The sequence below is a fragment of the Hydra vulgaris genome, chromosome 09 (genome assembly GCF_038396675.1).
Source record: "Hydra vulgaris chromosome 09, alternate assembly HydraT2T_AEP".
In the NCBI taxonomy this organism is placed as follows: domain Eukaryota; kingdom Metazoa; phylum Cnidaria; class Hydrozoa; order Anthoathecata; family Hydridae; genus Hydra; species Hydra vulgaris.
In genome coordinates, this window is record NC_088928.1 from 62974562 (window position 1) to 63036855 (window position 62294).

Sequence of the window (62294 nt, forward strand, 5' to 3'; positions counted from 1 at the left end):
TTGTTTGTTCTGTTGTTTTTACATACAAATTTTTACATACGTCGGACCAAACGTTTTGTGCAAGCTATTTTTAAAGTATATAATGCGTCGGTAATGCGTCTTTTCATTGATATATTTGCTTAACACTTGACATAGAATCAACATTGGGTTTACATCAGAAAAAATAACCAATGTTTGCGATGGTTTTAGATACGTTGGCCCAATGTATGTGTGGTAGCTGTGTTAGAGATTTAAATGAATACCATTAAACCTCTTGAAAATATCTGCTATATAAAAAGCATCCGTTTGATAACTGTTAATTGATGGCAGAAAGTATTTTCATCGCTACTTTTAAAAAATTTTACGATACTATCATATAATGCTACGAAACAGTTTAAACATGTGCAGTTATCGAATTTTTAAGTAATATTAAAAAAGTAATATTATAAAATCTTTGTTATTATCCTGATTTTTGATTCGTTGTTTGTTATTATCCTGATTTTTGATTCGTTGTTTGTTATTATCCTGATTTTTGATTCGTTGTTTGTTATTATCCTGATTTTTGATGGGCTATATTTAAAACGTATCCAAAGAAACATTTTTTGCGTTCAATTTGATTTTATTTACAGCTCGAATTACTATACATATTGATGATTTTCAATTTTTTCAATTTTTTGTGCACCAAACGATGGTTTAGGTTTAGACAAAGTTGTTAATTGAGTACTTAGTTTAGTATTTGTGGTTTATAGAAATAAATTTCTGGAAATAAATAAATTTATTGGAAATAAATTGGAAAGTGTTTGGTATTATAAGATTCTTCAATTTAAACATACAAATTTTTTATTAAATTAGTTGAGAACATAAAAGTTATAAACATAAGTATGTTAAGAGTATTTATTTTGATGACATTAAGCACTACAAGTTCTCTTAGTAAAGGTGTCGCACTGATGTATCTGTTTGCCTTTTACATTAGGCGACATGCATGTTTTTTTTTTCAAATTGCATTTAATTAAACTTAATTGCATTTATTGGATAAGTACTCGCTCAGATTATGTTACAGATTTTGATGAAGCTGTGAATAAAAGAGAAAAAAATATTTTTTAAACAAGTTGCATTAAGAAGATGCTTTAATTTATATATAATTCCAATAATATTAGATATTTTTCTTTTCCATCTTTTTAATATGATTTCTCCAGCTAACAATTTCATTAAGAATTATACCTAAAAAGTTGCTTGAGTATTCTTGTTTACGTGTAGTTTTTGTAAATAAACAGTTCAGAAAGTTTTAAGGGGAGGGTGTCTGAATCGGAAGATTTTGTAAAAAGAGAAACTTTTCGCCACCTCAAAACACGATTGATTAAACACTACTGGACAGACAAAAACTTACACATTACAAACATCTCCACGCTAACAATAACTGTTTTAATAGTTATAATAATGGTAGTTTCTTAATATTGGATTCAGCCTCCTATAAATTTGAGCTTAAGATTAAGGAAAGTATATATATATATATATATATATATATATATATATATATATATATATATATATATATATATATATATATATATATATATATATATATATATATATATATATATATATGTATATATATATATATATATATATACATATATATATATATATATATATATATATATATATATATATATATATATATATATATATATACATTGAAAAATTGTTATAATACTAATTTCAAAAGTAGACATATAAGTAATGCCCCATCAAATGTCATCTACTGCGATCATGGCTGCCTTAGAGGAGGATGGGTAAATCTGGTGATGTCGCTGGACAAAACGAAGCAAAAACTATTTTTGGTCCTCGTCTTCGGTGAGGGTTTCGTTATACTTCAAAACAAGAACAATGCCACGCTCTGCGCTATCATTGACAACCTTAATCTTGTCGACTCGACCCTTCAAATTTTAGTAGCAAGCATCCGATTCCCTTGCCTCTGGATCTTTCAACAGGAAACTCTTGGCCTCCTCCTTTACAGTGATACTAAGTGCTTTAAGGAGATAAAATGTTCTTTGGGTCACAAACTTTTTAAGATGATTAAAGTCTGCGCCACACGTGCTTATTCTCTTCAGAGCTGACTGAGTCTTTGGAAGCTGGAGATTGGGTATCATGGCTCTTTTAACATCTAGAGGGACTCGGCTGTCAAAATAAGCTAAGCCCACGAGGTGTTTTGCGAAGAACCACAGATGTCAAATAAATGCAGTGTAAGCCAAATCAGCAATGATACGATTTGGATATTTCTTGAAAAGCCCGATCATCATTGCATTATTCAGGGGAGCGTATGAAGCCAGTGGAGCCTCGTGCCGGAAACTTCCATAAATGAGAGAAACGAAGAGTGAAAGCTCTTTCAGACCTTGGTTTTCTTTAGCAGTCAATTCTAACTGGCCTTCAAAAAGCACTATTTTCAGAGAATAGACGGCCTTCGACATCCATCGAGCATGATGCATTGCTCCTGGAGCTCGGAACTCGAAATTCATCTTAAAACTGCTTTCACCGAGGAAGACTAGACATAGCCGAAGGAGCTTGAGGTAATCCTCCCGAGGCTGCTGATGTCCTATAGCTTTGGTGTAGTAGAAAACCATCTCCGTCCGAAGAGTTTTGGTATCCTCATTGAAGATTTCATCTCTAGCTGGCGAATACTCTGTTTGCCTGATATATGGCCATTTCTTCTAAAACCTCTTAGAAAGACCAAATTCTGGTCCACCCGTCCCACCAAAAACAGCTATGAAGACACTGCTCAAAACGACTTCCAGGACATGATGACGGCATCCATTGTTTACAAGTTCATGGCCAACGGCTTCCTAAATAAGAACGCATGACCCTCGGTGGATGATTGTGTTGGAAGAAGTTGTATCAAATACCAGACCTTGAATTTTTTCTCGTAGATTTTAGTCATCAAGTAGTTTTAAGCATGCAGCAGCCTGTTCTTTCCCAGTTCCTCCTACAAATATTTGGACTGCCAACAACTTTTCAATACCATTCCCAGTGTCGATCACAGCAATTCAATCGACGGTTTCTTTTGCACCAGCTATATCCGGAAGCAGTTTACCATCCCAATGGAGAAGAAGAGGAAATTAAGTTGAAAAAGAACTCTTCTCTGCCTCAGCTACATTTTTTCAGGTAGCCATCCGTGACCTTCTGATGGTGCTCCTAGACAGTGTCAGGTCGTCAAGAGGATGGCCTAAAGCCTTTGCTACTGATGCAACAACATACATAGCTCCACGATCAGGAAGATTTACTCTATCTAAAGCCCCTTTGACTTCTGGTGTTGCTATCACGCTTTTCAATTGTTTAGGCTTTAAGAAAGAAGTTTGAGCGATAATGATGATAGAACTCTGAAGTCTTCATCGTTGACGTCGTCATCGTCTTCAAACTAAGAAAAAGAACTGATATCCAAAGCAGGACCAGATGTTTCTATTTTCTGCAACTTTTCTGTTTCTTTCAGTCTTTGATTTTCATTAGCTTCTATACGAGTTCTTTTCTTCGTCTCTTTCTCTGCAAGATTGCAATCCACTCCAGCTATGCTTGAACTGGTGACATCTTCTCTCCGCATCGTTAGGAACTGTTTGTCTTCATTGTTCGTCATGATGTCTAAAGCATTTTTTGTGGCGAAGTCAAATAATTCCATCAGGTCGTCTTTGAATATTTGCTCTTTAAATCTGTAGCTTTCATATGCTTTCGTCCTATTCACCTTCAACAGTTAATATTCACCAGCGAAAAAAAACTTCTTTCGTTTTCTTTCACTAGAATCAATCCTCTGTGTTGAAATACTTGCTTTGCTTCAAATCATATTGATATCTTTAATTGTGCGATTAATACTGTCCTTCACAGTGAGGTGTTCTTCGGGGTGGTAAAAGAGGAGGCAGCGGATGGCATCACCGTTCGTAGCCAATCTTGCTGAAGAGAACTGGTTGGTGGCCTTGCCGACAAGCCAAACTTCAGCAGAACGTCTTCTTTCAGCTGCCATTTTGTAATTAAGTACCTGCCTGTGAATATAAAAAATAGTAAATAGTAAATATTGTCATACTGTTCATGAATATTATGTTCAAATGTTCAATTTTCATTTTATTTTAAAAAACAACAACAATTGTTTTAAGGCCTCAATATGTGACTGATAAATTGATAATATTACACTTATTCATTTAATAAGCAATAGATTATTAATTAACTATTTATGGTAACTAATTAATTGTAATTATGTAATATGTGCATAAAGCAGTTGATGCAAATTACTTACCTTTTAAGCTTTTCTTCTATAGTCATAATAAAAATTCAAAAATACTATATATTTGAAAAAATTTCAATTTTTAAAAATTATTTGCTGAAGGCAAAATGTCTTCTGTTTACAAATTGCACAAAGAATTAGAACAATTACTTTGTATGATGTCTCAGAAGAGCTGTTCAGAAAAACAAAACTAAAAATTATGTATAAACATTCAACAATGTGATTTCTGCTACGAACATGCCGTAAAGTTAGGTGCTTGCCAAAAATGTTGAAATCCTATTGACCCCTAAAATTGCTCAAATTGGTCCAATTTTTTGCATGGTTATTCCTTATATATAATAGAACAAAGTTAGCCTTTTGGAGAGTGGTTAGGAACACTTTTAATTTTTACATATATATATATACATATATATATATATATATATATATATATATATATATATATATATATATATATATATATATATATATATATATATATGTATATATATGTATATATATATATATGTATATATATATATATATATATATATGTATATATATATATATATATATGTATATATATATATATATATATATATATATATATATAGTAAGTATGATGTAAATGTATGACAACTGATGATCGCCAAAGCTACTTGATTTTAAACTTTCGAATTAAGCCTTTTCGTATTCAAAGTTTTTCTGGATATTAAATTTAAAAAAATTAAATCTCTTTTTGTAATAAAAATTCTTGTTTTTATTTTGTACTTTTGTAGTTCGTTTTGTAATTTCTTTATAATCTTTATTTCCTTGATTATGTAAGGTGACTAAGCACTGGAGTTGCATATTCCAGGTTATATCTGACGTATCTTTTGGTCTATAAAGTTAAGTCCTTTAATACAAATATTTACAAGTTTTTCGAAATTTTGATTCAGTTATGGTCTAGAAACTACCCTAACCATAATCCTGACGTTGATGCGGACTGTAGAGAAAACATAACTTTTAAACATTTTTTTCCCGCTCTTTACATTATTTTTATATCATACCTTATATTATTGTGAAATCACACTAAAAAAATTTTTATTAACTATCCATTCGGCTAAAATTTTTCTAGTCTTATTACAGTATTAGTTTAATCTTATTACAGTAACTTTGAATATATCATTTATCCGCTGGTTTTCATATTATTACTATTAATTAGAAATTTTTAAGCTATATTATCTCACATTCTTTACTCAGCTTTGTTTTAATTTTCATACTCACAATTTTTGTCTTTAATTATTATCCAAAGAGTTTCTTATATCCTTTACTACATGTTTAAATTTTTACATTTTTGCGGGATCATTTTTAATGGCTTTTGTGCGATGCCTTTACCACTATCATACCTTTACCACTATCATACCTTTACCACTATCATACCTTTACCACTATCATACCTTTACCACTATCATACCTTTACCACTATCATACCTTTACCACTATCATACCTTTACCACTATCATACCTTTACCACTATCATACCTTTACCACTATCATACCTTTACCACTATCATACCTTTACCACTATCATACCTTTACCACTATCATACCTTTACCACTATCATACCTTTACCACTATCATACCTTTACCACTATCATACCTTTACCACTATCATACCTTTACCACTATCATACCTTTACCACTATCATATATTATTTAATTGTTATGATGACTTTAAGTTGCACGGGTTGTTTATTTTCTTACACTTATAATTGATTCATATTCGATTTGATCTAAAAACTAAGAAGGGTGAAACGTATTAATATAATATAAACGTAATAAATATATCCTCCTGATATATTTATTAGTCCTTGACTAATAAATTAATCAGGAGGAGTACAATCTTTGAACCAGCGGACGCAAAAAGTGCAAAAGATGTCGCCGCATTAGCTCCAGTTGTATTACAGTTGTACCTGTGCAAATTCCAAGCACAACAAGGTTAAGTTGCCTGGGTCAAGCTGGTCGTCAATACCTTGCATTAATCGGTCTGGGAGAGCTCGTATTGTTAAGGGTAAAAAAAATCTTGAACATTACTTTTGATTATGGTGATTATTGTGTAATCACCATAATCAAAAGTAATTTAAATTTTCTGTCCTTGCATTTTTATTCTAAGTTTGTTAACAATGCTTCGACCAAAATTTGCTAAAAGCCTTGCTGTAAGTTCTATACCGCTAGTGAGAACAACATCATAATGCAAACGGACTGATCCTGGCACAACTATTATGGATGGTGAAAAAGTTGGAAAACGAATTAAAAACGTTTGACTTAATGGATTTGCCAGTGTCGTCGGATTTAAACTGACGGTGATAATTTGTATTTCACCCCGGACACCATATACCGTAGTAAGGTTGCTTTGAGAATCTAACAAAGTTTGATTGAAAACTTTAAGCCATTTTTATCATATTTGAAGGCGAGACTACTATCTAATATATTCTACAAGATGGTAGAAACAGTAATACCAAAAGAAATACCTTAGACGGATCTTATTGGTCCGAAGGTACAATTGCAGAGGTTGATATACCATGCGTTAATATAGAAACTTAGACACCAGAACAAAGATCAAGTTATTTACGTAATGAACTTAACAAAATAGATGGAGCTTGGGCGAAAAAGGCTATCAGTGGAATAACTGAGATCAGTATTTAGTAATCAAACCATTTACATGAAAACTTGAAGCTCATAATAAGGCACAAAATTTTATAACTGATTAAGCTAAAAGTAAAGGGTCATTTTACATAAATGAAACTATAAAGTGCTGTTGGTGAAAAACACGTGAAATATATTTTTCAGGTAAGAATCGTGGCAAATATTATACTATTCAAATAAAAAATAATAACATGAGACAATAAACTTATAATATGAGACAACAAAATCTAAAAAATTTAACCTAACTTCCTGGTATCTAAAAATTTCAGTTAAGAGATTATGGAATTGATTTTAATAAAGGACAAAAACCTGAAATATCGGATACACGTCATAACATGCTTATCAATCTTAATAATAGGAACAATATATAAATACTTAACGCAAAAAATAAAAATAAAAAAATTAGTATAAACCCAACTGCCGCAATTTTAAAAGGAATAACTGAACTTACTGCTACATTTAATAACGTTGTTACAACCATTTTTTGAATAAATAAACGGTTAATGAAAATGTGAATGGCATAAAGAAAGAAATGTTAGCTGTCGCTGAAAATATAGAAGATGGCAGTAGTGAGATACGTAGACCTAAAGATAATTTGGATAGAATTGATCAAAAAAAAAAAAAAGATGGGGAACAACTTGGTTTTGAATTGAAATTTAGAAACCGTTATGAATGTTTGGAAGCATGTGTAAATGTTAAACTTTTCGCAAGCCAACTTAATGGTCCATACTATAGGATTCTAAAACTTTTTACTTTATTATGATGTAAGGCTTAGTTTAAGACAAAAAATTAGAATTAATTTTAATTAAGAAGGATATACAATTTGAGCTGCAATTTTAGCTATTAGCGTAACTATTTACGTACTAGCTAGAACTTTTACAGGTAGTTCATCTAATAGCTTTACTGAGAAAGAAAAACTGATTACAAAGATGGTGACAAAGGAAAGACTAATGACAAAGATAAGACGGATGATAAAGGAGGGGAAAAAGGAAAGACTGATGGTGTATCTGACTAAGGTGGTGAACCACGAAAAAATAAAGGCTTTCTTAACCATCTTACAAACTCTTTAAAGTTGAAAAAAAAAGCCAAAAGCTGCAGACGCAATTAACTATTAGAGGTAAAAAGTTATATTGGATTTTACATTATATAAAATTGTTGGATTTGTTACAGAAAATGTATGGATTTCTTTTATAGCCGCTGGAGCCATAATTGTCCAAGTTGTTATAACAAGAAGAAGAAAAAAAGTGTTAGAAAGAAACAAAGTTAAATTATAAAACATCTGTCGATACTACGTGGTGATTAGGACCCTCTTGATCATTTAAAAAAAATATAAACGGGCAACCAGGTGAGTATAATTGCTATCCAAGTTTAACTAACATAACTGTAGCAGTGTCAGATGGCTCACATCTTCGTGGCGGCAAGCATTATTACTCAACTCCAAATTTTAATCTAAACTTCAAGTATGAACCTTATAGTCTTTACCAAGCATAGTTTTATCAATACAATACGTCCAAAAAAAAGGTGTATCACGTTGCCATATAACAAAATCTAGAAACTCTGATGATAGCAGCCGTGGCGCAGTGGTAGCGCACTTGCCTTAGAAAGCATCATTGACGGCTATTTCTTGCAATACCATCCCAAAATTTTTTACCTATGGAACGTTGAAATTGAAAATTGTCAACTTGAGAAAATAAAAAAAGAATTTAATATTTCTAAAATGAGATTGCAGACTTGGGTATACTCATTTGGCAAGACATTTTGTTCAAAATGGGAAAACAGAAGCGATTCAAATAATAAATCTTTTAGCAGAACGAATTCCAGTGATAGAACTTGTTCTGAAAATTTTTCAAAAGGATTTTTTTCCACTGGAGTCAGAGCTTTATCAAATAGCATACAAGCGTACATAATCTACGTTATTAGCGCTCAGCTGGCCGTTAGGTCATCTAATGTTGGTACAAATCCAGTTGCTAAGGAAGCGCAAAACGAGTTTTTAAACGCTCTTGAAATATATATTAGGTGCCCTAAAAATCTTTGCGATGATATTTGCCAAATTCAAAACATTCTATCTAACACAAATTCAAATCTCAACTTTAGTATTGCTCCAGGTATTTATTTATTACTTTACCAAATTTAAGTTTAAAAACCGACGCAACTAAAGAATACAATAACAAACTTTTGGAAGCCACTGCAACGGATTTTGGTTTTACAAGCCTAAAAAAAGTTAAAAAAAAGAGATGCATCAAAGACGGACACAAAACACTCTTGTTATTGCTGGTTGTGTAGGTATTGTAATTGATTATGCTCTTACATATTAAAGATATAAATTTGTAATAAAAAACAAAAATATCTCTAGCATACAGTTTACTGGACCAGTAACTCAACTGTAACATACACATTAACAATTCAGTTAATGACATCAATTTATTCAGTAATTGCTCTGAAATTAATGGTATGGCAAGGTGGCCAAGGCTCTCCGAGAATTTCGATTGGTCTTTTAGAATATAACAAATTGGCAAGCTACACTGCAACTTATCAAGAATCTTCAAAACGAACACTTGAAACTATGCGCTTTGAAATTAAAGGAACAAGTTCTTATCAAGTTTGGAAACTAAATAATTTAAGTTAGTGCACTCTTCAACCTTATCAAGTCAATCAACTTCAGTTCAAGTTTAATAAACCCAACGGAACAGTAATTAGTTTCTCTGAAGCTTTTCTTGTATTCGAAACTAGGCAATAACCTTGCTACAAAATCAAGGATAAACGGTATGTATGAGTAGTAATGGAAAAACGATTATATCTGGTGCTTGCAACAATGGCTAAAATTCCACTACAGCAAGTACCTGAAAACTCAAGAACATGGCGCTTTAATTCAGCATAAACATGGATTCAACGTATTAATTCTATTTCGGACGACTTTCGCAATAAAAACATAAAACATAAAACAATTTCAAAACGTTAAATCATAGCAGTCAGCAGCACTGATAAAACAGGCTTTTTGTAGTTGTGGTTAGTAGGTCTCTGTGGGAACAGATGATGACGTTTTTCTGTTGATATGGCTCTTGCCGGAGGTGGAGCTGCGTGCGGAATTTTTTTGGCTCTGCTAGGATTATTTCAAAAAGATATGTATAATAGCTGCAGTAAGCATATATATAGTATAATAGCAGTAATACACAACAGCTTCAGAAGCTATTTCTTCTCTCTAATATGGAATAAGCCGAGAACTTATCAATAATGTTAGCTGATAAATGATAAATGACAAATATCAAAAATTTCTTAGGTTAATTGACGCAGAAGCACAAAAAAATCCTGTTGACAAAATCGACAACAGACCTGAAATGTGCTGGATATTTAACAATACCTGACGATAAGAAGAGCTTAACAAATACTCCAGCAATCTCTTTCAGGATGAACAGGTTTTTTTATTGGTTCAGATGCTGGAGCATCAATAACTGGAGGAGTAGCTTTAGGCTTCCTTAAAAGGTAAATTACCCCAAGAACCCCTATTCCCACAATTACATATGAAATCATAGATAAATCCATTGCTTAAATTTGCTTAGAATTGCTAAGCATTTGCTGAGGAATAGTCCAAGATGGTTTTTTTACATCAATATGATTTATTTTAGCCAAATCAACTGTGAGAGGAGCAAACGCTAATCTTAAACGGTGGCCTTATAGTTGTTTTCTCTGCCTAAAATACGTAAAGCTTGTTAAGAGACAGGATTATTATTGAGATCATTCTTAAGAGCGTTGTGGTCACCAACTGTAAGATCTCCTGAAAACTCACCTACTGGAAAATCACCTTCTGCAAGGATTTTTTTTAGTAAACCCTACCGTCTTCCCTGCCATTTTCAAAATTGAGTTTCCCATCCCGCGACCCATTCTTTCTGAATATTGTGAAAAAAGGTTAACTCTTGATTTGTTAATAAAGGATAACTCTTGATGTGTTAACCACAGTCCAAGAAGCTTTGCGTTGTTTTCTCCTAAAATGGCCGCGGGTAGACGTGATTGGTAAAGCTTGATCAAACTATCCTCTTCACAAGACAATTCCTCGACTTCACTCGAGTCATCATTAAGCAAATCGTCCGAAACGCTCTTCATTATTTTTTTCTTATATAGCGTAGTACCTTTTTCCTCGAAATAAATAATAACACGAAACTTGCAATAATGATTCCAAGCAAAAGCGAGTTTATATAACTTAAAATCATAGTTGCCCAACTTTTTCTTGAGCGTGATTAGTAACATTTATCAAAACAGCAGCATATTCTCTAGATCTAAGATAATTTTTAATCAAGTTAATTTGTTCAACCGAAGTGAGTGGTCCATATTCTTCCACTCTAAGTTTAAACGATGACCAGTCTTTGAACGGAATGAAAGTCATTGCACAAAATCGATCTCTAACATTTAATGGGACAACATTGTAACACTAAGTTAATATCCAAAGGCTGTGTTTTATATGATAACGGTTAATTGCCAACTTTGCTAAAGGTAGTCGGCAGCCGCCAAAGTTGACTCAATGATGCAATCATCAATGAAAAAAATACATTCATCTCCTTCCATTGCCTTACTTATGAGCTCAGCGATACATGCAAACCACTGTTTAGGTATGTTTGGTTGTTTTCAATAGTTGAGCAAACAACTAAAGCAATGGCTGTAAGCCTCCTCTCAAGAAGTCGAAGCACAAGCCCTGTTTTGCCTGGTATTGTTGCTCCCACAACAAGTAGACAATCCTGCATATTAAGAAATAGTTATATATATAAAATACATTTATTTAAAATGAAAACAGCCCACCTCCAGCTTCTATCCCTGGCAATATCCAAGCAAAATAGTCACAAAAACAATTTTGACAAAGTTCAAAAGTTTTGCTTAAATTATACAGTAAACAAAAATAGGCTCGTTGATATTGATTTCTTCAAACAGAGCTGTGGCATTGCAATCGCTCAGTATTTAGCTATTGAAGAAATTCTTGGAGTTACTTTTAGTTCGAGCGTTGAATACGCTCAAGTTCGGGGGCTCGATCCCTGTCCAGGAAGTTGTCGCTGGGGCTCAACCTCATTCTGTAGAACTTATCAAACGTACAAAAATTAATAAAATTGTAATATACTTAAACATAAACAAAAAGAATAAATTAAAGACAATAAAGATATTTCATCGAATGCTTTTAAAGTTCAAGCTCGTTTAAAAATTATTTTGTGGAATTATAGAAATTTCACCCGATGATTCTTATTGGAGTCATCTCGTTTGAAATCCCCAAAAAAGTAACAAAAAGCAAAAAAACAAATATAACTAAAAAAACTAAAGAGCTGATAGTTTTGTGAGTAAAGCGTTGGTATAGTTATATTTTCTTTCTCGCATTCAGAAGTGATAACTTCTGCACATCTGCCGATTATTTATTTATATTTAAATCTTTTCCGTTCCAGTTGACTTTTCCGTTTCAATTAAAAAACGCAGTTTTTGAAGAAACTTTTTGAATTATTCAACGGCATATTGACTATAAAGTAATAATTTGTAAAACAAGTAAAGAATATTTGTGAATACTTTTTAAGAAAAGAAAAGCAAATTGAAACAGTTGCATGCTGCTCTGAATCTGAAAATAGTAATCACGGTTCAATTGTTATGATGATGAAACTGATTCTGTTGTTGGGTTGCCATCTTTTTCAGAGCAGGCTGGACCTTCTGGTTCAAAACAACCAAAAAAGGAGTAAATCTGGAAATAAAAATATATTTTACATGCTTCAAGTCTACCCATATGAAAATGCCTTTATCTCTTCATTAAAGAGAAAAAGACTCGTATAAAGCATTTATTTCTAAATGGAAAATTGCGTTACAAATATTCGCCTCTCAAGAGTGGTTTGAACTTCATAGAGCATTACTGGGATTGACCGTTATCCAGCAACTTAATCACCAACCAAAGTAAGAAATGATGGATAACTGTACGAATTTATCTAAAATATTTACAACTCTTCCCTATTCCTCAACTCAATCCCTATATTTTATTTAAGATAAGTTCAGATTAACTATCAATTAATTAGTTTAATGGATTTACTAAAATTTTTTTTCTTAATATAATAAGGAATGCAAAGCCTTGCCATTCGTGCAAAGCGTGAAAATAATTCAAACTTTCGCGTGATTCTAAAACTACAAGCAGAAACTTCCCTGGAATTGAAGAAAGTGTTAGTTTGTCCAAAAAAGCAAAAGTGGCTCTCACCTGAAATCGAAAACAAAACCTACAAGACTTTGTTCATACAAATCTTCGTAAGCTATGCAAATGTATAAGAGATTCAAAATTTTAAAGTTTAATGGTCAATGAATGATATGACTGCAAAAGAACAAACTTTGATCTCCATTTGGAGTGTTAATGAAAATTTTAAAATTGAGCTTTTTATGGAACTTTACTAAACCGAAAACATCAAGAGCGCGACTTAACTGTTTGATGGATGTTTTGCGTCATTTCAGCATGTTAATACAGAACCATCGAAGCAAATTTTTTGGCGGATTGTCTAGCATATCTGGAAATACCCATTGATTGCAGACTTTAATGAGGGAACAAGAAGTGCGGGCAAGTTACGTGCACTACCACGCTCATAATATCAACTTGGTAGCACAAGGTTCCATTGAAAATCAAACAGAGGTAAGGAGTATAATGAATATAGTCCAATCATTCATTGAATTTGCCCGCGATTCTCCAAAACACCTTACATGTTTGAATAAAGTTCGTATTGTATACAATTGAAATATCGGAGCGGTCATTTCTCCATCCTCAATGGATCCTAAGAAAACCATCCACTATAACCGTTACCAGTAACTATTCTGTCATCATAGAGGATACCATGAATGAAGTATTTTGAAAATTTACTAATAATTTAGTCAAGAAAAATTTAGAAGCTTGTAGTTATCTGGAATTGGAAATTTTGCGCATTGTTTCAGCGATAATTGAGGTTGCTAATACAACACTCCAAGATAAATGTTTTTTTTTTTAATTTTTTTAAAAATACTTTAGGCAAATTAAAATAATAGGCTTTTATTAAAAAACATTTCAGGAAGCTAAATTTTTTCAGCGTTTTGTTATAAAATTCAAACTTTAGAAAATAAGACTTAAAAACTAAATATAAAACAAAGAATATTATAAACATTTAGTTTATATATATTTAGTGCATTCATTTTTCTTAATAGAGGCTTTGCATGGGTAAAACGTTCACTAAAATTTATTAAACGTGTTATATGCTTTTGACAACGATAAAGAGGTTCAAGTTTGCGTTTGTTGGCACTACCCCATGGAATATGTGCATAGTTAATATGAATGTGAATAAAAAGGAAATATAATTGAGTTAGAGTTTTCTTACTCAAAAAGCTTTTTAATTTATATAAAGTTTCTATACTTTTTGAAGTTTCGTTGCTTAAGTTTTTAATTTGATTTTTCCAAGTAGATTATCATCGATATAAACACTAGGGGTCGTCCATAAACTACGTCACGCTATAGGGGGAGAAGGGCTTGGTGGTTTTGTGACAACTCATACAAAACTTGCTTCTTAAGTGTTTCAATTCTGTGACGATGGGGAAGGAAGGAAGAGGGGGGGGGGGGGTTTGTCAATAACGGTCCAAAATTGCGTGACGTAATTTATGGACGCTACCACTCCGGAGAATTACTATCACCAGCTGTGCAGCGTTGACGCAGTGGTTAGAGTTTTTGCTCAGAACCAAGAGGTTTGAGGTTCAATCCCGGCTCTAGCCTAATAAGCGACATTGGTAAGGAAAGAGGTGCAAACTTCCTAGTTAAATGCTCTTCCATGGTGCTCTGTGATAAGACCGTAAGGACTTCTGGGAGTACCTTAACAATCACACACACACATATAGAAAGCTTTACTATGCATCTTTTGATTGTGTTATAACGTTTATGCAACCCAATTCAAATCTTCAAAGACCACTGAGCATTAAGCAAATATCAAAAAATTTATCATGCCTTTGAAGATTATTGTAGGTGATATATTCGTGGATCAGTGACGGATACAGCATTTATAACTCCCTAAAATTGAGGGGTTTAAACTTTATACGGTCATAGGGGTTTAAACTTTATGCTGAGAGATATTACTATGAAAGTTAAAATGTATCGATCATTATAACACCTTATAAATAAAATTTCGGACAAATTTTAACTGCATTTATTATGTAATTTATTTCATGCACACAAACAATCTTTATACTTATTTGAAAGAGGATTTTTTAATCTATTTAAATTTGATTTAATTAAGTTAAAAATATTATTTAAATATTGAAAATAAAATGGTCAAAGTAAAGGACCTCGAAAAAATTATGGAAACTTTTTCCAAAAAAATCGAGAAAAACGTAAAGCGTTTATTGCTAAGCAGTTTATGGAGTGGGGTTTACCCAGATCAACTACTTATAATAAAATCGTAAAATTGGAGAATGGATCTCTAAAAAGAAAAGTTGGAAGTGGTCGAATCGCTAAGGTAGCTACTAAAGAAAATATTCCAAAGATTGTTGTATTTTTTGAAAATAAGTCAAGGTGCTCTCAAAAAAAAGTAGCTCAAGTTTTTACCTGTAGCCAAACTCGAATTTCGCAAGTATTAAAAACAATGACTAACATTCGAGCTTTCAAAAAAACAAATCGTCCAGATCGTACCCATCAGCAGAAGAAAGCTATGCGTCCTAAATGTCGTAGTTTGTATAAAAATTATAAAAACTTGGATTTTGTTATGGATGATGAAAGCTATTTTACCTTAAACAATAGCACATTAGCTGGTAATGATAGGTTTTATGCCATTGACCCTTCTCAATGTTCTGACCAAGTAAGATACAATTTGCGTAAAAAGTACGAGAACAAAAGTATGAGTTTATCTTCTGGTCTGATCTAGCTCGATCACATTACGCAAAGTCGGTCATCAACTTTTTAAAATTGAAAAAAATCAGTTGTACCCAAAGATATAAACCCAGCTAACATTCCAGAAGCAAGATCAATTAAAAACTTTTGGGGTGATTTAATACAGCTAGTGTACGAGAATTATTGGAGAGCTGAGAATTCGGAAGAGCTTGAAGCAATAATTAGATATTGTTATTCAAAGATGAATAAAGAAATTTTCCTTACTCAAATAAAACATCTTTCAAAAAACTTTATAATATTGTCAAATATGGTATTTGAAATAATTATTTTAATATATTTATAAACTACTTATACTAACATATTAACAGTTGAAATATTAAATAATAAGACTTATTAGTTCTTAAAATATTAATTTTTAAATTTTGTCCAAAATTTTTATCTATGAGGTGTTAAGTCTAGTTGAGAATAGTACAAAAAATATAATATATCTATTAACCTGTTGTCCTTGTGTTTAGAGTGGGGGTTGATGAAATTTCAGGGTTTTATTGTTCCCAGCCTCCAATTATTGCATTTTTTTTGCAAAGCATCATTGTTTAACAGATAAATATACAAGTGTTTGGAGTTTGCTCCATCTCTGGAAGTTAGCTATCTCAAATACAAAAAAATGCCGGATCAGTTACTATCGTGTATCTTGCCAAAATCAAAGCATCCAACTAAACAAATTTGTTGCCTTATTCGAAACAAATTAAATCTGTTTATCAGACTACTAAGCGGCTTGTTTTTATCTGCTTTTGACACAAATATCAAAGATTAATAAAGATAACCACATTATGAATGAAGTAATGCAAGTTTGTGAGCGATTGGAGCTAAGCGTTGTCCAGTTTGATAGAGGATGTAAAAATCATTATTAAATGTCCAAATCTTGACGTAGAGGATAACTTAGCGGCAACTTTAAACCAGTCCTATAAATTTCTGGAATATCAGAGAACAAACATATTTAAATTTTGATGAAAGAAGGTAAACCAAAAAAAAATTTGACTTTAGACTATTTGCATAAACTATTTGTTTTATACCTTTTTTTTCTACCGTAATTTTGAATTAAAAAAAAACCTATGTTATTTTTGCCAGATCAGCATTTGCTACATAATTGCTTGATTTTAATAAGTTTGTAGCACATGCCTTATTCTTTACAAACCATTTTGAGATTGAGATTACATTTTGTTTTAACCAATGATTAATGATAACGATTACTATACTTTTTGTTAATTTAAATGAAATAAATGTAAGAGAAAATGGTTGATAATTATTTGATATTGCCTTCTTTTAAATAATAGAGTAACATTTGTATTACACAGTACCGTTTATAAGGAAACAATCTTCCTGAAAGCGATTTCCTTAAAATAATTGAGAAAGGTTTAACTAATACATCCAAATATTGTTTTAGCATCAATGGACACGTGCGGCCGTGGCGCAGCGGTTAGAGCGCTTGCTCTATAAGCAGGAGATGCAGGTTCGAAACGAGTTCTGAACAAATATTCGCGTCACGGTAAGGAAGGAGGCGTCTCCCTGGTTAACTGCAATTCCACGGTGCTCTGTGACAAGACAGTTAGGGCTTCTTTTGGGCTCCTAAAAAAACAAACAAAAAAAAAAAAAAAAAAGGATAAGCATTATCAGTTCCATATATTCTATTTAAGTTTAAATTTTTAGATAATTTTCATGTCACTTATAAATGAAAAATAGAAATAAACCCTCTGTATTTCTATCTGATAGGAAAATCTTGGTTAAGTGGAAAGGTGTTAAAGGTCCTTTTTAACTTTTGATCAATAATTAATTGTGTCAGCAATGAGTCAACTATCTAAACCAATAATTAAAACCAATAACTTTTACATGCACTGTTAGAGTAACAATAATATAATTTAGCATAATAATAATAATATTTAGCAGAAATATATGGCATAATAACAATTAGCATAATTAATATTTAAGATAATAATATTTAGCATAATAATATTTAGCATATTAATATTTAGCATAAAAAATATTAATAATTAACGTAATAAATTTTACATATGCAATAATTAATGATTAAAACACCAAGTTGCACCGCTCTGAAGTAAACAAGTTAATTTGTTAATTAAGTTACACAAAATCACAGCCTTGTGTAACTTAAACTCTTCATCAGCTGAGTATACGCGTTTATACCCAACTTTTGTATCAACCACTTTTGTGTGGCATTTAAGGTAAATGATGAGCTGTAGTAACTACAATGATTGAACAAATCAGAAAAAAATTAAGAAAAGCATTAAGTTTAAAAAATTCATGAAGTTACATAAAAATACAATATTTTATTGAATTAGTTACACGAAAATATAATATTTTATTGAATTAGTTAGATGAAAATACAATATTCTTTGGAATTAGTTACATGAAAATAAAATATTTTATTGAGTTACATGAAAATACAATATTTTATTGAATTATTTACGTGAACCCAGCAAGCACATCAACGTTGAAATAATGTTGAAAAAACGTTGAAATTTTATGTTGAAAAGCGGTTGATTTTTGGTTAAAATGGAAACACAAATCTACGTTGAAACCAAACGTTAGACTAACGTTGAAAACAAACCATAAATCAACGTTAGATTAACGTTGATTTAGCGTTGATTCAACCAACTTTTATCCATGTTTATGAACCTTAAAAAAAATAGCTTCTTTTTGCGCTGTGAATCTTTAAACCCGCAAAAAATTTATTTTTTGTACAATATAGTGTTGTTGTGAGTTGTCAACTCACAATAACACCAATGTATTGTCCTGAAAAAAAATAGAAGGCGTGGAGAATCCAAGTATTTACTAATTCAAGCTAAATTATGGCCATTAGCAAGTGCTAACAAATTTCTAACTATACCAAAGCCCAATATTTGATTTTATATTATCTTTTATTATAATTTTACAAAATGAGCAGCCCATTGTTCAAACGCAGATAACTAAACTATAAATGAAACCTCTAAGATAATTAAAAGATTTTAAAAACAAAAAATTATACAAAATTTAAATTGTTTTTAAAACGATCTTGATAAAATATCATTGTTTTCTTCATCGCAAATAAAAGAACCATCAGTATCTTTATAACCTTCTGTCTCATTTTGATTTGATGCTCGTTTCCCACCGTCCAATCGATATGGTGCAAACTTCAAACAATCTGCAATATATGTTCGAGCATCGTGTTTTTGTATTTTAAAAGACCGGGTTACTGCATCTAAATGAAAACTTCTTTAAAGTAAGATCTTACAATTTTGTAATTTACAAGCATTAATTTACTTCACATTGTTCAAAAGAGAATATGAAAAAACAACTCATTATTCCATGTTTAATTACATGTTTACCGTGGCACAGTGGTTAGAGCATTGGACTCTTAATCCAAGGGTTGCGAGCTTGATCACGCTCAAAGCACATAAACGTTATCGGTGAAGTCGGAAACGGAAAGCCAACTTAATAAATGCTATTTATTAAGTTAGCTCTTATAGGGTATTATAGTTTTGCAATCGTTAATAATTGTGCACTTTACAAAACTTTATTAATTGCCCAAAGATAATTTTTTGGTAGCAATTTTTACAATTATGAAAATAATATATATTTTTTAAGTAAATCTCTAAAAACCATAACAAGTGATGAAAATCTAAAATAATTTAAACTTGTAAAAAATTTCAAATCGAATTTGTTAAAAATTGTTGTTTTATGTATATGGTAATACTATTAGCCTTCTAGCTGATTAAATTGACCCAATCAGCTTAAAGCTGAAGCGAAATATCAGCCGTAATCCCTATACATAACCCAAGTTATCGGGATAATCCATTAATAAGTATAATCCATTAATAAGGGTTCACTGGGATTCTTACTCCGACGATCTATCATCAGGGTTCCCAACATAAAAAAAAAATTGAAATTCCAGGACATTTGCATCATTATTTCCAAGACTTTTAAAAAATTTTTAATAAAACATTTTATTGAATTAGTTACATGAAAATAAAATATTTTATTAAATTAGTTACATGAAATAAAATATTTTATTGAATTAGTTACATGAAAATACAATATTTTATTAAATTAGTTACGTGAAAAGACAATATTTTATTGAATTAATTACATGAAAATACAATATTCTTTGGAATTAGTTACATGAAAATAAAATATTTTATTGAACTAGTTACATGAAAATAAAATACTTTATGGTATACTTATTGATATTGATATACTTATTGCACAAGAATATAATTAAAAAAATTTCACAACCAATCGAGATGTTATAAGTTTTTAATACAAATTTCATTTATAATAAAAAAAGCTTTTTATATATTAATAATACAAGCTCTTATATAAAAAGTTTAATCACTAATAATATGATTTTTTCTCTAAAATCTAAATTCATAGTTTTCAAGAACATTATTGTACATTTTGTACGGATGAATTTCAAAAGTTAAAAATAGAACTTGAAAAGTTGAGATGATCATCTAAATAGTTAAAACTTATGTTAAGGAACATGTCGACACGTTGCCCAATAATATGTTTCTTATTTAATTATTAAAGGAGTTGGTTTGAAATGAAATTCAAAAAGAAGATAAAGAAATAAATAGGGAACTCATACTACCAAATGAGAAGAAAAAAATTCAAAATAAGTTTATTGAAGGACTTAACATTGGAAATGAAAATTCAGAATTGGTCTTCTGTGTATTATTGCCGAATCAAATATCCAAGTTAACACTTTATGGATATGCGTATTTTGAAAAAAGAATTTATAACCTAGCCGTTTCAAAAAATGTAATTTAACAAACTTTTCAGCTGGGATTTAACAATATCTATGGAAGCCGAGAAGACCTATCTTATGGAGATATGTTGGGTTGAAAAGAAAGTTCGTTCGGTTTTTGTATTCCTTTGTTTCATAACGGTTTTTGTTGTTATACGTGTTGTTATAAAGTGTTTATATTCTTTAAATAGTACTTAATTACCTCTACAAACCTGTATTAATTGGTTTTTGAAAGACTTAATTTTTTCTTATTTTTCAAGGCCTTAAAATGGAATATCCAGGAGGCAGAAATCAAAATTTTCGACACCTGCTTTTCTTAGCTTTTCATCGAGGTTAAAAAGTAGCCGAAGCAATTCAGGACATATGCAACGTGTATGAAGGAGGTGTCATAGAAGGAGGTGTCAACGTGTATGAAGGAGGTGTCATAGAAGGAGGTGTCAACGTGTATGAAGGAGGTGTCATAGAAGGAGGTGTCAACGTGTATGAAGGAGGTGTCATAGGAGAGCAAGCAGCACAAAAATGGTTTTTAAAGTTCAAAAATGATGACTTTGACCTCAAAGACACGCCTCGAAGCGAAAGATCATGAGAATTCGATGAGGAGCATCTAAAGGTCATGTTGAAGAAAGATGGTCACCAAACAACCCGTAAATTGGCCGAAAAAATGAAATGTAGTGCCATCTCCAACCATCTTCAACCAATAGGTTTATCTCAAAAACTCGGAGCTTGGGTGCCTCACCAGCTTGATTAAAACAACAAAGAAAATTGTCTTCAAATCGCTGCTTAACATCTTGCACGCCATCAAGCAACTCGTAAACAACGATTTTTATACCAAATCGTTACGGAAGATGAAAATGGTGCCTATACGAGAGTATGAAGCAAAGAAAAGAGTGGATGGCTTCAGGAGATACGCCGAAGCCAAGAATAAAGCAATATCTTCACCCAAAAAAGGCTATGATCTGTGTTTTTTGGGACTGCAAAGGTGTACTGCACTGGGAAATGCTCGAAAGGAACGCCACGGTTAACAAGGACCTCTACGTTGCCCAATGGCATCATGCGAATGGGGGTATTCAAGAGAAAAGACCCGATTGACAAGGTCAAATCATTCTCCTTCACAACAACGCTAGGTCGCATGTTGCGCAAGTTGTCCAAGCCGCCCTTCAATAGCTCAAATGGGAAGTTTTACAACACCCGCCTTACTCTCCGGAACTTGCGCCAAGCGATTACCACATTTTTTGCTCCGTGTCAAAACATATGAGAGGCACTACCTTCGATGATGAAGAGGACCTCAAAAACTGGCTCAAAAACTTCTTCGTCGCCAGACCGGGCGATTTTTGGCGAGACGGCATCAACAAGCTAGCCAAACGTTTGGAGGAGGTCGTAAATAATAACGGAGAAAGCATAATTGATTAATTAATTGTTATAATAAATGTTTTTTTGTTTAAATAAAATTGTCTAATAAAACCGAACGAACTTTCTTTACAACCAATATATATTTTAAACCCAGAAATATATTTTAAATCGCAAAATATATTTTAAATCCAAAACTTATATTTTAAATCGCAGTATATATTTTTCAACCCAAAAATGTATATTTTAAATCGCAAAATATATTTTAAATCCAGAAGTATATATCTAAAATTGCAAAATTTATTTTAAATCTGAAAATGTATTTCAAAATGCAATATTTTTATATTGTCAAGTGCTAATATTTATAGAGATGGCGTCATGTTGTGTTTCATGTGAAGCTAATCTTAATCTTGAAGACAATTTCTGCGGAAATAAGAAAAAGATTAAAGAAGAAGAGGAAGCAAATATTTGCATAAATGAAAAACTTGATTGTGGCGAAGAACATCTAGATTCAAAAGAAAACCTTTCGCAACAATAATTTCCAATGACTCTAAAAAAAACTGTTCTGTTGAGAATACGGGTTAAATGTTACGATAAATGTTGGTATTATGAAAGAAAAAGGTAAATATAAAATTAGCATTATGTATATTGCCTATACATGTCCCAAGGCCAATTTTTTGATAGCAATAACTGGGTACTGCTATATCCTGATATAGTACTACTCAGTAATCGCTTTCAAAAAAGAAAGCTGAGTACGTTCTAAGTACTATGTTCTTGGTACTAACTCTTTTTTTACGGTTGAAAAATATAAAGAAAGTTTAAACAAATCGTTTTCAAAGATAGACTTACATTTATGTAAGCGAAATATTTTAAATCTAGAAAATAAAGAAATCATCGTATTTAAATAATGACAGCTCCATTTCAAATTTAGACTTAAACTTCTGTTTTCAATTTCACAATGAAGACTTCAGTAACGCTTGGTCAAATAATCATCTTAGAGATGAAAATTTTCAAGAAAAAGTTTAAAATAATAATTTCTTATATTCGTGTTGCTGAAAGTAAATCTGTAAAAACTTTTAAAGATATTTTTTCACAACAAACAGCCAGTCAATCTTGTTTAGGGTTCAGCTGAGGTCTTTGTCCTGTTTAGTACACTAGACGTTTCCTTCTAATATTATATAAATAAATTCTACTCAATATAATAAAGTATTGATATTTTAGGTTAACCACCTCAAATTAAATTAATACTTCTAGAATTATAATTGTTTTTCATTACAAAATTTACTTTTTATTGCTTTTTAAAAGCTTTAAAATCAATTAAAATTAAGTTTAGTAGCAATGATTTGGTAGGCTCTGTACCATAATGTGGTATTCTTAGTATTGCAGATGACACAGTAAAAACTATAGGCCATCTATTTGCATTTATTGTATATGGTGATCCTGCACCTTTTTTTTGTCTCCTTGGGTTCAAAGGATCCAAAATCGAGAAAAAACGAGAAAAAACTTTCGAGTTTAGTTTAATAGTTTAGGAGTTTTGATAATACTTTGTTATAAATTAAAAAATTAAACCATCTAGTTGATAATTAAACATTGTTCTTGTATTTATTTTTTTTAATTCTATATATTTCGATTTATAATTCATAATGAATTTTAAAAAAAATTACATTTTTATATTTCTTAGTACTTTAATTTTTTTTTTTATCAAAATCTTTTAACGAACAAGTTTTATCTAGTAAGCAGAAGAAAGTGTGACTCAAAATGAGGTTTTGTGTTTTTAAAAAAACACAGATCAGATATCATACTGTTTTCGTGAGAAATGTAAGAGTGCTACTAAATTTACCAATTTATACCTGCCTCAACCCAAACCCTCAGTTGATGTAGTTGCATCCCCTTGCATATTCTACCTAAATCAGTTGATATAGCAGCGCTCCTTTTTACGTTCTCAATATATCAATATATTATCTGGTCTGCTTTTTTGAAAGCAAAAAAACCTCATTTTGAGCCATACTATCTTCTAATAAATGGCTTTCTAACCGGCATCGGTTAGGAAGAAGGCGTGAACTTTCAGTTGTCCTTCCGCGGTGCTCTGTAATAAAGACTTCTTGGGGTGCCTATAGTAAAAACTAAAAAAAAATTAAAAAAAAGTATTTATTCTGAAGATCTTTTAAAATAATATTTTAAAAAGATGAAAACATCTATCATTTCATTAGAAAGCGAACTATGAACTTGACAAATCTGGAAGACGAGGAGAAAACTCTTTCTGTTTCCAAGAAGTTGCTTGAATTCTGTGGATGGCTAGTTCAAATTTCAAAACTGCTTCTGATTTCACACTAATTACTTCATACTCTTTTGGTGGAGGTCTTGAACTTTTTTGGATTTTTAGCTGTTGATTGATTTTGATATAGAACTTCTTAAATTTTCACAAAAAAAGATGTCGATTGTGACTATTTTCTTTTGTTGCAAATAGTTGATCAAATAATTTTGCAGCATAAACTTGAATATTTTTGGAGTAAAAAGAGTAAAAAGGTGTGTGGTTTTTATTTTTTTTTAAATCGGGATTGTGCAAATAATGACTCAATGATACCAACATAATGTTTTTACGATTTTCGTAAAAACATTAAAAATAATTAAAGGTTGTAGAAACAGACATCAGTTCTAATTTTGCAGAGGCGTTAATCTCCAGATGCGAAAATCATTAAACATTTGACTTAAGCATGAAACATCTTAATTTTTTCTGAAATTGTGGACGCTGACTTGGGCAAACTATGCCTATATATCCATCAAGAGCTGTCAACTTGGCAAGAAGATAGTTTAACGACATCTTAATCAAAACTGGTCTGGAACTGGATGGTTTTTAAATCTATTATCTCGCAACTTTTGACGTTACCAATTAGGCCAATTGTGCTGCTTCCTGGACAAGCGATTCTTTAATGGCATTTTTTGCAATCTCAGTATTTCTTATCATTTACCACAACTTAATCAAAGTAATTCCACGCTTCCGTAACCATTTTTCTCTATAAAAGAAAAATTATCAAATTTGATACAGATATTTGTTTCATTATTTTGTTTCATTATTTACACAGATATTTGTTTCATTATTTTTGACACAGATATTTGTTTCATATTTTGTTCAATGTGACACAAATATTTGTTTTTAATTTTATCTTAATTGTGATAAGTTATCACATTTTAAGTTATTAAGTTATTAATTCTAATAGGTAAGTATAATTAAACATTAATTATTATTATTTGTTATCACTGATAACATTTTATTACAAAATTTCGCCACATTGCAAAGTGGGCCGAATATTAGACTTATGGTGGACAAAATTATTTTGATCATACGAAATACGACATTATTGTAAAAAAAAAAAGTATTTTGTTTAAAACTTACCACGTTATTTTAAGACCAGTTTTTGTATATATTATAAATAATGATCTTGACTAAATATTTTTTTTTATAAAGGTAAACTATTAAATAGTTAAAGTACATTAACAAATATCACACACGCATAATATTTTAAAAGTTACAGTTTACAATATCTTTGCTTAAAAATTGAAAAATTCTTGCTTTTATTTTATTATGCATTACATTTTATTACACCTCAACTGATTATGTGGATTTAAAAAATACTATTATTAAAAAGATACTATTAAACTCAAAAGAGTTTTTGAAATAGTACAATGTAAAAGTACGAGTATGTTTTATGATATGGTTTTGAATAGAATAAGCTTTTTTTTTGAGGTTTTTTCCACCACTACCACCACCTGGCATTACTAATTGCTTTGCGTTACTATTACAACTGTGCATTACTAATTGCTTTGCGATGTAAATTAGTGTTGATATTAAACAAAGAGAACACTTACATTTTGAAAACAACAAGAACTATTGTAAAAGCAGCGTAGAATTAAAATAAGAATTTAATTATTTTACGAGTAAAAATTGATATTTTCTAAAAACCTCGTCGAAGTTCCGTCGAAGTTTCTCGATTTCTCTCGAACTCCGAAACTCCGAAAAACCGAGAAAAATCCGACGAGACGGAGTTCCAAATGGATCCATTGCTTGGGTTTATGAACTTACGATGAACGGCATATCAGCTGGCTGCAGTAAGATGTTGTCCAAAGTCTCTAGATGAATCTTAAAATTTAAAAAGTATTTTTGATAAGGTGATATACTTTATTTTGTTTTGTATTTCTATGACAAATAAAAATATATATAAATTATAAATAAAGTCTAACTGATTTTAATTGTAAATAGAACATAACTATTAATTAATATGTTAATTTTGTATTCAATAGATATAATTTTTTTTAGATTTTGTTTGCAACTACAGATGATTATTTAACTAATGTGTTAAATAATCATCTGTACTTATTTTTATATAACTTCCTGGGTTATATTGAAATTTTCTTTTTCTTTCTTTATTAGATCAATGTTAATTTAAGGTAAAAAATAACTATTTTTACCTGTAATTGGAAAAATTGCGATTGCTTTACAAGTGTATGACCTTTATGAAGTTGTCAAAAATACTTTTTTTTGTTTTTTGTTTAGATGTTCCAAGAAGACCTAATGGTTTTGCCACGGAGTACATCAGAAAAGTATTAAACTAGGAAGTTCAAACCTCCTTTCTTACCGATAATGCAAAATAGCTGGCTTTGAATCCTAGGTCTCATGCCTCTTAAGCAAGCGCTCTAACCACTGCGCCGCGGTTGCTGTATAATCATTTTTTATAAACAAAAATTATTATTTTTTAGCTTGTAATTAACCATAATTCAAAACATGACGAAGAACAAGTGAATTTATTAAAAATATATACGCTTACAAAGTATATACAAACATATATATACGCAAATATATACAAACAAAAATATATACGCTTACAAAGCAAAAATATATACGCTTACAAAAAATAAAAATATATACGCTTACAATTTGCGTCGAAATATAAAATCTAAAAATTCAGTAATATTGCGAATTTAAGTTATGGAATCTTTACAACTCCTAATGTTTTTGTTCGAACATGAAAAAAAAAAAAAAAAAAAAATCTCTTACAACGTTTATTAAAAAATTTTGATTGTCGATTTTATAAAAGAAAAAGATCACTAAAAATATCAGGTAAAACATTCCCCTGTTTTTTACCTCTAGGATTTTTTCAAATCGATAAATAAGATTTAATAAGTGATAAATAAGATTTATTAAGTGACTTTGTGCCTAAAAAAGACTTTTCGAATATTGACAAATATATATATATTTTTTTACTGAATTCATGTTCCCAAAGCCGAGTGGGCCACTTCAGTCAACGAACGGTACGTTTTTAAAACGTTTTTTAGACGTTTTTATAAGGTTTAAACCTATTAAAAACGTCCAAAGAACGTTTTAAAAACGTACCGTGCCCACTGGGACACAACAGGTTAATATACATTAAACACATAATATATTTTATAATTCTTCTTCTTTATAAATTAAAAAAAACATTATAGCTTTCGAATTTAACTAAAAGTTAAATGAAATTTTGAAATTATTACCGAATTTAACTGAAAGCCGAATTTCTATTTCAACATCGGCATCGAAGTCGAAGCCGAAGCCAGCTTTGTCTTTCAGTAAACTTCGTAATCCGAATTTTAATAAATATTCGCCGGTCCTTAGTGTGGATCAATTTGTCTAAGTTCTTCATTTTTAATTCCAAAGTCAAGTTTTTTTCAGTTATGCTTACTGTAGCAAAGCCTCTCTTTAACATCACTTACTACATTTGAAAGCCGTGACGCAGAGTTTAGAGTTCTGGCTTAAAGCCAAAATGTCTAAACGTGCATGATATCCGAAGTTCGACGCCGGCTCTAGCCCTATCAATGACATTAGTAAGGAAGGAAGCGTAAAACTCCTAGTGAAATGCTCTTCCACGTTGCGCTGTGAAAAGGCCGTAAGAACGTCTAGGTAAGTAACCATAAGCACTTTAATAAACACAGAAAAAAAGCTTTTTTTGCGCCTTCTTCTTTTCTTTCTTCTTCTTCTTCTTTAAGTATTAAAATACTCTTATAGTTGTTGTCTTTAGTTGAAAAATTATTTTTAAATATTTTTCAATTCTTTTTCAACTTTTTACATTTGAAAGAAATGTTTTGGGTTTCTTTATCAATTAGTTTTACCAAAATCAAACTTTGGTAAAACTAACATTACTACAGTGACTTAACTCTTCAGCTTTGCGCGCCTAATTTGTTGTGGTGCTTCAAAAAACATGTTAATAAAACATGTTAATAAAACGTGTTTTCTGAAGCACCACAACAAATACCATTAATTGACTCTTACTTCAAACTTGTATTTAATAAAAGGGCTATCACCCTAAACATTTTTTGTACTTGCCTATTAATCCTTGTTAGAAGGGGATTAAAAGTTTTAGTAAATGTTTTTTTTTCACGATATAAATTATTATAGATTATACTTTACGTAAAATACTATACAAAGTAGTATATAATATAGTTTTTATCAATAAAGTTTTACTAAAAAATATATAATATATAATAATAGCATGAAAAATACGATTAACAAAAAATATATTACTAATATATTTAAAGTATTTTTGCGTCTTTAATATTTTTGTTTACTTTGCGTTTCTGTTCGTTGTCTAAAACGGAGAAGACATGTTTTAAAAGTAACGTGCACCAAGACACGAGAAAGGAGCCGAAGCAGATGGTTATTTTGCAAAGAACATTATATTACAGTTTCCAAGAAACATCAGTAGTAAAAGATAAGATGAAAAGACGTAAGAAATTTATTTTGTATGTCGGCATCCACAGATAAACTGAGGTGTTCATTCAGTAAATGTGTTGCTAATCGAACGAATTTCTTAATACTGAGCTAATAATTTTGATTTGATTTATGATTTAACAACTAATGTAAGTTTTAGGCAATTACGAAAAAATTATTATATTCCAGATTGACTGCCTCCTTAATCAAAGAGAGATATTTTATCAAATTTGGAAGGGTCAGGATAACAACATCAGTTTTTGCATTGTCTATCATCTGTCTAACAAGCTATCTATGTCTAAATCTATCTATGTAATAATCTATGTATGTATAAATCTAACATCTGTCTAACAACATCTGTAGATATAATGATGTATAACCACGTCTGTCCAACAACATCAGTAAGTACACTAAGGTATAATAACATCTGTGTAGAAAGTATTTTATTACTACAGATGTAGTTTCATCTTTTCAATTATCTAAGTATAACAACATCTGTGCAACTACATCTGGAAATTTTACAGATGTAGCTACATCTTTTCAACTATGTTAAGAATAACTACATCTGTACAACTACATCAGTGAATTCTACAGATGTAGTTACATCTTTTCAATTATATTAAATATAAATATAGGATTTTATGATATCATTAAATTATAATGCATTATTTTAAACAGATGTAGTTACATATACAGTTTTTTTCAGATGTAGTTACATCAAAAAAATATGAAATAATAATGCATCATTTTAACCAGATGTAGTTTCATATATGGTTTGTTTCAAATGTAGTTACATCTGAAAAAAAAAATATATATAAATTAATTATTATATATCTGGAGGAAATTCTTCTAGATGTTATTGGAGAAAAATTACCAGATGTAGTTACATCTTCCAAAAGATGTTGATAGGGGTCATTGAATTTCCAGATGATATTAGACAGATGTTATCTAAGTAAAAAAAAATACAGATGATCTTGGACTACTCTATAGATGTAGTAACTTTTTACCATCTGGAATACATAGTTATCAAATCTGGAATACATAACTCACACTCTTAATGATCCATTTTGGTAACATTTAGTCGTCGGTTGTCTTATCTTTGATCAGCACAAATCAGTTATCAAATCAACTTATAACTATTTATTGTCAAACTTTCAAAACGTTCCTACTGTCGCGCTGATGACGCTAAAATATTGAAAGAGATAGTAGAACATGGAATATATTGTAAATTTAAGCTTGTAAAAAATCGCGAGATTTAGTTTTGATCATTATGATTAAAGGATGTGCATTTTGTTTAGTATAAACAATATGCACATCCATACATAGTTAAAACTAAGTGGTGATTAAGTGTTTTATTTATACGTAGTTATTTGTTGGGCTGACGTTGCATCAGATTATTTAGTTTTTTGCAAGCTTTAAGGATGCATTACGGCGGCCATCTTTTGTTATCCTCATAAACGCACAAGCCACATTAAATGAACATAAAGAACAGCGAGTATGCTTCAAAAAGATTATGGTCAATTTTTACAATGAAAGTTGAAAAACATGGTTAAGAACAATATAACTAATAAGCAAAAGTATTTACGTTTTGATATTATGATACTATACATATTTAAAATCATAAACCACAAATATATACAAATATATCTTTTAGGAATTCTATATAATAATTTCATACTTTCAAATAATACAAATTAAAATTTAAGATTTTATATATATATTTTTTTTTCACAATGATAAATAAATAGATTATATATTCTATTATTTTTAACCCAATAAATATTTCTTTTACAAAAAAAATAAAAGTTTAAATATGACAACTCTATTTTCAGAAGCCATATAAAACAAGAACAAGTTTTTATCAATCATCTTTGATGATGAGTTGTGAAACCTCATTAACCATCGCTTATGATGACTGGTTTTTACTATCTTGCAATTTATCTGAAGGACTTCGTATTTTTGACACAGAACAATAAATCACCTTTCCCCTTACTCCGTCCTCCAAAAACAATTTCGACATTTAAAAATAGTTAAGGGAATTAGTATTTATAGACTTTTTAATAAAAAATTGTTTTAAAAATTTTTCTCAGAAAAATTGTTTCAAAAGCAGTAAAGTTAACAGTTGAGTTGTTATTCATGATTGTACCCCCATGCGTTGAACTGATATTGTTAATTCTTATAAGTAAGGGCACAAGGCAACATTTCTTTTCCAAATAACTTAAATTTCAACTAAATATTTCTCAGTGACTTAAAATGTTTGCATATTTTAACGTTGCTAGAGATGCACATTGTTATGCTTACTGATATGCAGTAAGCCAATGTGCAACTTCAGGTAAAGTAGAGGGAAGCTTTTAAATAAAATTTTATCGTTCCGCTTTTTCATAATTAATGACCTGTTGAATTTAGTAGATGTTCAACTTAATATTTCTTAATTTTTATTTCCTAATTTAAATTTTCACTTTTACACTCTGCATTTTTAACTTATACCTTACATCTGTATATTTAAATTATGCACCTGAAACTTTTATAGATAAAAACCCTAATAAAGTATTAAAAATCGAGTGTTTTTTTAAATCGTCATGTTTATTTAAACAAACACGACAAGTTAATTTTAGAGAGCTGGTTCATCGTCCGGAAAAGCTAATCCATACTTTAATAAAACTGTAGTAAAATCTAAAAAATAAAACAAACTTGCTAATTTTTTGATTATTTAATATGAAATCTTAAATTTTGTTATATAAAAAATTTGAAAATGTGACCTACAAATGAAATTCATACCTGGAGTATTTAAACAGATAGAAAATTTTTCAAAAATGTTAATTTTCACAAACATGTAATAAACTGGAACACCCAAGAATATTAGAAAAAGTGCAACAAGACTCCCTAACCAGTCTTCATAGAATGGAAGTGCTGTTAAGCAAATCGAGACAAGAATCATAATAACAGGTATCGGTAAGAAAACCTAAAACAACAATAACGCAATAAAAATACTTTTTTTATGTGTAATAAAACATTTTAAAAATTTATATATTTAAAACATTATATTAGTATGCTCGATTATTTATTAAGTAACTATTATACTATAATATTTATTATCAAATATTATCAACTTAATTATACAAAACATAACATTTGATTATACAAAATATAACACCAAATGATGCAAAATATAACACTTAATTATGAAAAAAAGAAAAAAAGAAAAAAAAAAGGATATAAAAAAACACACTTTATAAGGTCGTCTCAAATCCTTGCGCTTGAATCTCAAAAAAATAAGTACTAAGAAACATAGGCCATAAAACAACCACGAAGCAAAGCTAAAAATACCAACCAAGCTCTCAAATTTACTTGCTTTTGGTATAAGCATGAGAACAGATATTAATGCCTAAAAAAGTCCAAGAATGTATAAAGTTCATACTTAAACATTTAATACAATAATGATTTAGAAAAAGAATTTTAAAATATAGATTTAAACTACAGCAAACTAACAACTAACTGTAAATATTAATGAAGGCAATGGAGTTTTGCGTTTAACATGAATCATTGCTAAAAACTTTGGCATGTGTCTTTCTCTTGCCGCAACATAAACTAGTCTATTAAAAAAAGTTATTGTTGTCATTACTGTCATTACCATTGTTAATGTCATTAGTATAATCACTATTATTATCAGCATTGCAATAATTATACCTGCCGCTAGTAAATAAAAGGCCATTGACTGCACCAAAACAAGATAACCCAACAAGAACCGGAACAACAAATTTCCCAACTCCAAGGTATCTGTTACCCAAGTCCTAATGATAATAAAAACATGCAATAACAACTAATAGTAACAGTTGCATATGAAAGAAATGAATTATTATATATAAATTAAATAGTATAATGACTTATAATAAATACAGAAATTATTTTGACTTTACAAATGATTGATTATTAAGTTTTCAATTTATTAAAGATTGATTAAGTTTTGAAGTTTGCTTTTTTTGTTTTTTATATTTAATATCATAAAAATATTTTCTAAAAAAATTAAAATATCAAAATAAAACATAAAAATTGATAAAATTTATCATCTCATGCTTCATGCTTACTAGTTTTAACACAACTACTACAGGTTTTAACATAACTACATTTATCATAATTACTAGATTGTTTATCATAACTACTACATTTATCATAATTACTAGATTGTTTATCATAACTACTACATTTATCATAATTACTAGATTGTTTATCATAACTACTACATTTATCATAATTACTAGATTGTTTATCATAACTACTACATTTATCATAATTACTAGATTGTTTATCATAACTACTACATTTATCATAATTACTAGATTGTTTATCATAACTACTACATTTATCATAATTACTAGATTGTTTATCATAACTACTACATTTATCATAATTACTAGATTGTTTATCATAACTACTACATTTATCATAATTACTAGATTGTTTATCATAACTACTACATTTATCATAATTACTAGATTGTTTATCATAACTACTACATTTATCATAATTACTAGATTGTTTATCATAACTACTACATTTATCATAATTACTAGATTGTTTATCATAACTACTACATTTATCATAATTACTAGTTTGTTTATTATAACTACATGTTTTTGATATTTTTATTTTCACATATTAACTATTCTCAAACTTTTACAACTTACAAATTTGAATAAAAAATAAAATTTCATTTATTTTCGCCATTAAATCTTTTTAATAAATTTTAAAGCCAAACTAAAATTTCTAAATTTTTTTGGCATTAAAAAACTTCAAATTATATTTAAGCTGTAAAGTAAACAAATGTTTAATATAACTTTTTTTCTTCCAAAAAGTAAGCAGAAAGCTTTTCATTCATGGATTTTTTTTGAGCTCAATCAAATATAAGAAAAATTTAAAGAGCAGATAGAGGACATTATACCCATCATACTTTACTTCTTCCCTGAGTAAATCCAGTAATCAAAATCAACTAATCAAATTCAGTAATTATAGCCAATTAATCATTGTCAACTAATCATATCTATTAAAACTAACCAAAAGATGTTTCTAGGAAATCATATAACTTTTTAGAAACTGATGTAGTAGAAAAAAATCAGCCGGATATCTGAATAGTTAAACCTTTCTAAAAATCTTTTATGTACACCAACATACTTCAATTTTTACCAGTATTTCAACAATGTTATACTTAAAATTAACAGAGCATAATCTACTTTTAATTTAAGTAAAAAAAATTTCAAACCAGTTTATCAAAATTAGAAATCAAAAATATTTTTTGGAATAATTTATGTATTTATTGCTGCTACATTCACACATTTTAATTTGTTTAATTCAAAGAGAAGAATATTTTAGAACGATTTTTTTATCATATGACATTGGAAAGAATGCTACCTTTTAAAACCAGTCAAAAAAACCCATTAAAATAACATAAAGTAAATATTGTAAAAACATGATATTTTTAATTCTTGAACTTTATTTAAAAAAAAAATAATTTTAATAAGCTTTTATGTGTCTACATCAATACTCAGTTGTTAAAGGTTGATAAAAAAGAAATTTAAAATTGACTAGTTTTGCATTTTCGCTGTAAGACATGCCATGTGTAGTCGACACCTTTATATAAAGACTGGTAAAAATGTTATTAGTGGTATTAAAATAACTTTTAAAAAAGTTTTCGTAACTGTTCTGATTTTGTCCAATGCAAAAAACTATAACAAAAAAGCATTTTTATAACACTTCAGCCTACAACTATATGTAGTATACAGCACTCAAAAATTACATGCAGTAAACCTACAACTATATGTAGTATACAGCACTCCAAAATTATATGTAGTAAATCTACAACTACATGTAGTATACAGCACTCAAAAATTATATGCAGTAAACCTACAACTATATTTAGTATACAGCACTCAAAAATTATATGCAGTAAACCTACAACTATATGTAGTATACAGCACTCCAAAATTAGTAGTATTATGTAAAATATAGTAAAACATATAAAAACATATTAAACAAACAACTTATGTAAAACAAATAAAACACTAGAACCATTAATCAAAAGTCTCACCAGTGCAACAGCTGAAGAACTCTTAATAAAAATAGGGCCAAGGACAGCAATGTATGCAATGTTGCACAATAAATAACATCCCATCACCAAAACCATTGAAATAGTAATAGCCAATGGCATTTGTCTTTAATTTAAAAAAATATAATTTTTTTTTTAAAATGCAACCATGTAAAAAACAGATTGCACTGCATTAAATATTTGATAAAAAAATAACTTAAATAAATAGATTAAATAACAATAAAACAAAATTTATTAAAAACCTTGAAGGGTTTTGCATTTCTTCAGTCACATAATTTAATGAGTTCCTGAATAAATAAAAAAATCAACATTTCATGATTGTGTTTATACTTATTATTTAAAATTCTTGAATCTTAAAGGAAATTTAATTCAACAAAAAATTAACTCTTCAAGTCTGAGTTTAGTTATCTTAAAAAGCAAACTTTTGAATGTGTATAATTTAAAACATGAAAAAATGAGACTTCCAGTTTCAATAAAATGTTCCATATAACTTCTAACATCCATAAAATATTCAATATAACTTCTAACTTTCATAAAATGTTCAATATAACCTCCAATTTCTATAAAATGTTCAAAACAACTTCTAACTTCCACAAAATATTCAATATAACTTCCATAAAATGTTCAATACAACTTCTACCTTCCATAAAATGTTCAATACAACTTCTAACTTCCATAAAATGTTCAATACAACTTCTAACTTCCATAAAATATTCAATATAACTTCCATAAAATGTTCAACACAACTTCTACCTTATATAAAAGATGTTCAAGGAAATTTCTACTATATATAAAATTTTCCATTTCACATTACAAATGATGCTATTTTAACCTTACATAAGGTGTTTATAAACCTTACATAAGATGTTCAGTAAAACTTACGACTTATTCAAGACAAGTATTAACATACTCAAGTTTAGTGTAATTTTCACCATATATAGCATGTCTGATAAAATTTCCACTTTAAATGAAATGTTCTGTATATAAAATTGTGCTTGACACTTTCTTACTCCAGATTCTATTCTTTATCTCTATAAATCTCAAATCCGGCCTTGTATGGAATACTGTTGCCATACCTGGGGCAGATCTTTTAATGATGCCCTTTCTTTTTTAGACAAAGTGAAAAAACGCATTGTAAACATAGTTGAACAACTTCCAACCATTATCACATTGTCGTAATGTTTTTTCTTTCTTTCTTTTTTTTCTTAATTTACCTCCTCAAGGCCGAGAAGGCCACTACAGACAAGGAGGCTACTATTTGTGTTATAAGCCTCTCTCAACTCTATAACTCCAAAACACAAACCTTGACAAACAAGGCTGCATGGAGAAATGAGTTGAGGTTGTTTTAGCGGGGATTAAACTCAGAACCTCTCGCTTATGAAGCAAGGGCTCTACCACTACACCACTGCCGCATATAATATACTATATATAATATATATTTATACTTTCTTATATTTTCTACAAATACTATAATAAGCACTGTTCTAAAGAGCTAGCGTCTCTTGTGCCATCTACTAAAATTCATTCTTGTTTTACTCATCATTTAATTAAGTCTTATCCTTTTTCTGTGACTGTTCTTTAGTGCTCCAAAAACTCTTCGTCTAGTTTTTTTCCTCCAGCACCAGTTCTTTGGAATTCACTTCCTTCACCTTGCTATCCTGATTCATATAATTTGCAATCTTGTAAGTCATCTGTCAATCGTTATCTTGCTCTAAAAACTTTATCTTTTATCTTCCAGTACCTTCCAACTCTAATAGTGGTTGCTTGCAGCCTTGTTGGAAGCGAAGATGATTGAAAAAAAAATGTTCAATAAAATTTTCACTAAAATAATATTTGTTGGTAATAATTGATAAAAACAACAAGTAGAACATTTTAACTTCAACAAGTAGAACATCTTAACAACAAGTAGAACATTTTAACTACAACAAGTAAAACACTTTAATTACAACAAGAAGAACATCTTAAGTACAACAAGTAGAACATTTTAACTTCAACAAGTAGAACATCTTAACAACTACATCCAAACAACTACATCCAAACAACTACAAGTAGAACATTTTAACTGCAACAAAACACTTTAATTACAACAAGAAGAACATCTTAATTACAACAAGAAGAACATTTTAACTACAACAAGTAAAACACTTTAATTACAACATGAAGAACATCTTAATTACAACAAGAAAAACATTTTAACTAAAACAAGTAAAACACTTTAATTACAACAAGAAGAACATCTTAAGTACAACAAGAAGAACATTTTAACTACAACAAGTAAAACACTTTAATTACAACAAGAAGAACATCTTAAGTACAACAAGAAGAACATCTTATTCCAACTAGTTGCATTTTAATGATAACAGTAATAGTCTTTTTCTACCATGTAACATGACAAAAATAGTGAAGCTGTCCATAGCAAAAAAAATTATAATCCTTAGTCACCCATTAAATAATTATTAAGTTTGAGATTACAATGGCTGTAATAGTGCAATCTGATAGGCTTGTCACAAATTTTAAAATAAAATAGTTTTGTTTCCTACTGTGATTAAAAACTATATTAATATGAAGGACATAGTCCATCCATCCCCTTCTCTATCTAATGACAATAATTACTAAATAAACAAGTTTCATTATACTTAAAATTCCATGAAACATATAAATTACCATCCATCATATGCCCATAAACCAAAATAAAATGCTAAACTTAGCTGGCCAGCATCAGTTGTAGTGCCATTAAATGAATCTTTGAAACTGGTTGTGTTCCCTGAATAAATATTTATAAACAAATAAATTTTGAAAATTTAAATATTTGTTTTTTAATAATAATAATAATAATAATAACATAATTTTAATAAAAATAACAAAATAACTTCAATCATCAAAATAAACTTTATTTTTATGACTTAAATAAATAAACTTGCAACAACTCTGACACTAACACTTGCAAAACCACTCACAACAAGACACAAACGGCAATTGTTTAAGTTAGGGGCTACAGATAATGATAAGCAAGAATAGAGAAGAAAAATAATGGTAAATAGAAGACTCCACCCCCCTCCAAAAAATATATGCATAAAAAAAAATGAGAGAAAGAATTGCAGAGGTGTTATATAATTAGGTAAATAATGGAATAGAATTATTAGCATATTAAAAAAAAGCATGCCTGTAAAATGTTTAATTCAAAAATTTCTTAATAGCATCAATTTCTGCAAAGCTTGCACAGCTTAAAAAAGCTTCATTTTATCTTGTAAAAAATAGATTTTGAAAACTTGACTTACTTAGCAACAATCGGCTTGGTTTCAGTTTGGTTCAGTTGGTAGTTTAAACTAAAAAAATCAGTCTGGTTATTTCTCAGTTTATTTGAAACTTTTAAACTACTATATAAAAAAACAGGTAAAGTTGTGACATATGTGCTATTAAGATTAGTTTTTTTGTGAAAAGATAGTGGAATTTACAACTTTAAAATAGATAATAATATATCCTTTAATAAGTAGAATTAGAAACTATAATAAGGAAAAAAATATAAATATATAAGTATAACAATTATCAGCCCTAATTTATCAGAATAAAAATCCGTATTCAGCAATGTAAATGCTGATCTAAAAGTGTTTGAGGTCAGCGATTTTTTCTGACCTCGTCTCAATATTGTTATAGTGAAATCTCTGTGTTAAAATTTTTTACCAATCCGGTGCCAACCAAAAATAGTTTAAGGACAGATGATATTTCTTCTAATTCAAAATGTCTGAACTATATAATAAAAATATAGGTATAACAGTTTTATATATATATATATATATTTATATATATATATATATATATATATATATGTTAAATATGTTAGTGCATTCCACAAATAGACCTGTTAATTTCCTTAAAGAACAGCAGACTTATTCACTTCTCTCCATTAAATCCTAAAATAAGCTATTGGCTAGTTAGAAATAAAATAGCAGTTTTTAACACCAATGATAAAATAAACTCGCCTTCTTATGCATCCGTTTGTTTAACAGCAAGAGTAAATTTAGTTATCAGAAGACTGTTAATGCCAAAATCTAAGCCTGCTATACCTTACAGTTAAGAAGTGCTATCTAAGGAATTTTCTATAATATTAATAAAAATAAAAAGTATCCAATCAAAACAAGCGTAAACAAATAAGTTTACTTATACAAAAAATAAGCTATGATATATACTATAGCATATTTACATGATTTATCCCTTAATTGTAAAATTTTTTTATCTATGTATCTACCTATATATACATATATATTTTATCTATGTATCTACCTTTACACACACACACACACACACACACACACACACACACACACACACACACACACACACACACACACACACACACACACACACACACACACACACACACACACACACACACACACACACACACACATATATTCAAATTTATTTATTTAGTCCTAAGATTATAAAAATATGTTTGATTGTCAATAGTTTTCGAATGAGTATGTCAGATTTCAAAAAAGGAATTTATTATAAGGTTCTCACTGCTTTGCAACAATAACAATAAGAAGTATTGTTACTTAAGAATTTAACTAAAAAAGTAAGTAGACGTCATGTTTCATTAATGGCTTGCAAGCACTGGTCAATTATGGATACTTTAAATTTAGATCAAATGCATTCTTATATGGATTACATAGACTATGAAGTGAGTCTTTTTAAAAAAATTACAGCGACTGATAACCATGTGATAACGTTTATTTTTTATAGAACATTGTTTGCTGATGTTATTGATTAAAATTATATCATATTTTAAACAATAGACTAGAGCAAGTCAAATAAATTTTGGAGAACTTTGGTTATTTGGTTAGAGATCTCGCTGATAGTGTTGGAATATCATTTGGTTCAGCCCAATCCATTTTGAAGAATGTTTTGTGTCTCAAATGCATCAAGTCTCAATTGGTGCCAAAATCGCTTAATTTTTTGGATAAAAAGCATCACAATGTGTGTGAAACTTTGAAACCACCGACCAATCCAGCAAATATAGTGCAAAAGGTGAAGCAAGATCAAAAAGACCACAGCAAAGTTGATCAAAAATCAAGGTCATGTTGACAGTTTTCTTTGATTATCATATTATGGTGCACTGTGAATTTCTTCCGCCGGGCTAAACTGTCAACAAAGAATATTATTTATGCATTATGCGTCAGTTGGGTGAAGCTATTTGTCTAAAACAGCTGGAATTATGGGCAAACAACTTTTGGTTCCTTCATCACAATAATGCATGACAATTATAAGTAACGTATTTTGTTTGAGAAAAATGCTTGATTATTAAACTTATATGCATATTTTATATATTTACTTTTATATTGTATATTTACTTATTATGCTTTATTTATTAAACATTCTGCATATTTTGTTCAAAAATTAAAACTCTATTGATAAACTTTATGTCTTATTGTTTTTTAAAGTTTTTTAAACAACTCTTCTGGATGTAGCAGATGTACTTGATACAAAATGATTTTTATTATCCCGAATAAATTTGCTTATCTATTCCTTTGCTATACCATGTAAAAAAGCTTTGTACTTCTTTTTTGAATTTGGATTTAATATTTTAAACTCTAAATGCATTAAATAATTTATTAGAAACATCACAGCTCTTTTAGTCCATATTTTTATATGATGTAGTAAAGTTTAATACAACAAATATTGATTGGCGCAATCAACACCTTTTATATATTTGTTATAATCAACCACACATACTGGCTTAAAAATTCTTTCCTTTGTCACCTAATCAATATTGGCTTTCTATAATATCGGCTATATGTATTGTCGAAATCATTTGGACAGGTCTTTTTGATTGCCAACATTGTAATAAAATGCCCCTATTTTCAGTTTTGCATTTTTTAAACAAAGGAAGGCCTCTGTTTGTGCGAGTAGTGTCACATGCCCGCAATCTATGTTGTAAAAGTATTTCACAAGTGTCAACACTATTATAATATTTATTCATATATATGTGCAGGGCTCAATTTAATTTTTTAAAAAGTCCTGGACAAAATGTCTGGTCTAAACTTGTTTGGGTCGGACAGTGTCTGATCAAATTTTTAAAATATAAATGCTATGGTTTTACAGAAATGAGTTATGCATCAAAATCTTTGTCATGTTATTCAGTTTATTTAACGTTAGTCTCGTGAAGTTTCTTTTCTTATTATTTAGAAGATTTCACTGCAGATTTTTGTTTTTTAATAACGTTAATTTTCATGCTGTAACTGACAACGCTTTTTTATTTCCTTTACAATTTGACAACAGCTGTTGTGATGTTTTAACAATTTAAATGCAATAAAAAAATCTTGTTGAAAAATGTTACGAATAACTTTTAATCATTGATCTTTTTTAAAGTTTTTATTTTACGTTTTAAATAAAATCAAAAATTAATTATGATCGTATAAAATAAACGCATTATGTGTAAATTAAATGTTATATTTATATTTTTTTTAGTAGATATGTATTTTTTTATAGTAAATTTAAACATTTAAAACTATTCTTTTATGCCTTTCTAAAAATCTTTTAAAAGATTATTTTTTTTAAGTTACTTTAAATTATAAATAAGTTAAATTAAAACTTGCGATGATTTAATTGCTTTTTTTTGTTTTTGTTTCTATTTTTACAAAGAATTGTTTAAAAGTTTTTTTTTTAAACTCGACTTACTAATTAAAGCATGAAATGAATAAAAATTACTATTTTAAAAAGTCTAGGTTATCTTTTTAAACAATTTTTTGTGCAACTTTTTTAAAAAAAATGTTTACACAACTTAAAAATATTACATTTTTTCTTTTCAATAATTTAATTTCAATTTTCAATAATTTAAATAAAATTTGTTCATTTATTAAACAATAGAAGTAATTTGTAAAGGCACTTTGCGTAACTTTAATTGAATGTTTTAAAAGATAAGATTTAAAGTAATTTTTTTCAAATGCAATTAAAAACGTAACAAAAAGTAACTTTAACTTCAAGTTTTTTTAGTTTTATTTTAAAGCTAATTTATTTTCTTTCTTGTAGGAATTGTTTTGCTTATTCTTTAGTTTTCAATTTATTTCCTAGTTTAAGTTTAGCTTAACGTTTATTTTTTTCAGCGCATTTCTGAAACATTTAAATCATCAAAATATCTAAACAGTCGTGGTCAAGTTGTAAACAAAAACAATCATTTGAATGGTCAACAATAGCGTTCAATCGCACACCATTCCTGTCCACGCTTTATTTTGTAAAACTTGATTCCCATCTGTCAAAATGTCTGATTACTTAGTAAATTGATTGGACAATCTGAGGTTTTAGACCGACAATGTCTGATGTCCGACTGTTAAATTGAGCCCTGTATATGGTGTTATAAGTTCAAATACGGCTGCAGAAGATTTAAAATTGTTTGTTGTGATTGACTTTCTTTTCCACAGTATATATGAAAGTTGCAAATATAGCTTGTTTTAGCTTCACAAACCATTCTTATGAGAACTCCGTATTTAAATATAGATGAACTTGTTGTAGTATTTATACTTAAACATGTCATCGTCTTTGTCTTTCTTTTTAATATCACTACACTACATCATTTGTTATTTGTGTTATAATTTTTTAAGTGTTACACAACAACAACAAAAAGCATTATTTCTTTAATAATTAAAAAAAAATTATAATAGCAAATGTTGAATAACAGTTGAACATACCTTTTCCAAGCTCAATAAATCCAATTACTATAAGCATTGCCACACATGATAACTTTGCAAATGTGAATATATTTTGGATGGCAACAGCTAACTTCACACTTAAACAATTTACTGTTGCAATCAGAACTAAAAAAGTTAATAGAATGAACCAATTATTATATATAATTTAAAATTATAACTCATAACTAGGTATAAAACATGGCATTAAAAATAACTATTGTGGGCCATAGTCTTGGCCTTGTTTTATATGGGAATATTTATTATCATTTTTCACCTCCAATAGGGCAGTCAAGGAGGCTACTTTGTGGTTACAACCTTCTTTCAACTCTTTGAGTCCGAAACACAAATCTTGACAAACAAGGCCATTGCATGGAGAAACAAGTTGAATCTTCAAAACTTTAAAAGAGAATGACTACCTTTAACAGCTATTAAAATACCAGTTCCTCCTGCTATTAACTCATTAACTCTCAATCTATGATGGTTCAAGATTAAGATGCATTTTACATTTGTATGTACTCTGCTGTCACTTATCAATATATTCTGCTGTCACTTATCAAATCTTAAACTTAAAGACTATATGCAATGTACAGCAAGTTTTAAAAAAATCAAGCACAACTGTAAAGGCAACAGTTCATGCGCAAGTATATTTAATTTCTTTTTAAATTTTTTTAGGTTTCTTAAACCACTTAATTGATTTTTCTCCACAAATGGGACGACATTGCATAGATGTGTCTGTGAAAAACGTCAGAACTTTATAGAAGTTAAAGATTGCATAAAATCCAGTAGAACTATTCTAATAGAGTTCAATACTGATGCTTTGCTTTTTTCTTCTTCTTCTTCTTGTTATGTTTTTTTAAATAAATTCACAACCAATAAAGCTGCAAGCAACCACTATTTAAGTTGAGAGTTAACAGAACGCAAAGAGAAAAGAGTAAGAAAGCAGTTGACAACAACTCAAAGCAGTTTAATCACTTGTACAACAAAGCAGTTGACACTTAAAATCTGTAAACTATATAAATCATTCATACAGTTTACATATTTTTAAGTGATTAGATAGAAATAAAATAAGAAAAAAAAAAGCAGAAAACTAATTAATTTAGTAAATCTATACAGACCATTGCAAATTAAAAAAAATTGGTGAAAATTTTTAAAATACTAATTCAAGGATTTTCAAAAAACTAATTCAAAGACTAACACAAAATTTTTTAAATCTTATAGAAGAATCTCATACCTTATAAAACCAAATGGTACCATGGCAAACCAGAGCAACTATCAGCAGTAGTCTAGTTCTACTATTAGCAGCAGCTCTGGTTCAGAGCTTTTAATAGAGCAGTAGCTCTAGAAGGTTTTAAAACTACAATGAGAGAGCCTAGTTGAGTATCAAAAAATAGTGTTACTTATTTAGATATGCTAGCTGCTAGTGATCACTTCTTAACCATAGTTAAAATAAAAACTAGATAGACAACATTAATATTAAAGCCTATAATAAAAAAGTATTTCAAAAACAATAACTATGAAGATTTAATTAATAAAGAATTTAACTCAATCACTTAAGTTATCAGATTCAGTTGATGAACTCTTAAAGAGTTGGATGAAAGAGATCAATAAAATAATGGAAAAGCTTCTTACAAAAAATTTCTGTTGCAAAAAAGTAAAAGCCCTTGGGTCAATGAGGAAACTAGAAACCTTTTCAAAAAAAGAGACTACTTATCTAAAAAAACGTAGAAAAATAATAACTCAGAATTTATATGTGATTGAGCAGCTAGAAATAAGTAATAAACAAAGTCAATTTAACAAAATTGACAGACAGTTAAGTAAGATAATATTGCTTCTTTTCATAGGCCAAAAAAGTGTAAAGTTTGAAAAGCCTCAACTAAAAAAAAAAGCTGACATTAAACTCATAAAATCTTTTTTCAAGATTATTAGAAAAATAGTGCAGCTGGTCATGATAATATTCCTGATTTGTTGATTAAAAAATTATCTAATTCTCTTTAAACTAATTTGACATATTTAGCATAACTGATCTATTGATGCTTCAACCTTTCCCAGTAAATGGAAGAAAGCTAATATTAAAGCTGTTTGGAAAAACAAAGAGAAAAAAAATAAACCAGTTAATTATCGACCAATATCTATTCTACTGATACTGACAAAAGTATTTTTAAAAATTGCAACAAAATAAATCCCTAACTTTAGTTGTTTAAATTCAGCAGTAAAAATTTAGGCATTATTCAAGCTGTGAGCTTTGATAAGGGTTACTAACTTCTGGTTTGATTCAATAGATAAGAGATTATATATAGGGGCTAATTTCTTAGAGACTTATCAAAAGCCATTGATAGCATAGAACATCAACAATTATTAAGAGAACCAGAAAAATGGTCTATAGTTCAAAACCAGATTTATGGATTAAAAGCTATTTAGAAAACAGATATTAAAGAGTAAACATTAATTCAGAGTTAACTCCCTGGAAAAAATTAACAAAAACTATTCCTCTTAATTAAATGTGAGTCTGATGAACATATACGATTTGCAGCTGAGATTACAATCCTAGAAAATTATGTAACCATTAAAATAAACACATAAATAAATATTAATTTTGTTTGTATTATTTTTTTTTGTTACAGTTTTATTTTAATGCTAAATGTTTTAAATAAAGTTGATTGATAGCTTTAACTTACCAATACAAAAAAATGACAGTAACTTGATAACATAATCAGGAACTTTTTCTTCCTTTTTATAAAATGGCTCTACAACATACTGTGCAAATATCATTGCAATTATAGCACCTGCAGATGGTCTTATCACTAAAGTTGCTGTCCATGAAAATAAGAAGGCAGGAATTGGGCCAAATGCTGCAAGTAAATATGCATGTTCTGCTCCAGAACGAGGAATTGATGTACCCAATTCTCCATAGCAAAGGGCACCCAACAAAGAAATAAATCCAGAAAGTACCCATACTATTAGAGATAAACCGATAGAACCAGATTTTATCAAAACACTACTTGGAGATAAAAATATACCACTTCCAATTATACTTCCTACTATTAATCCAACCCCACCTAAAACAGAAACATTTTTTTCTAATTTCACGTTGATTTGCTCAGTCAAACTATGTTCTTCAGTAGTATTAAGCGCAACAAGCTCTTGATCTTTTTCAAGTTTCATCTTTAGTTGAAATAATATAAAACTTTTTTATTTAAAAATAAAAAATAGTAACGTTATATTGTAGATCGATATTGCAATGAACTTTCACTAATTTCATATACACTATTTCAATAAACTAATAGAACTACTTTGGTTTGAATTTCATTTTTATTGTCTTTTTTGCATAAATAATTGTATAAAACTTTTTTCACTTTTTTTATTTTACACTTGATTGTATCTGTTCACAAGGAAACTCAACGCGGTCATTGCAATCTATTAAATTTTTAATTCATAGTACATTATTCATTTATAACCTCTATTGATTTACCAAAATATATCAATTGCACTTTCAAACATAATTTCTTTCTTACATATATCAATAGCAATTTTATACAAAATATCAATGTTTACAATTTACAATGAGGTTTTACAATGCGGGGGTTTCAAACAGAAGATTTAAAATGCGGTGACTTAATTTTTATATCAAATAAGGAACTAAGGTTAGACAATAGATTTAAAGTTTTGATTTATCCGGTTGGGCAGGGCAATATTTTTTTATCAATTAGGATATAAGAAAATTTCTTATCCTATATTATATCCTATATTTTTTATCCTAAAAAGATTTAATCTTTTTACTTTTCCGGTTTACACAGGATAAATTCATCCGGCCGGATAAAATAATTTTTTAAATCAGATTTAGTTTTAAAGATACTGTTATTTGTTATTTTCATAGTTATTTCTTTTTTATATTAAAAATATCTACTCGTCTTCCAACATACTTAAGTTTGCTCTTTTGATGAAGATAAACTAGTATTCTTTAGTCACACAAACATTAGCCCATTGTTTAATTACACACAAACATTACTATTCGGATAGTTTGTTGGTGCGCATTTAAGCGTCATTAGCATCGGCCATAGCAACAACATTTTTTTGTTAAGTCATTATTAACAATGCTCCTCTGAACAATCCGTACTCTCCTACATTTGTTCCCAAATCAGTAATATATCTGGTCTTCGTTTTTTGAAAAATCAAAACATTATTTTGAGTCATAGTATCTTTCGCTTACCTAGCCTAGATTATTATTCTTATTTATTTATTTGAATATGGTTTTTACTTCAGTAGATTTTTCAAAGTGGAAAGTAGATGGCTTAAAAACGTATTTATTATCAAGAGGTGTCCCGCTTGGTTCAGGAAGTGCACAAAAAGCACTTTTAATAAAAAAAGTTATAATGGCAGAAGCTTTAAACCTACCATTGTTACATACCACTAATAACCGTATCAATAAAATAAGAAATAGTCGAAGTAGAAAGTTAGTTGTTGACGATATTCTACAGCTTCCATTTTCTGAAGATTTAAAACGTAACAGACAAAGTGGAAGTCAATTTCTTCCTAATACGACTGTTTAAGTCATTGCTACCAATAAGAGTGATATGCTACTAATAAGAGTGCAATGAAGGCGTTTAGAGAAGGGAAAAACTTGCAATATTCTGGGCATGTTAAATATGTCACCTTTAATAACATTGTTGACAGTATTCGGTATTGTTTTGTTAGAGTTACTGTTGTTCCACAGACAAGAATAAACGAAAATTTATATTTTGTTTGGGTATGTTTTATGGTTTAGAGTATGTTTTTACTGCTGAGTGTTCGTGTATTGCAGGTTACAGTTCATCCTGTAAACATGTCTTCAGTTTATTGCATTATATTGAGAATGAAGTCAGGTTAGGGCTTAATAAAAAATGTGCTGGCAAAAAATAACAGTGGGATGTACGAGTTGAAAAGCGTCAAAAAATACACGAACGATGTGAGATAAATTTTTAGGCGATCACATCCTGAAAATGATGATGTTAAACCTAGTTCGAGTAGAAATTTTATGAACCTCGTTCACGAATAGACATTGATGTCACATATTCAACTGAGGACTGGGAGAATATTCCTAAAGCTACCAACGGTAATGCGAGTGTTTTGCCGTTTAAAAAAGCAAGTTTTTATAAAATAGATATTGATTATACATTTGCTACAGATTATCCTAAAACAATTGATGAAATAGTTTGTATAACCAATATGAATTTGTTTTACTATAACTTGGTGCTATTACATTAGAGGTATTATATGGTGCTATTACATTATATGGTGCTATTACATTAGAGGGCCCTCCCTGGCCCCCCTGCGGGGCCAGGGAGGGCCCTCTAATGTAATGACACCATTCCAAAACTTTTTTCTAATAAGTTATGAAAATTAAAAAAAAAAATCAAAGTTTTTTTTTAAAACTCTATTAAGTTTTTTTTTAATACTCTATAAGTTACTTTTTATACTCTTTTTAATAAGTGATCAAATGAATAATATTACCATGGATGACTCTAGCAAGAGAAAATCTGGAAGCAAAAGAAAGATTAAAATTTTAAACAAATTGAAAGCCTAAATGTTGTTACATTGTTGCAAAAGTTGACAATATTTTTTGAAAAAGAACAATCTGATGCATTATCACAAGAGGTGTTAGATACTTTGGACTCCATTACTGCACGTAGCGAAAAAATTTACTCAGATTGGCGAAGTATTTTTTACCGAACCTGCCGATTGGATACGTCAAAATAATGGTCTTATTAAGTTCATTACAACAAATCAGCAAAAAGAGACGTCAATAGCACTAATTTTTTAATGTCTGAAACCTGTCACAATACTGAAACTTTAAGACAAGCCTCAAAAGCTTTACTTTTTTTAAAATCTAGTAAATGGAGTAAAAGAAAACGCGATTGGCTGGCACACTTTTCTAAGTAGGGTAGCGTTTACTGCAAACCTTGCAAAAGTTGCAATAAATCCTGAAAATGCATTCACTTTGATTAACAAAGATAAAGGTGGCATTATTATATTCATCTGATTGCTCATACTCACTGATTGCCTTATGAGCAACTTCTCAGTTGCATAATAATTATTTTGTAACTGAGAAGTTGCTCATAAGGCAATCAGTGAGTATTAGCAATCAGCTGAATATAATAATGCCACCTTTATCTTTGTTAATCAAAGTGAATGCATTTTCAGGATTTATTACAACTTCGTTCAACTGTTTCAGAGTAAAAAAGTTTATTGGAAAAATATGTTGCGTTGGGGGTCTTTTGGTGACATTATCATCTCTTGTGATAATGTCACCAAATTTCTTTCTTCCAGGTAAAGTTTAATTATATTTAAACTTTTAAATTACTTACCTTTTTTTAACTTATTAGTCTATTAAGATATACATATTTATGTAGGCCTGTTAACAAAAATCTATATCGAATCTATCAGCTAACATTTGTAAAAAATTTATCCAGCAACTTAGCAATTTGGTTTTACAAATAGTTGATAGATATAAATCGCTTTTTATTTTCATTTGATATACTTTGAAATTGCTTGAGAACTTTAAAATAACATTTTCAAATTGTTATATTTTTTTCCTATCATTGTTAATTCAATACGTTTTGCACGTAGATTAACTTGATTCCAATAAGAGGTCACAGGGCAGCTGATATGCCTAAACTTTTTAAAAAGACATAGAGATGCATGGTATCAACATTACTAATTGTTTTCAGCAGACGTATGATACTCCCTCTAATACGTCTGTGGTCTACACTGAGTTGCAAGCCCATTTTATAGAGTTAAATCCAATAATTGAATATGTTCCAAGCGACGGACATTCTTTTTATTTGGTTGGTGTTGCAGTAGTTGAGTCTTACGTCACAGCTGATTTTTTCTTTGGCTGTTTTTAACAGCTAACTAACTTTTTTTCTGCTTCAATACGTTGCTGGTAAGTCTTGATATCAAAACTGAAAAGAGGTTTAAAAGTTCTGAAAGTCTCTCACAGGCTAGATGGTCTATAATTAGATTCAAGATATAATAATAAGAGTCAGTTTTTTTAAGTTCTTAGTTGTCAATAATACTTGTATATTTGAAATATGCGTTTAAACTTCAAACTAGCCTTAAAAGATCCGAACAATGACAAAATGCAACAGTCGAACACAATGGAAGGAGTTAGTAATATGGATCAGCTGGCCGGTCCAAATAGTCATCTGGAGCACAATTATGGAAAAGTACAATTAATTGAACAAAATGCTTCAAGTTGTTAAAATCAACTTAACAATGGCGAATGAACTGTATAGATCTCTGTCCATTTTCGTTCAAGAGATCAAATCAAGTTTTTACAAATTTAAAAAAGAAGCTACAATATTGGTGGGCGCCGACAAGTATTCTGCTGACCAGAAAAGAAAAAGAGCGCACAAACGCCAATATGATGGTTTGACATTTATTGAGGCATAAAACATTAACTAAAGAGAAAATGCTTGCTGATGTCATTGTAGTTCAACTTTTAGCTAATTTTGAAAGATAAAAGTAAGTTATGTGCTATTTATCTCTCGTTTTAGATGTCTTGTCTACCTTCTAGATATAGATTCTGTTGCAATCACATTGCATGCTCTATATCTTCTAAAGATGCGGGCATTGATTTTCCAAATGAATTTCTGTATTTCAAGAGCTTTGTTTCCACTTTAATTGATATTGGTACCAGTGACCAAAAAAATTGTATCAGCATTTCCTTACTTACGTACGAATTTTAGTGTGTGTGTGTGTAGGGAGGGGGAAGGGGAGGCTGGAAAGGCATTTACCGTTATTTCGCTGGGGGGCCAGAATGACCCAAAGACTGGCTTGGGTGTTTGCAAAGAAACACTACATAAACCTATTTTTAATAAAAACTAATATTCTTTAACTTTGTTGTATGGTTTGTCGCATAAGCATCCAATTATAGTTGACAGATTTTACTTACCACTGTTTTACACATCATTTTATATTAGAGGATAATGTGGAAATACAAATTAATCTATACGGAAATATAAAATATAGCAAAGTTTGAATTAATATATTCATAATATAGAGCGTAGTTTTTTTTCCAAATAATAAATAGAAAAAGTGAAAAATCTCCTGGTATAAGTAAATACTATAAAGATTAACGGTTAATTTTTTATAATGCTACATTAAAAATACGGTGACACAAGAATGTTTATCTAATTTAGGCACTTTATCTATTGAAAATAAAATGTTTTCCAAAATTAACTTTGATAAAATTATTGATAATTATGCATAACTATCAACGCAAAACTCCTCGTTAGTAATATAAAAGGCTCATGAGTTGAACGACTCAGCTTTTCTTGTTCATAAAAAGTACCTTGTATTTTTTCACCATTATTGTCAGTTAATTTATACGTAGGCGGATCTGTGAACTGAATCTGTGACACATTAAAAATCTCCTCAGTCCATCTCGGTGTGTATCCTTTTTCAAACGTTATCTTCTTTTTAATTATCCTAACTCTATCACCAATTGAAAACTTCGGTTTTACGGACTCTTATCGTGCGTTTCCATTTAGATTTAACCAAACAATATTTTCATTCTTTTTATCGCTAGCTTCAACTGGTGTCATTTTAATTGAAGAATGTCTTGTGTTGTTGTATTTATTTAACATTTCATCTAAAACGTCAATATATTTTCTAGTAGAATTATCTGAAAAGTACATAAACATTTTCTCTTTCATCGTTCTATTCCAACGCTCAACTATACAACTTTTTTCTTCATTTTCAGTTGAATATAACTCAACACCCAGCGCTTTAACACGCTTATTATAAAATTCTAAGCCTTTATCCACCCACATTTTTTGACACCTTTCTTTAAAGATTTTATTTAAAGCAACATCAAATAATAAGTATTTCATACCGTCATTGACCTTGGAAAAAGATTGCATGTCAACTAAATCAGTAGCCCATATTTTATCGACTCCATTTACAATAACTTTTCTTTTTATGAAATGTTTTACAACCTGTCTATGAAGTTTGTTTGCAGGTTTGTCAGTCCATTTTAATTCTTTATCCTCGTCTTTTTTACAGATCGTTGGTAGTTTTTTTGAACACCTAATCCAAACTTTGTTTTCGTTGATATAATGGGTTTTATAATACCTCGTTCAATTCTTTCACGTATTGTTGGATTTTTCATAGAATCCAATTTTTCGAGCATAATTTTATCAGCTTGATTTCTTCTTGCAGTATCTTGAAAATATTTATACGCAAGATCATGATGGTAAGCTGCATTATCAACTTTATCTACAGGTTTACTCCATTCTTTATATGCGTCAGTAGAAGTTAATCTTTCATCTAAATTAGTACCAGGACCTTCAAAGTTCATACCAGGTAAATGCATTTCACCTGGGAACTTTGACCATGGTAGTTTTATTTTATTTGTTGCTAAATTAATTGAACTAACTAAATTACCTCCTGTTTTTGCTGTAACAAATTTAGTTTTTGTTGTTCCACAAATAGCACAAGTTCCACATAGCATATTTCTATTGTTTTTGCTCACAAAGCTTCGCGGGTTCAGTGTATTTGTTTTGTTTTTGCATTTAACACAGTACATTTTTATATATATAGAAAAATGAAATTCTTAAATATATAAAATGGATATTATAGATTTATCATGGAATGTAAATAAAAGTAATCGTAATAATAATCAGTAATTACCTAAAAGTATAAGAGGAATTATTGTTGGAAAATCAGGTTGCGGAAAAACTACTTTATTATTGAATTTACTTTTAAGACCCGGTTGGTTAGACTATAATAATTTACAACTTTTTGGAAAATCTCTTTTTCAACCAGAATACAAAATATTAAAACGATCTTTTGAAAAAAAATTACCAAAAGAAGTTATTCTTGGAGTATTTAAGTTACAAGATATAATAGAAAAATTGAATGCTAACCCTGAGTTTCTAATTGGAGACATTTCAAAAAACTTAAATGAGAAAACAGATATGGAGTGCAAGTTTTTTGAAACAGCAGAAGATGTACCAGATCCTAAAGATCTAGATATTCACAAGAATAATTTGATGATATTTGATGATTTATTATTTACAAAGCAAAATATGTGTGAAAAATATTATATAAGAGGAAGGCATAGTAATGTAGATTGTTTCCATCTCGCACAAAATTATTTTGAGTTACCAAGGAGAGCTAAAAAAGAAAAAGAAAATTTTATATCTTTATTTCCGCAAGATTCAAAGAATTTAAATCACATTTATTATGATCATGTTTCAAGTGATATGCCAAAAGATGAGTTTAAAAATTTTTGTAAGAAAGCTTGGTCAGAACTTTATGGATTTGTTATTATAGATCTATCTTCTAAAAGAGATTATGGAAAATATAGAAGTGATTAGATAATTTTTATATGCCATGTGAATTTTAAAAAAAAAAAGTTTTTAAAAAATAAATTTTTTAAAAAATTTAATTTTTTTTTTTTTTTGTATATATATAAAACAAAAATGCCTTGTTTAGTAATAAGTGGAAATAGCAATAACCTAAAAACTACGTTTGCTCCTATTACTTAGCAAAAATATAGAATATGAAATGGCTCTACATAGTTTAGAGACATACTACAGTCTTCCAAATATCGGTCCTCCAAACAACGATTTTAGGCATAGCAATGATAATACAGCAACCTGGTATGATATAAACATTCCAGAAGGATATTATGAGATTACTGGTATAAATGATTATATTCAATTTGCTATGTCTAAAAACGGTAGTACTATCTCAGGAGTTGCAGTTATTTCAATTGAAGCAAATAATAATACATTAAAATCAGTTTTAAATATTGCATCCGGTTATAAAGTTGATTTTGCAACTCCAAACTCAATTAAAACTGTTTTAGGTTTTGATAGTCAAATATATTCATTAGGTTCTTATCAATCAATTAATATTGATTGATAAAATTGATATTATTATAATAAACATATTGAGAGTTAACAATATACGAGTGACAAATGATATAGTAGGATCATCATATATAAATGGAGGAACACAAAACATTGTATATTCATTTTTACCAAGTATAGGTCCTGGATTTAAAATTATTTAAGAGCCGTTAAACTTAATTTATTTACCAATAACACTAAAAATAATTTCAAAAATGGAAACTAAAGTGACTGATCAAAATGGAAATCCTTTGAATTTACGAGGAGAAATATTGTCTCTTAGATTTCATATATAAGAAAAAAAAAAATTTTATAATATAAAATAAGTAAATATACTAATATTTAAATAAATGTTTCGCAGGGGCATTTAGAAAAACTTAAAAAAGCAATTGAAGATGGTTATGGAGCTAGTATTAAATTATCACATTCAGATCTTAATGGCGAGCATGTATTAGCTATAACAAATACACAATTGAATAGAGTTAAAAGAGCATATGAAAAAAGCATGGGTGTAATAACTAATTTAAGTAAAACACAACTAGCTCACAATTCTCAAATAGAGGGAGGATTTATTGGTGCACTTTTTCATTCACTTGGTTCAGCTGGAAGATTTTTATTATCAAGCGTTGCTCCAGCACTTGCAACAGGACTATTAACAGGAGTAGGTTCAGCAGCTGGATCAGCTATGGTTGATAAAATTGCTGGAAGGGGCGTTGTGTACTTAAAAAAGAATGGACAAGGAGTTAAAATGACAGCAGTAGGATCTGGTTTATATTTGAGACCATGGAGTAAAGGAGGTTCTGTAGTTGATGGATTGTCATTACGCAGTGGAAATGGATATACATCAACAGGATCAGATTTATTATTAGGACCAAAGTCACCATTTGCTAATATTCCATTTTTAAATATGATTTTTTGAAAATCTTTTTTTACGTATATAAAATGTCAAGAAATAATCCGCCAATACCTAAATTTATAAACAAATATAAAAGAGTTAGGCTTCCTCAAATGCTTTTTAAGCTACACAAATATTTAGAATACCCTTCATTATTAATAAATAAGAATAGGTATAAAATATTTGCACAACATGACATTACAATAAAATCTCTATCACATCAAAATATTCTTTTAAAGTTTGGCGCAACAGTTAATGAAGGTGTTGCGTTAGTTTCACTAAAACAAGAACTTAAATTAAAAATGTTAAGTTTACAAAAGTTCTGTAAGAGACTGTTGATGATATTGTAGTAAATGTTGTTAATAATTCTGATTCTGATGTATTAATTAAAAAAGGAGATAATTTAAATTTTTTTTTCTCTCCTTATTAAAATGGAATATAAAATATACCCAACTCCTCCAGATGCGCCTACCGAAAATCAAGTGATTAGTGGACATATATATCGTCTAAATAAAATTAATAAGATTCAAAAAGAAATAGAGCGTGAGAGAGAAAAGAGCTGTAAAAATAATTTACATTTATAATAATCATAGAGCTGTAAAAATAATTTCAGCAATTAATAATGCATTACTAGCAAGCACTATGACACTTGGAACTATTGGAATTGATTTTTTAGCAACAATAATTGCAGCACCAGTAGTTATTGCATGTGAGGGTGCAGCATTAGGAGCAGGTGCTTTATCAATATTAGGTGGATAAGTTAATAAAAAATTAAGTTTAAAAGCAGAAAAGCATGAAAAGATTAAGGTATTTGGTGATTCAAAACTAAATACAGTTAGTGATCATATTTCTAAAGCTTTAGTAGATGGGTATGTAAATGACAATGAATTTGAATTAATAATTAGTGAACTTGAAAAATTTAAAGTCATGCTTGAACAAATTAGAACAAAAATAAAAACTGAAATTGATGAACAAACTAAGACATCATTAATTAACCAAGGAATGGATGAGGCAATTAAAATACTCCAAAGTAGATTCAGTAAAAATGTAAATGTAAAAGTACAAAATAATTTATTAAAATAAATCGTAAAAAAAACGTAAATAAAACATATAACATAAAACGTAAAACATAAAACACAACATAACAATTTATGTTGTGTTTTTTTATCTTTTTTATAAAAAAACAAAATGTCTTTTCTAAAAAATTGAAGATCCTGAAAAAAGAGATTAAATTGTTAAAGAATTTTTAGATAGTAAAAAAAGAATACAGCAGAATAATTTATATGAAAAGATGGGTGAAACTAATTTACAGTTAGACTTGACAAAATTATACAAGCCATTTTTTAATAGCCAAGATGGAATAAAAGAAAACATACCTAAATTAAATGATCAAGCTAATTAATAGCCAAGATGGAATAAAAGAAAATATACCTAAATTAAATGATCAAGCTAATAAATTTGCACTCACTTTTTCAAACGCTTATCCTGAAATAATGGCTAATGTCTTCTTTTGAAGAAACTAAGGACTTGAGGCTCGGAAAATTTGCAACAGAATATCTAAGAATGTATACAAGTAGTAAAAAGTCTACAGATACTACATTTGGAATACATTCTAAGGATGTCAAGGATGACTCATTATATATCGGAAAAAAGCCAATATTTATTAATGATGATGATATAACTATTGATGGTGAAACATATTATGGTACTCCTGATCTTTGGGAGTTGATAACAAAGTTTATTCCTAATAAGGCAATATATACTGAAAATAATCTTAAAAATTATCGAGATATATTAATATAAACAGATGTAATTCCTCCTGATGCAAACCCATACAAACCAAAGTCATGTAAGAGTGAAAATTACAGAGAAATAATCTAATTTGGAGAGATATAAAGAAAAATAAGAAGCGTGAATCAAAAGGAACAGGATTACAAGTTATAATCTTTCCTTGTGATCCTAACGCACTAGTTAAAAAGCTTGAATTACGTATAACTGCATTGAAAGCAGGTAACACTGGTGCAAGAAATGAAGCTGTTGCAATTTGTGATTAGTTATTACCGCAAGGTGTTATAAATAGTTTAAAGTATAAAGCAATACAAAATAATTTATAATTACATCTCAGTGTAAAAAATATATAGCACATAAAAAACTACTAACTGTTCATAACAAGAGATATGTAAAGAAACATGTTATTGGTTTATAAACAAGTGGAATATTTTATTCTATGAAAAATTTATTTAAACGTATAGCAGCATCAAAAGTAACAAGAGTATCATCAGCTATGTTGAAGCAGTAGGCTGCTTGATTTAGGAAAAACTGCAATAACTGCTGCTAAATCAGCAGGAATAGAACTTTCAACATCAGCAATAACTGCAGCTAGAAATGCTGCAGTTGAAAAAGGAAAACAATTAATTGATAAAGCATCTTCAAAAGTAGTTTCACAACCAAATACTCCTAATAAAAAAATTGAAGAAATAATTTCAAATTTGATAAATAATGGATCTAAAAGTCTAATGAAATTTGGAGATGAGGTAACAACAAATATAAATAAAATAATTATAGGGTCTGCAATAAGGTTCAAATGAAAATGCTATAAGAATATAAGATTTAGTTAAAAAAGGATGCGGTCTTCGACTTGCTTAATTTTTTATACAATTATCAGTTTTTTAGAATTGTCTTAAAAAAAAATAATTTTATATTGCATATAAAAAAAAAAATGACAACTTCTGAAGTATTAAACTTTACAGAAATTCCAACCGTTGATGAAGGAATTGAAAGGTTTGAATTTCATGAATATGAGCCAGTGGCTGGTACAAATCTAAATAGTTGGAGAAATAAGAATCAACGTTGAACAACAAGATTTGCTCACACTTCCATCTGAGGCTTTTCTCTTGTTTGAAGAAAGACTTCTTAAAGCTGATGGAACAGCTTATGCTAATGCAGATACAGTGTCACTTGCATATAATGGTATTATGCGCTAATTTAGTCAAATATCATTTCAATTATCAAACCAAGAAGTAGAAGCTGTTTATCATCCAGGTCTAGCAACTACAATGTTAGGAATGCTTAAATACCCAAACGACTTTCAATTAGCACAGGGATTAAATCAATTGTGGTATAAAGATTCTGCAACAACAGCAGTACTTGGCGATAACTCAGGGTTTGCAGTAAGACAAGCATACATAATTCAGAAACCAACTACAAAGGGAATATTTTCATTTTCTATACCTTTAAAGCGCATTTTTGGATTTTGTGATGAATACGACAAAGCTATTTATGGATTTAAACATTTACTAACTCTTGTAAGAAAAGCTGATGATTATGCAACTTTTAGACTTGCTGCTGTAGCTGTAGGAAAAGTTGATCTTAATAAAATATCATTGCTTATGCTATATGTGATCCCATTAGATGTAGAAAGGATTAACCTTTATAAAACTATTGAATCAAAAGTGACACTTCCAGTTTTCACGCGCGGCAGTGTGATACTATATCCACAATCTACTACATTTTCTTGGAGATTAAGCGTAAAGACATCTCCTGAAAAACCAAGATACATTATTGCTGGATAAACAAGTAAAGATGTAAAGATCAATTACTCAATTCTTCAATATTCGATCATTGCGACTTGAAAAATATGTATATTATGCTTAATAAGGATAGATATCCTGTTGATTATAACAAAGAGCAAAAGCAGTTCCTGTTGTTGGTAGTTCAAAAATATAGACAGAAATATCCTGACAGAAAAAAGACAACTCTCATGAGCGGTTAATCTTCGTACAGTAAATATTGTCTTAAATAAACCTACAATCAAAGTAAAAAAAGCATTTTTATTGCTGTTTTTTGATAAATAAGTACAAATGCAATGACAGAAAATTGATGTTTTTAATGCATGTAATAAGTAAATAAATGTGTACCAAGTAAATGAGTCATTATCACCAGTCTCCTTAACTTCAATGCAAAAAATTTTTTTTCCCCTTGAAATTTTTACAAATTTATTTTCTCACCAAAATGAACTATTTTAGTGGGTGGCCCACTAAAAATCAAAAAAAAAAATTTTTAACCCCAAATAAGAAACACCCTAATATATATATATGTATATATAATATATATATATATATATATATATATATATATATATATATATATATATATATATATATATATATATATATACATATATATATATATATATATATATATATATATATATATATATATATATATATTTATAATATGAAATATATGTATACATATGTTTTTATAAATAAATATAAATTTACATAGATGTCTATATTTTATATGTAACATTTATATATATATACGAGGTTTGTTCAAAAAATACCCGGAATTTTCGTTTTTGCAAAAAAATATTTATATATTCGTCTACATTAATGTTGGCTCCCTCAAAGTAGTCCCCATTTGATACTATGCACTTGCGCCAGCGCTTCTGCCGGTCCTTGGAACTCTTCTCGAACTCGATCTTTGGAATAGCCTCTAGTTGATTCAGCGATGCGCTTTTAATGTCATCTATGCATTAGAAACGACAGCCTTTTAAGGTTTTCTTATTTTTGGGAATAAGAAAAAGTCACACAGAGCCATATCTAGTGAATATGGAGGTTGGGGCATAATTACGGTGTTGTTTTTGGTTAAAAAATTACGAACAAGCAACAACGAGTGAGCAGGTGCATTATCATGGGGCAAAAGCCATGAATTGTTTTTCCATAAATTGGGGTGTTTTTTTCGGATTGCTTTACGTAAACATTGCATAACTTCAAGGTAATACTTCTTATTAACCGTACGACCTTGTGGTAAGAACCCATGATGAACTACGCCTTTATAATCAGAGAAAACAGTAAGCAAATCCTTAACATTTGATTGAACTTGACATGCTTTTTTTGGTCTTGGTGATTCAGGGTGCTTCCATTGCGACGATTGTGCTTTGGTTTCAATGTCATAACTGTACACCCATGTTTTATCACCAGTTATGACCCTCTTAAGCAAACTTGGATTGTCATTGACGTCATTTACCAGCTCCTGAGCAATGTTTGAATGCGATTGTTTTTTTGGTTGAAATTCAGCAGTTTTGGAATGAATTTTGCTGCCACTTGTTTCATGCCTAAAATATTTGAAAAAATGACATGAGCCAATTCATCAGCAAATTCTCTTATTGTGATTTGACAATTATTCATAACCATTTTTCCCACTTTTTTCACATTTTCATCGATTATTGATGTGCTGGGTCGACTGGAGCGTTCGTCATCTTGAAGGTCTTTGCACCCATCTTAGAAACGCTTATACCACTCGTAAACACTTGTTTTTTCATAGCAGACTCACCATAGGCTTTTTGCAACATTTTGAACACTTTGTTATACTTTATTTTATTTTTTACACAAAATTTAATATAAGTTCTTTGACTCTTCAATTCTTCCATTTTTTGAACAAGCAAAAATCACCGAACTCCTCAAAACACGTTGAACCTTAGCGACTACCACAGACAAACTAAACAATGAATATAGCTGAGAATTTTATTTTACTTTAGGGGCATGTATACCAACAACAACAACAAAAAAATGCAGACAATCGCAAACTCCAAACCAACAAAATTTCAAAATTCCGGGTACTTTTTGAACACACCTCTCATGTATATATATATATATTTATATTTTTATATATATATATATTTTTTTTTTTTTTTTTTTTTTTTCCAGATATAATCGCCTAAAAACGGCTGTTTTTAGGCGATTATATCTGGAAAAAAAGCAAATGCTTCAGTATCCAACAGATACTGAAGCATTTGCTGTTGTAATATTCAATAGATTATTACAATTTCAATCATACGGAAATAAAATGAATATTGTTTATTAAAAATTTTTTTGAAAATTAATTAAGTTTTTTTTCTTTATATATTAAAAGAATGAAATATACAAAGAAAAAATTACAAAATCTATTAGAAGAAAATAATATTTCAAAAATATCTAACAATCTCGCTACATTGCTAATGATTGCTATGGAAAATGGGTTATTAGATAAAGTATCTATTATGAATGAAGTGAAAGAAGTAAATAAGAAAAGACAAGTTGGTAAACCTAGAATACATCCAGTGAAAGAAGTAAATGAGAAGAATCCAGTTGGGAGACCTAGAAAAAATCGTGAAATAAGCGGAAACGAAGAAAAAGAATTAGATCCAAAATATGAAAGATTAAGAACAATAAAGAAAAAACCAGTCACTGTTAAATTAACTAACATTGAAACAGGAGAAATTAAAATATATAAATCATTATACAGTGCTATGCGTAAAACTAAGCATGGATGGAAATATCCTGAATTACATGATGGAAAAGTTGATAATGAATTTTAGACCGAAATATTAAATTCGGAAAAATTAAAAATAAAAGATGTTTAAAAAAAAAAATGCTTTGTAAATATCTTTAATAAATTAAATCTTGTCATATAAAAATGGAAAATCAAAATATACTCGATAAACTAATTCCAGATATAACATCTTCAGAAATTTTAACTCCTACACCTTTTGTATAAAGAACATTGACAATTACAAAAAAGCAGCAGATTGCAAAATATCGAAAAATTAAATATTATTATAGAATACGAGGATAGGGATGTATTTAAAAATCAGAATAACGATATAATAATAAAAACGACAAGATTTTTATTTTGAAAAATCATTAAAAAAAAAATAAAAATATAAAAAAAAATTTTGCTATATAAAAAATGAAAAATAAAAATGTCAGAGAATTAAAATAAATTGCAAAAGAGCGAAAAATTAAATATTATTATAGAATGAGAAAAAGTGATCTCATAAGAGCGTTACAATCTACATCAGTCGAACAGAGAAATTTATTAGACGAACCGATTCTGGATATATTATCTTCAACAATTTTAATTCCTACACCTTTTATTGCAACTAATACAGCAATATCTCAAAAAGAATCAAGTAATAATTCTATTGCAGATTGGATTATATCTTATGTTCCTGATACAATTAAAAAAAAAAAAAATTATATTCAGGTAAAAAAATTAGATTTGTTACTAAGAAAAGATGTGTACCCATATAATTGGGTTGATTCAATAAAATAAATTTTCTGACACAAATTTAGAGACACAATTACCACCAAAAGAATCATTCTTTTCAAAATTAAATGATGAAGGTATACGTGATGATGATTACTCACATGCACAAAATGTATGGAATGAGTTTAATTGCTTATCATGATTTATACAACGTTTCAGATGTGCTTTTACTAGCTGACATCTTTGAAAATTTTAAAGATGCTTTGTATGAATTTTTATAAATTAGATCCCACTTGGTATTACACATCACCAGGATTAGCTTGGGGTGCAGCATTAAAGAAAACCAAAATAAAATTAGAATTGCTGAGTGATTATCATATGATACTGATGATAAAGAAAGGAATACGTGGAGGTATTAGAATGATATTAAATAGATTAGGAACTTCTAATAATAAGTATATGGGTATGAGTATGATCAAAGCAAATAACCGACATATATACAGTATCTAGATGCTAATAATTTATATGGGTGGGCAATGAGTAAATCACTTCCAACACATGGTTTTAAATGGATGGATGAAAATGAGTTGATGAACTGGAAATCAATTCCATGTATACTGGAAGTTGATTTAGATTACCCTGAATATCTACATGATAATCATAATGATTATCCACTTGCACCTGAAAGAATAACTATCGATAAAGTTGAAAAATTAGTACCTAACTTGAATAATAAGAAAAATTATGTAATACATTATGAAAATTTTAAATTGTATGAAAGATTAGGATTAAAGATTACAAAAGTTCATAGAGGAATAAAATTTGAAGAAAGAGCATGGTTTAGTGAATACATTGAACTAATTACAAATCGTAGCAACTATCTAAAGCAACTAATGATTTTGAAAAAGACTTTTTTAAACTCATGAATAATTCAGTATTTGGAAAAACAATGGAGAATGTTAAAAACAGAGTTGATATTAGATTAGGAACAGACAGAGGTGATTCTATTAAATTAGCAACAATATTTGATAAAAACTTAATACCAATACATAT

At 29.2% G+C, this 62294-nt stretch overlaps 1 protein-coding gene across 1 annotated transcript; it reads right to left on the reverse strand.

Moving 5' to 3' along the window:
• Positions 1 to 31055: 31055 nt before the first annotated feature.
• On the reverse strand, positions 31056 to 45994 carry LOC100211974 (b(0,+)-type amino acid transporter 1). Its single transcript, XM_065806299.1, has 10 exons — positions 45095 to 45994; positions 42420 to 42545; positions 37399 to 37498; positions 34977 to 35021; positions 34717 to 34840; positions 32322 to 32425; positions 32131 to 32227; positions 31864 to 32019; positions 31413 to 31596; positions 31056 to 31307 (listed from the first exon to the last, which is right to left on the reverse strand). The coding sequence occupies exons 1-10, from the start codon at positions 45579 to 45581 to the stop codon at positions 31246 to 31248; spliced, it is 1485 nt and encodes a 494-aa protein (XP_065662371.1). The 5' UTR covers positions 45582 to 45994; the 3' UTR covers positions 31056 to 31245.
• Positions 45995 to 62294: the final 16300 nt, after the last annotated feature.

Excerpts from the sequence above, each read along its gene's own strand:
- LOC100211974 (XM_065806299.1), bottom strand. The coding sequence starts at position 45,581 with ATGAAACTTGAAAAAGATCAAGAGCTTGTTGCGCTTAATACTACTGAA. Across the intron at positions 42,546-45,094 it reads ACTGTCATTTTTTTGTATTG|TTCTGATTGCAACAGTAAAT; the intron begins GTAAGTTAAAGC and ends TAACTTTTTTAG. Across the intron at positions 32,426-34,716 it reads GTTCTTCAGCTGTTGCACTG|GACTTGGGTAACAGATACCT; the intron begins GTGAGACTTTTG and ends TATTATCATTAG.